Consider the following 72,089-nt stretch of genomic DNA (forward strand, 5'->3'; position numbering starts at 1 on the left):
GACCCTGAGCAAGTACCTGGGGCCGACGACGCGGCTCTGGGTGCCACCGCCTGCCTGCCGCCGCCCGCATCCCAGCGGCGCCCTCGGCGAGAGAGGCGTCGGCCGGGATGGTTAAGAGACTTTAGTGATGTCCCAGGGGACTGATTAGTTTGATTAATTTCATGTTTTGTTTGTTGAATGTTGGGGCAGCCGGGTCGACTGCCTTCTGAAGGGGGAGATAGTGTTACGAATGTGCTGTATGTGAATGATTGTATGTGTAATGTGATGAAATTGTAGCATGATGCAATGTTAGCTCAGCATGGTGCAACTCTACTTGTTGGGACAAGAGAGACAGAGGGGAGCCCGGGGCCTCCGGCCGCCGGGCAGGAAGTGCTGAGTCGGCAGAGTGGAGGGTGGCGAGCGAGAGGCGCTGAGGGGAGTGGAGAAGGCGCGTGTCTGGGCTTAGGGAGTGTTGAGCTGCTCCGCTCGCGAGCTGTGTGCATCCGGTGTGCGTGTCTGCCGTGCCCCTGTACTGTGCCTGATTAACTGTTCTGTGCCCTTGAAAGTTGCTGTACTGTGTGAGGAACCTGTCATTAAACTAGAACTTAGTGTTGAACGTGTATCCTTTGTGCCCTGCCCCGTTCCTGCTCCCCTCGGTGTTCTGTGTGGGCCGCTGTGAGTGACTGGTGCCTGTGTGGCTGTTCTGGTGGGGATCACGCCGCCTGCCTGCCCGTGGATGGTGTGTGGTAGGGGGTGGCGTAACAATACTGAAGGAAAATGCACATGTCTTCAACATATTATAATGACATTGGTACCCATGAAAATGAAGACTGTGCACCCCCAGCCTTATACATTAGGCTGTTAAATAAAGATGCAGTTATATATAACCCAACCAAGAGGAGTTTCTAGCTGAAGACCCTTCATGTACATGAGCAAATAGTAACCTAACCTACCATCGCTGAAATAGTAATATTTCCCCGCATTTTAAAATCTCATAAACGAGTAATGATAATGGAAACGGTTACCATGCGGAGTGATGATTAGCAAATACAATCTCAACAAATAATGTGTTAACTTTTAGAGTGAGTTGGGTGTGATTCTAGAGTTTTACCAAGACAGGTATGGGTCACCAAAAGCTAGCTTCTGTTCATTAAACTCTTGCAACACGTCCAGTCTATTAGACTGTGGCCTTGATGAGTGTGAAATATCCATTGGGAGTCTGTAATAACAGCTAGAGGCCTGTGGGAGAGATCACATCCAATAATTTTGGCCATAAGGGCCACAGCTTCCCTCATCAGCTTCGATGGCTGGATCTGATGTGAACGATTGTTTCAATCCTTGTAGCTGTGCCTCTCTCACAATGATTTCCAATTTTCCATAGACAGTACAAAGGGAGGGCGGTTATGACAGCAAGACACACGCAATGGCAGTGTGTGTTTTGCTGTCATGACCGATGGTTTCCTCCCAAGACGACTGACTGTTAGCACACCTCTGTCTTCTCAGCGGCCTTGCAGTTAAATTATACACTTTGTATCACCTCTGTGGCATGTTGCTACAGCCGAAGGCTAGGCAGCAAGGCATTGTTACATTAAAAGGCAGCCGAATCCGCTTCCAAAATAGGTAAAATTATGTTTTTATTACCTCAGTTCAAAGTTGGCGCGGCGCTCGAAGGGCCAAAAATGGCCCCCAGCAGCCTTATACACAGGGCCGCCTATGTCGGGACTCTATAAAGGGACTCTACTCACAGCATAGTCAAGGCAGGGGTTTTCTATCCTACTTCGTTTATTATAACATCATCACTGCCCACGACTGTGTAGTGTATGAGAGATGAATGCACGTTGTTCTCTATTCCACAATTAAGCGATCAATATATAGTTGATTTAATGAAATACCTACTGTTATATTAACTGTAGTGTTATATATCGTCCCGCATCAAGGGTTATAATGACCAGTCCTGTACAATATATAAACAGCCATAATGAGCATAACAATAGCTTAATTATGTTTCTTCATAAATTACTGATACCCTTCTGATAAAAAAAATCACACACACACACACACACACACACACACACACACACACACTTTTTACTTCAATCCTAATAGCCTATCTCTGTGTGTGCACTAATCCTTCAACTATATTAATTACTTTCTCTATATCAACGTGATACTTTTGTGTGTGTGTGTGTGTGAGAGAGAGAGAGAGAGAGAGAGAGAATTTTGAGGTGTTGTACCATATAAAACAATAAATGAGTATAATCATAGCTTATCCCGTTATATCTACAGAAGATATTGATGGGCTATTCATGAAAATAAAAACTCTCTCTCTCTCTCTCTCTCTCTCTCTCTCTCTCTCTCTCTCTCTCTCTCTCTCTCTCTCTCTCAATCACACACACACACACACACACACACACACACACGATTTCATTACTTCGATCCTATTGGGCTTTCCGTATTTTCCACACATCAACTTTTGGTAGGTGCTGAACACACACACACACACACACACACACACACACATCGTTTCCCACAATAGAATATTGTAGAGAAAGAATAATACAGAAGGGTTGCTGGCTGAGATAAAACATGGAAATCTAACCTATTAGGATTGAAGTTATAATATTAATGAGAGAGAGAGAGAGAGAGAGGTGCTGAGCCATATGAGAACTAAGGAGTATAATCTCGTTATATACAAAAGCTATTGATAGGCTACTCCTAACCTCTCTCTCTCTCTCTCTCTCTCTCTCATACACACACGCACACACACACACACCTACCGAACGGGCGTGAGCTATTCCCGGTGAGGATATAATATAGGAAGCGAGGAGGGTGCTGAAGCCCTTCAAAAACCCTTCCCAAGTCTTTACTAACCGTTTCCCTTTTGTCTCATAAACACCAGAGAGCAGTTCAGCATGCTCTCTAAAGACAGATCCTCTCTCTTTCTACACCACACTACATTCACACAACACACACACCTTTTCCCTAAATTGAAAATTCAAAATGGCACATAAACGAACTGTCTCGGAGTCTCCGCCTGGGGGGGGGACCATAAATTCCCCCAAGGAGGACTCCCCTTCTGGCTGCCGACTTGAGAGGTGTCCTGATAACTCCTCAAACCTCCTCCTTATCAGTTTATGCAACATTCGCGGTCCTAGTTCTAATTTCCATTCTGTGGAACACCATCACTCCTCCTCTAAACCTCACCCTCTCTTCCTCACCGAAACACAGATTTCTGAGGCTACTGACAGCAATCTCTATTATGTTCCCTCCTACTATCTCTATCCTAAATTCCAGTCCAAAGCTGGATGTTGCGCCTACGTGCGCAACGACATCACTTGCTCTCGTGCCAACAACCTTGACTCTTCAGAATTTTCCACCATCTGGCTAAGACTTTATTGTCATTCTATTACTAAATACATATGTGCTGTTTATCTCTCACCTAACTCTACTAACTCTGTAAAATTCTTTGACTACTTGAACTCTAAAGTGAAGCACATCTTGACCCACTCTCCCTTCGCTGAAATCTCCATCTTGGGAGATTTCAATGTTCACCACCAGCTTTGGCTTTCATCCTCTTTCACTGATCAGCCTGGTGAAGAAGCCTACAACTTTGCTCTCCTCAACGACCTAGAGCAGTTGGTTCAGCACCCTACACGTATTCCCGACCGTCTTGGAGACCGGCCCAACACACTAGACCTCTTCCTTACCTCTAACCCTTCTGTTTATTCTGTCAAACTGTTCTCTCCGTTGGGCTCCTCCGATCACAATCTTATTTCTGTATCCTGTCCTATTGCCCCTGCACATCCTCTGGACCCACCGAAGAGGCGATGTTTCTGGCATTTGGCTTCAGCTCGGTGGGACGACCTGAGGATGTACTTTTCCGATTTCCCGTGGAATGATTACTGCTTCCAGGAGAGAGACCCCTCTATGTGTGCCCAGCGCATCACAGAGGTGATTGTCTCTGGAATGGAGGAATACATTCCACGTTCTTTCTCTACTCCTCATGCTAAAAAGCCTTGGTTTAATCATGATTGTTCTCGTGCTATTAAAGATAGAGAGGCAGCTCTCAAAAGGTACCAGAGCCTTCGCACTCCTGCTAACCATGATCTTTATGTTTCTGCCCGGAACCGTGCCAAATCTATTCTTCAACCTACTAAAAGCTCTTTCATAAATAGAAAATGTCAAACCTTGCTTTTTCTAATTCTTCCCGTGACATCTGGCACCTAGCCAAAAATATCTCCTCCAATTTCACTTCTTCCTCTTTCCCTCCTCTCCTTAACACTGACGGTAGCACTGCCGTCTCATCTATCTCAAAGGCTGAACTCTTCGCTCAAACTTTCTGTAAGAACTCCACCCTGTACGATTCTGGGCATATTCCTCCTTCTCATTCCCCCTCTGACTCATACTACTGTTAAGCCGGACGTATTACTTGGGTTCAGTGTCGCCGTCAAGAGACTCCGTGGGAGGGAGATATGTAAAGACCTTGAACAGCTTCAGCAGTTTGATATTCTTCCTTAATAGTACAATTCACTCTTGACTCTTCACTGGCCACTAGCTTACTATGACTGGGACTGTCTCCTCTCGCCCTCTTCTCCTATATATATCCAGAACAGTACAGTCTAAAACGTTACAGTATATTTTAGATCATACAAGAACATGTAGCAAAAATATGTGCGAGTTGGCAACACTTCCCGCCTGGCGCCTGGCCGCTAGCCCCGCGGGGCGCGAACGGGGCCTTGCTCCCCGCCCCCCTGCTCGCTCCTCCCGGAGCCTTCTAGAGGCCCATAGACGCCGGGGGAAGCTTCCAGCACAACACTATCCCCCCCTCTTAATTGTGATCGTCCCGATCACACACTTAACTATATACAAACATAAGAGAATTAATCAAAAACATAATAATCGTCGTATCGCTGTGGACGCCTGCGTTGTCTCTGTCTTCCGTTCGGTGCCTCCTGCGCGTCTGTCTCCTGGTGCGCCTCGTCGTCGTCCGCTTCTTGGGGTGTCCCTGGAACATCTGCCGAAGCCGGGAGGTTATATCCCTCGGCTGAAAGGTCCAGAAGACCTATGTCGTCGTCGACCTCCTCTCGGTCCTGGACGTCCCATGCGTTTTCGTCGGCTGCTGGGTGTCTGTAGTTGTTCCAGGTGTAGTTTCCCGGACCGTGGTACCTCCATAGCCGGTTGACGTGGACAACTTTCGGCTTGGTTCTTTCCGTTCTCCGGATTCGGTAAGTCACGTCGGAGAGGCGTTCTAGCACAGTATAAAGGCCTTCCCAGGGGCTCTGTAACTTCGGAGACTGTCCTTTCTTCCTCTGAGGGTTGTAAAGCCAGACTTGGTCTCCTTCCTTGAAGTCAACGTGGCTTGCCCTCATATTGTAACCGCGCTTCATGGCCTCCCCGGAGAACTTCAAGGCACCACGGACTTGATGGTGCACCTCATCCAGCCGTTCCTCTAGCTGACGGGCAAAACTGGAGGCGTCCCTTGGAAGGCTTTCCCCAGGAGGCCTTCCTGTCAGTAGGTCCACCGGCAATCGCAGCTCACGTCCAAACATCAGCTTTGCTGGTGAATACCCCGTAGTCTCGTGAGCGGCAGACCTGTAGGCCATAAGGAGCGCAGGCAGCTTCTGATCTCATGAAGACTGGTCATTGTTGCACTGCTTGGCCAACTCCTGGCCCAACATCCAATTAAACCTCTCCACCATTCCATCTGACTGTGGGTGCAGAGGGGTGGTCCGGGTCTTCTTGATACCCAGAAGCTTGCAGCACTCCGCAAGGACTGTTGACTCAAAATTCCTTCCCTGGTCGGAATGGAGCTTGTTAGGCACACCGAAGCGACAGAAGAACTCCTCCACCAATACCTTAGCGATGGTAGTGGCTTCCTGGTCAGGGATGGCGTAGGCTTCCGGCCACTTGGTGAAGTAATCCATTGTGACGCAGATGTACCTATTTCCGTTCGTCGTCAGAGGCAAGTGTCCTGCTATATCCACTGCCACCCGTTCCATGGGGGCTCCAACCTGGTATAGTTGCAATGGGGCACGGTGACGCTTCTTGTGGCCCTTCTTTGCACAGCACACCTCACACGCGTGACACCATTCTTCCACATCCTTCCTCATGCCAACCCAGTAGAACCTTTGGCGCAGGCGACTCAGTGTCTTCTTTACCCCAAGGTGTCCGCTGGTGATGCTGTCGTGCATTTCTTTCAAGACGCCTTCCCGGGACTTCATACGTAGCACCGTGGACCAGTAGTGGTCAAGACCATCATGAGAGACCCAGCGTCGCTGCAACACCCCGTTGTCCATCCGAAGAGTGTCCCACTGAGTCCAGTAATTCTTGGTGGTAGGACTTTCTCTCGAGACTACTTCCCACCCAGGTCGCGTTGACGACTGACTCAGCCACTTCATGATTGGTCACAGATCTCGGCCCTCCCGCTGCAGTTTTCCCAAGTCTTCCTATGGCACCCCCGCTGTCTGTTCCACTGTAGTGCGGCGGCACATATTCTGGACGCTTTCCCTCTGGAGGCAATGTTGACACTCAGATAGGCAGGGGCGCCGGCTCAAGCTTTCCGCGTTACCGTGTGTTAACCCAGATCGGTGCACAATAGTGTAGTGATGCTGCTCTAGTTTACCTATCCAGCGAGCAAGCTGGCCCTCAGGGTTTTTCAGTGATTTCAGCCACCGCAATGCAGCGTGATCCGTACAGGTTGCACCGTACAGGTAAGCATGGAAAAAGTCAAGCCTCTTGACTACTGCCAGGAGTTCTTTCCGGGTCATGCAATAGTTTTTCTCGGCTGGGGTGAGCTTCTTGCTGAAGTAGGCCACAACCCGTTCCATGTCGGCACATGCCTGGGACAGCACTCCACCAATCCCCTCATCACTGGCATCACAATCCAGTATAAAAGGCTTAGAGGGGTCTGGGAAGGTGAGTACGGACGAGCTGATGAGGGCCTCCTTGAGCTTCTCAAAGGCAACCTGAGTTTCCGCTGTCCACTCAAACTTGCGCCCCTTCTTCGTCAGGAGGTGCAGTGGGGCAGCAATCGTAGTGAAGCCTTTCACAAACCTGCGGTAGTATGAGCACAACCCGAGGTAGCTCCGCAGCTCCTTCACGTTGGTGGGTGTCGGCCAGCCCCTTCCCGCAGCCACCTTCTCAGGATAAGTGCGTACTCCAGCCTCGCTCACGATGTGTCCCAAGTATTGGACTTCCCTTTGGAATAGGCAGCATTTCTTCGGGCTGAGCTTAAGGTGTGCAGCTCTAAACCGGGCGAAAACCTCTGATAGCCTTTCCCTCTCCTGCTCGAAGGTCTGGCCAAAGACAATCACGTCGTCGAGGTAGATGAGTGCCGTCTTCCAGTAAAGTCCCTCCAGCACCCTCTCCATCAGCCGCTCGAACGTGTCCGGCGCGTTGCACAGGCCAAAGGGCATGACCTTAAACTGCCACAGGCCTTGACCGTAGGAGAAGGCTGTTTTCTCTTTGTCCTGCTCCGACATTTTGACTTGGTGATATCCAGACTTCATATCTAGTGTTGAAAACCACTTGGAGCCCACCAAAGCGTCGAGCGTGTCATCGATCCGTGGGAGTGGGTATGAATCCTTGATGGTGAGATCGTTGAGGGCTCGGTAGTCCACGCAACACCTGAGGGAACCGTCCTTTTTCCTGACGAGCACTACAGCAGACGCCCACGGGCTGCTGGACCGCTCGATTAACCCCTGTTGCCGGAGATCATCCACCACCTCATCCATCTCCTTGCGACGGGCTGGTGCCATCCTTCGAGGAGCTTGCTTCACTGGGCGGTGGCTACCTGTGTCGATGTGGTGCTCTACCAGGTCCGTGGACCCCAAGTCCAGGTCTCCTGTGGAAAACACATCTGCATTCCTCACGAGAAGCTCCCTGAGCTGTTCCACTTGGGGCTCCTCTAGACACTTGGAGCTCCTGTCAAACAGGTCGCGCAGGTAGTCGGGTAGCTCCTCCTGGGGCTTCGTCAGGGTTCTCCTGCAGACACAGGATCTCGGTTTCTGGTCGATCTCTTGGCACAACCCCACCATGGTCCCTTGTTTTATTTTCTTTGGGCTGAAGGAGACATTGGCCACGACGACAGGCAATTCCGCTGCAGTAGGGTCTGCAAAAGTACTGCCTACAATCACCCCGTTTTCTACCGGGCATCAACTTCCACTCTCTACCACACACAGACTAGCCGGGGGGACACCCGTAATTTGACAGGGTAACAGCATCTCTGACCTCGGAGGAATAATGGTGGTGCGTTTGACCGTCACTGGCAGGCCCTCCTTGTGTATAGTCGTCAGTGGCACCCTCCTTCCTCCTACTGTCAGCTGATTAGCGCGAAAGTCCAGCTCGCACCTGCGGGAGACAAGATAATCCATACCTAGGATGCAGGGGTCGTCCATGTCAGCCACGTACACAGAGAGGGACTCTTCCTTTCCTCCGAGCTCAAACTTCACGTCCACTGGGCCTCTGAGCTCTGCGTAGTGTCCAGTGACTCCGCACAGTCGATGCGACGTCTTAGGAAGCCGACGATGACTCACCACGTCAGGCCGCACCAATGTGCGTTCCGAGCCTGTGTCGACGACCACAGGCCACAAGACTCCGTCAACCTTGCCCTCCACTTGGCAGCTCGTCAAAGTGGTTCTCCTGCACATTGATATCTTCAGGGCGGTGGCTGAGTCGTCAGAGTAACGGCCTCGTGTTCAGGAGGACGCGAGTTCAATCCCCGCCCGGTGCCACCAAGCTGGGATTTTTCAGCCCCCGCCGAGTGGCTTAAAACTACCCACATGCTGTCCAGAAGACCACCTATCAACCCAGACTCTAGATTCTAGGATCAAAGATGAGCTCTGGGAGGGCAGCATGAGCCAATGCAAGATGGCGCCACTATAAACACTCGCCTGCGCCAGAACGGGCTGGGCCGACCATCAGGACCCACCGGAAAGAAGCCTTGGACCGACCATCAGGATCCACCCGGAAGAAGCCTACCGGCGCAATAGGCCACAAAGTAAAAAAAAAAAAAAAAAAAAAAAGGACAGACTGGTCGTTCTTCAAGTGCCCCTTTTCTCCACAGGTCCAGCACATGGGTCCTTCTCTGGGCTTCTTCCTAGCGCCACCTTCATATTCCTTTTTTCTCTTATAGCATTCGTTCTCCTTATGCCCAACCTTCTCGAAGTACCAGCACGTTTCTTGAAACCTGTCTGTGTCGCTGACAGCGCCCTTTCGTGCCCTAAAGCCAGAAGTCGAGTCACCCCTGAAGCTTGACAAGCTAGACCTAACAAAGGACTCAAACTCCATGGCACGTGCCAGAGCTTCCTGCACTGATGTTGGCTTAGCTTGGTTCACTTGTATCTTCAGCTGAGGGCTGTCCAGGGCATCGATGAATTGATCACGCAGCAAAACCGTCAGCAGGTCAGGGGTGGCACCTGGGTATGCCTTGTGCGCCATGCTCTCAAGGTCCTGAGCGAGTTCCTGAAGAGACTCGCCGCGCCTCCTGTTGCGGGTTCTGAACCTAACCCTGAAGAGCTCGTTCTGGTGCTTGGTCCCATATCGTTGCTCCAGCGCCTGTGCCAGCCCGCTGTAGCTGCCCTTTGTCACATCGTCGAGCTGAGCAAGGATCTCCAGCGCCGCCCCTTTCAGGCTAGTGGCCAGCTGTACCGCGCACTCTTGGTCATCCCATCCGTTCCGAGCTGCCAACAGCTCAAACTGAGCGCGGTAAGCCTCCCAGGTGACCTTGCCATCAAACTCCTGAGGCTTCTTTCTAACAGGCGAACCCAGACTCATGGGGCTGGCGGAACTTCTTGCGGGGATAAACTCAGGCGAAACAGGGCTCAAACTACCCCGGACTTGCGTAGGAGAAGCATCTTGGGTACAACTAGCCCCTGCAGGCACTTGCTGTCCGTTTCCAGCCAAGCAGTCTTCAAGGGCCTTCACTCTGTCACTTACTTCTAATATTTCTTTGTGTGTCGTCTCCCGTACCACCTCCATCTCTTGTTGAAGATTTGTGTGTTCTTTCTCCATTTCTATCAGGCGTTGTCCCAAGTTCGTGGTTACATCAGTCATTTCTCTTCGCACTGACGCATTTCCATCTTGTACTGCTTTTAGCTGTAGCTGTAATCCTGTGAAGCGATATTCTAGCTGTTCTTTGAGTTCTTGGAGTGTTCCTTCTTGTTGTTGCTGTGCTCTTTCTTGTTGTTGCTGTGCTCTTTCTTGTTGTTCTTTGAGTTCTTGAAGTGTTCCTTCTTGTTGTTGCTGTGCTCTTTCTTGTTGTTCTTTGAGTTCTTGGTGTGCTCTTTCTTGTTGTTCTTTGAGTTCTTGGAGTGTTCTTTCTTGTTGTTGCTGTGCTCTTTCTTGTTTCTCCCCTTGTAGTCTCATGGCTTCCAAAAGTTCAGTCAACATGTCGTCCTTCTCGGCAGCTTGGAAAAAAACAAATGGCTACACTCCTGACACCAGTGTTAAGCCGGACGTATTACTTGGATTCAGTGTCGCCGTCAAGAGACTCCGTGGGAGGGAGATATCTAAAGACCTTGCACAGCTTCAGCTGTTTAATATTCTTCCTTAGTAGTACAATTCACTCTTGACTTTTCACTGGCCACTAGCTTACTATGACTGGGACTGTCTCCTCTCGCCCTCTTCTCCTATATATATCCAGAACAGTACAGTCTAGAACGTTACAGTATATTTTAGATCATACAAGAACATGTAACAAAAATATGTGCGAGTTGGCAACACTTCCCGCCTGGCGCCTGGCCGCTAGCCCCGCGGGGCGCGAACGGGGCCTTGCTCCCCGCCCCCCTGCTCGCTCCTCCCGGAGCATTCTAGAGGCCCATAGACGCCGAGGGAAGCTTCCAGCACAACACTATTTAAAAAAACAAAGACATAAATACTCTCGTCTCTCACAACCGTATTCAATATGTTTTTGCGACAAGACATCGTCCCTTCTGATTGCAAATAGGCTAACGTGGCACCGATTTTTAAGAAAGGAGACAAAAAAGTACCAGGTAATTACAGGCCCATTAGTCTAACTTCAGTTGTAGGTAAACTACTCGAGAGCATAATTAGAGACAAAATTGTGAGGTACCTTGAAAGGCACTCATTAATTGGGGATTCACAACATGGCTTCCGTAACAAAAGATCCTGCCGATCAAACCTGTTGACCTTTTATAACGACTTCTTCTCAGTTTATGACGTAACCAAATCATTGGACATAGTTTATCTTGATTTCCAGAAAACGTTTGATAAAGTCCCACATCACAAATTACTTAATAAATTAAAGCAAATAAGTATTGACGGTCGCGAATTGGTTGGGCAACACGCAACAAAGAGTGGTGATTGACGGATTTAACTCAGAGTGGGCGCCAGTCACTAGTGGCGTCCCTCAGGGCTCGGTTCTTGCTCCAGTGCTCTTCATTATTTATATCAACGATGTGGATGATGGACTCAATAATCGCATTAGTAAATTTGCAGACGACACAAAGACTGGTAACTCGGTTCACACTGACAAAGACAGGCAAAGTCTCCAAGAGGATTTGCACAAAATTTCAGCTTGGTCTGATAGATGGGAGATGTCCTTTAACGTAGACAAGTGCCAGGTCCTTCATGTTGGAACAAGAAATAAGAAGTTCGATTACGAAATGCCAGGCGTCAAACTCAAAAGCGTTTAATACGTCAAGCACCTGGGTGTCAAAATCGCGTCAAACCTAAAATTCTCACAGCAATGCATCGATGCAGCAAATAAAGTGAACAGAATGTTGGGCTTCATTAAAAGAAACTGTTTATTCATGAATAAAGTTGTAATATTTCCGCTCTACAATAGTTTAGTCAGACCCCACTTGGAATATGCGGTACAGTTTTGGTCTCCCCACCATGCAAAGGACATTGCTAAATTACAAGGTGTTCAACGTCGAGCAACAAAAATGATCCCTTCCTTGCGCAACAAATCCTACGAAGAGAGGCTTTCCACCCTTAACATGTTCTCTCTTGAGAAACATCGCCTCCGAGGAAAACTGATCGAATGTTTTTAAATACTTAATGGTTTTACGAATGTGGACAAATCAAAATTGTTTATGATCGATGACACTTTGCGAACGAGGAACAATGGCATAAAACTTAAATGCCTGCCTGCAAATTTTCTCGGTGCTGGACAGCTCCAAGGCTGTTCAATAAGTTTAATAGTTTGATAATCAGGGATTTCATGTAATCGCTGTGACTGTCAGGAAATACACAAAATCTCTATATTTCCTAGGGATTTCGTGAAATCACTGTTTTTTAACTCCAGTTTTTACGGGAAATCTCTAAAAAATGGTTTAATATAAAATAAAATACCCATAGAGCAGTTTGGATTGTATATCAATAATGCACTATCATCTAAATGGTAAAATATATCTGCCGGCAAACTATAAGATAATAAGAAACTAAGAAAAAAATGTAACATTCTTCATAAGGATTATTGCATGTTATGTCGATAATGCACTTGCATTTAAATGATAGAATATGTTGGAATATCATCATCTTGTTTGCGTCTCTTCTTAGTAAGCTTTTCAATACCACCACTTTGTAGAACCTCATATATGTTGAAGTAATAGTCACGCCGTTCAAATTTCCACTCGTATGCTGATGACTCTACTCCGCAATATTCAACTTCTTTCAACAGAAGACCCTTCCAACAGGAATTACAAGATTCCAGACTGGATGCTGCAGAACACTAAGTTTTAACCTCAGACCTTATTATCATATCTGATTGGGGTGGAAGGAGACTGGCGTCCTGGAACGCCTCAAAAACTCAAGTTATATATACACTATACACTCGACACAATCTTCTAAGCACCTTTCCCTTGTTCTTTGACAACACTCAGCTGTCACCTTATTTTAAACCAAACATCCTCGGTCTATCCTTAACTCAAAATCTTAATTGGAAACTTCGCATCCCCCTTACTAAATTAACTTCCTCGAGGTTGGACGTTCTGTATCGTCTCCGCCAGTTCTACTCATTTATATCAATGACTTAGATACAGGTATTAGTAGTTATATCAGTAAGTTTACTGATGATACCAAGATCGGTTGTGTAATTGAGTCGGATCAGGACGATAGTATTCTCCAGGATGAACTAAACAGATTGTATGAATGGGCTGAGAAATGGCAGATGGTGTTCAATGTAGGGAAGCGCAATATTCTGAGTGTAGGTAGGAACAACCCCTCACATAACTATTGCTTAAATGACACTCCCATAAGCAGATCTGAATGCAAGAGGGATTTAGGGGTGTTAGTGAGCTCTGATCTCCGTCCAAGGGCACAATGCATTCAAGCTAGAAATCGAGCAAACAGGGTACAGGGATTCATTTCAAGGAGCGTTAGCAACAGAAGCGCCGAAGTCTTCCTCAAACTATATTTAGCATTAGTTAGACCTCATCTTGATAATGCCGTTTATGCGGTTCAGTTCTGGTCACCTTACTATAGAATGGATATCAAATTGTCAGAATCGGTACAGAGAAGATTGACTAAGATGATTCACGAGTTCAAAAACTTGTCATACGAGGAAAGACTCAAACAATTAAACTTGCATTCTCTAGAAAGCCGAAGGGTGCGAGGTGACTTGATAGAGGTTTGTAAATGGATGAAGGGCTTTTATAAGGGAGATATTTATAAGGTTCTGATGGTAAGAGAACCGGGTAGGACACGCACGTAGTAATGGTTTTAACTGGATAAATTCAGATTCAACAGGGACGCAGGCAAAAATTGGTTTACTAATAGAATGGTAGGTGAACGGAACAGGCTGAGCAGTAATGTGGTAAGTGCCAATACAATTGTCACATTTAAAAATAGATTAGATAATTTCATGGACTGATATTAGATGGGGTTAGATTCACAGGAGCTTAGGTTCACAGGAGCTGCCTTGTACAGGCTTACCGGCCTCTTGCAGACTCCTACGTTCTTATGTTCTTATGTTCTCCCCCACACAGATGCTTTGCATATACAAGGCCTTGTCCGCCCTTGTATGAAGTATGCATCTCATGTGTGTGTGGGGCGTGGGTTCCACACGCACAGCTCACTTGGACAAGTGGAATCTGAAAGGCACTTTGTCTCATCAACTCTCCTACTCTTACTGACGGTCTCCTACCGCTTAAATTTCCCCGCAATGTTGCATGTCTTTCTATCTTCTACTGATATTTTCATGCTGACTCCTCTTCTGAACTTGCTAACTGCATGCCTCCCAGCTACAGCGCCGTGGCTGCACTCGACTTTCTACTCTTGCTCACCCCTACATTGTCCATATCCCTTATGCAAGAGTTAAGCAGCATCTTCATTATTTTTTTTTTTTATCCCTTCTTCTGATAAACTCTGGAACAGCCGTTATTCCTTTGTCTCTATTTCCTCCTGCCTACAACTTGATCTCTTTCAAGACAGAAGTGTCAAGACGCTTCTCTCCCGAAATTGACCTCTCTTTCGCCTCTTGTTTTGTTTTCTGTTGTTGGAGCAGCGCTTGGCGTGCTTTCTTTGTTGCTACTTTGTTTTAATACCCTTGAGCTGTTTCCCTAGCTGTAAAATAAAAAAAAAATAAAAAAAAACGGCAACTCTTAGATGTAATATTTTCAGCCGTTGTTTTAACTTCTAGAATAATTTTTCAAATACTGTTCTTTGGGTATCAACACACGATTTGCATTCTTCGTATTTTTTGTAAAGTTCGGTTGCAAAATTCTCGACGAGTTCAGTCGTAATTGTAACGACACAACTACAATGTTTTCATAGAAGTAGTGAGGTATCACACTGTAGAGAGGAGTGAGGTAGTCGGGGCCGTTGTCACTTGAACACTTTTGGCCGGGCAGGAGGGAGATTCCCACTTCCTCAGCCTTTCCCTTGAAGTTTGCTCTGAGCCTGTCACCGCGAGCCCCCACCCCCCCTTCCCCCCAAGGCCCTTTCTTTCTGTCTATGTATTTTCCTTCTTTCTCATTATTTATGTCTCTCTGTCTTTCTCTTTCTTTTTCTTCCTTTTTCTTTTTTCTTTCTCTTTTTCTCTTTCTAAATTTTTTTATCTTCCCCTCTCTTTCTTCCTCTTTTTCTTTTTCTCTTATTGTCTGTCTCTTTTTGTCACTAGATTTTTCATTAAAATTCTTTCTTTCTCATATTCTTTCTCCTTTCTGTTTTACGTTCTTTCTCTCATTACTTTCTTTCTCTTTCTTTCTATATTTTTTTTATTTTTCTTTCTTTCTTTGTCTCTATTTCTTTATAACCTTCTTTCTCTTTCTCATTCTTTGTTTCTCTACTTTCTTTTTTTCTTTTTCTTTCTTCTCTCTATCCTCTTTCTTTCTGTCTTTTTCTTTCTTTTTTCTTTCTTTGTCTCGTTATCTTTATTTCTTTATTTGTCTTTCTTTCATTCTTTCTCTTTCTTTTTTATCTTCTTTTTCTTTCTCTTCTTTTACTTTCTCCTGTTTTCTCTTTCTTTCTTTTCTCTTCCTGTCTCTGTCTCTTTCTTTGTCAATATTTTTCATTCTAATTCTTTCCTTCTCATTTTTTTCTTTCTTTTTTCTTCCTTTCCTCTCTTTCTCTTTTTCTCTATCTGTCTGTTTCTTTCTGTCTATATGTTTTTCATTCTAATTATTTCTTTCTTATTTTCTTTCTTTCTCTTTTTTTTCTTTCGTTCTTTCTCATTCTTTCTTTCTTTCAATATATCTTTCTTTATCTTTCTTTATTTATTTGTATTTCTCTTTACTTCTTTAATACTCTTTGTTTCTTTCTCTTTTTCTTTATTTGTTTTCTAACTTTCTCTTTCTCTCTCTGCCTTTTTCTTTCTTTCTTCTTTCTTTGTGTTATTATCTTTATTTATTTATTTGTCTCTCATTCTTTTCTTCCTTTTTTTCTCCTCTGTTTCCTATTTTTTTACTCTATCTCTCTTGTTTTCTGTTTCTTTTTTTCTTTCTTTCCTTTTCCTGTCTTTCTTTCTCTTTTTTTCTATTTTATTTTTATTTATTTATTTTGATGGTCGGCCCAAGGTTTTCCAGGTGGGGGTGAGTGTCGGCCCCCCCCCCTTCGTTCGCAGGCGTGTTTATGTTGGCGCCATCTTGCATTGGCTTGGGCCTCATGCTGCCCCTGTTTCTGATTCGCTTGACTTGGACGGCCTTCCTCTGTTTGGGTTGTGGTCTGGTCTTCAGGATGTGGGTGGGTAGTTTTCACTTGAGGCGGTGCTGAAAATCCGAGTGGTAGCGTTGTAGCAGTCACCGCTCAAATTCCGTGTTCCTTCCCTCAGTGACAAAAAAATGGGGTGCTGCAGAGAGAGACTAAGATTCTGTGTTTTCACTTTCCTTGTATTCGTTTACCTTTGACTGTCGTCCCGTTCTTCTTGTTTGTCCACCGTTACATTGTTCCACACATACACCACTTAAATGTTAACCTACACAAACACAACAACACAAACACATACACAACAACCGCACACATGTATTATGTGTTGTCTGTTGTTGTCGTTGTAGTGTAATAAGTTTGTCTAATAAAGTAACTTAATTTCTAATTATTTGACTTTCACTCTGTGAACACTTAGCACTAGGACACCACCAACCACCGTCTACCACCAACACGTGAGGATTCCGCGACCCGTCGTCCATCACGCGGCGAGTACCGCCTGCAAATTTGTTTCTGCAAGCGAGAATAGGTGTGACCATGCTCCTTGCCTCTCTCTCTCTCTCTCTCTCTCTCTCTCTCTCTCTCTCTCTCTCTACGGGATGGGATTATTTGGCCAAATTAAGACTCGGTAGATATTCACGTTGATATGCTAGTGATCGACATAAGGCCACCGGAATGCTTCAGATAGTGTAGGCGATTATGACAAACCTTTCCTCCTTCTCCTCCTCCTCTCTCTCTCTCTCTTTCCTATTCTTTTTGAGACTTTTTCTTTCTATTTCCCTTGCTTTTTCTAATTTCATTATTTACTTTCTCTCCTTATTTCTTTCTCTCTTTCTTTCTATCTCTTTCCCTCGCTTTCTTTTTTTTCTCTTCCTTTCAGTCTTTCTCTCTGTCTATATATTATTCATTCTCTTTCTTTCTTTCTCTTTCTTCCTCTCTTTCTCTTTTCCTCTTCCTATCTGTCTCTTTCTGTCTATATGTTTTTCATTCTAATTTTTTTAATTTTCTTTCTTTCATTGGACAATTATTAGGGAATTTTTTTAGTATTTTAGGGTAATACATCTTCCATTTCTAACTCTTTGAACTCGGGATTTAATAACAAGAATTCGATATTTTCTACCTGACAATAAATAAACTTAAAATAATAAAAACAAAAGTGCCAGTTATAGAAAAAAGTAAAACCTGCGTAAATCTGCGGGGAAACCTTGGGTAAAATATACGTATTTAGGATAAACTGGGGGCTTCTTTCTCTTCTCTTCTTGTTGTGGCTTGTTGGGCTCTTTGTCTTTGATCAGTTTAGCTGCGACGTTGTCACCGTGTAGTCGCGTTCATTATTGTCGCCTGAATTGTTTCTTGTGATCGACCGCATGGAAGGTGACCCGAGTGAGGAAGTTTTTCTTATTTAGTTTATTTATTTGTGATCACCTTTATCATCATCTGATTTTGGTATGCTATACCTTTCTGGAAAGCTCTATGTCTATATAAAGAAGTTAGTATTAATTTCCACTAATTTATTTGTCAGTTTAGCGGTTTAGCGTAAGCGAAGCTAACTTTGTAGTTAATGGATTACCACTTACCAGTTAGCGAAGCTAAGTTTTCGATTGGCGGTGCCCACCATGCACTGGCCTGACAACTGTCGACTTAAAACAGGAGATAATATATAGCTATCAGAGTGTAAGGCAGACGCTCTAGCTCACTAAGGAGATGCTAGTGCCGAGGAAATCCGTGTCACAAGAGGGGGGCACATCCTGCAGGGAGGGGTGAGAGGAAGGGGGGGGGGGGGGGAGAGCCAACACGTCTTCTCAGTGTTAAAATCTTAAGCTCACGTCACCGTGGTACGTGACGCACCATGACGCGTTTCCTGCCCGGAAAGGCTGGCCAGCGTTCGGAAGAAACACGTAGGTACAGCAGCCTCTTATTGTACTCAGAACATTACCATCATCATCGGTTTCTGTTAACAACTTAATAATTATTATTAATATATTTAAGTAGAGAAGTTAACGTTACTGAAGCTATTCGAATTGATATCCAAACCTTACAAGATAATTATACTACACAACTATCGAAGATTTGACTTGCAGCATATTCTTCAACTGTTCTTAACTATCTAGCTACACGTAGCCTACTGTTTTTGCAAGTCATGCACATTCATATGGATATTTTCGCATTGTTGCATTCATACCATTAGAAGTAATTAACGGACAGAGGACCAATGTATTACCTGCTGAAAGAGCAGGGAGAGATGGCTGGTGTGCTGCTGGGGCTGTGTGGAGAGAGAACTGAAACTGAAAGGCTTGCTTTGCTGTTAAAGGTTCAAACGCTTAATTTTGCCCCTCACATCAGCTATTTCCAAAGGCCGAAAAGGAGATCAGCCAGGTTTTCATTAGTGTTTACTTTAGGCTCACGGTATAGAGGAAGGTTCAAACTTCCACCAGGGTCATAAAATTGCTCCTGGAAATGACCCAAACTCCTGCGAAAGCCTTGTCAAATAGGTGGAATTGAGCGCCGAAATGTTTGAGAATATGGGTACGTCCTTCTGGTCTCTGTGGAAAGAGCTAGGGATAGACGTCTGCGATTTTTGAACGCTAATTTATACGTATTTACACATCTGCTTTCCAATCTTATTTGTTTGGTTTTTTTCCTTTATTTTTGCACACAATAGTTTGCTCCTGTGGGCCTTCAAACAGCCCGCCCGGCAGCCGTGGGACGAGTTTCTCGCGCATTGATTTAGTCCGCAAAGTGAAGTAGCAACGGGTGTCTTGTAAATAAGTTCTCATAATGGCATTACTTCATACATAAAATGATTTTTTTTCTAGTTAGTCAACATTTCCTTAGCTTCCATACCTACTTCGAAATCCAAATATCAATGTGGGTCCAAAGCGTATCATGTTTCATTAGCCCTTTTAAACGGCATATATAGAATATCGTTATAAATCATGATTACCCGAATGACTGATTGAGTAAAAAAACTTAGCCAACCTCATGAAAGACCCACAAATTGCATAGATTTTTGCTTCAGACCACTGGGAACTGACTATCACCTAACTGAGTATACTAACCCCATACCTGCTTACATAATCAATGCAGATGAACAGGAACACTATAAGGGTATTATCTCTTTGTTATTAGAACGTACATTAGGTGAGCTAGAGCCATATAAGCCCTGAATGGGAAATGTGGCACAGCTGCACACCAGGGAAGACGCGGCACCAGTGTAACAGTGGTCAGGGTGAGGGGAGGGCGCGAGACGTCCTCTGAACTTCTTATTTACCATCAAAAAACAACTCCACCCACGGCTCTGGTGCAGGGGAAGGAGACCGAGGCGCCGTGTTAGTGATAGTGAAGGCGAGTACTGCCGGCACGCCCCCCAGGCCCCGCGGAGGCACGCTGGGGGGCTCGTAATGCAGGGACAGATAAGGGTGGCAGTGGAGGCGCCCTTGTGTGGCTCTCTGGGGCTGTTTTGGGGGCGGTCCTGGGGCGGCGCGGGCGAGGGGCTGAAGCCTGTGCTGGGGCGTGGGCGTGGGTTTGTTTACTCCACACCCACTTCCCTGTCTCTGAGGGTGGGCGTGGGCGTGGGTGGGGTGGGTTTGTTTGGTATGGGTGGGTTTGTTTTTCCTCCACGCCCATGTCCGTGCCACCCTCTCTCTCACCCATGCCTCTGAGAGTGGGCGTGTGGGCGTGGGCGGGGTGGGTTTGCTTCTCACCCCATGCCACTTAAGCTTTGGGTGTGGGTGGGGTGGGTTTGTTTTATACCCACACCCACCCCATGCCACAGATGGTGGGCGGGGTGGGTTTGTTTGCTCCACACCCACCCCATGCTACAGAGGGTGGGCTGGGTGGGTCTGTTTGCTCCACACCCACCCCATGCCACAGGGTGGGCGGGGTGTATTTGTTTTAGTCACCCTGACCCTACTCCGCCCTGTTTAGGACTCTATGGCAGGCATGTAGGACGCTAGGGACTAATGAAGGAAGATTAATTAAGTGTACAGAGTGGTTGTGGTCTGAGAGCCACCATTTTAAGGGGATGAATGGGTAATTCTGGAGAGTCATCCGCACCTCCTAAATATGATATTATTACGCCTCCATATTGTAGTTAAGGGACGAAATACATGTCCCTCAACCATAATATGAAGGTGCAAGTACTTTAAAATAAGGGAAAAGGCCTAATCCCCTTCCCCTAATGATCTTGAGGGACCTGTGGGAAATTAGGGTGTTTGGGTGGGAGAGCGTATTTAAACTATCCCAACCGAATTTTACATAACCCAACCTCTAACGGCAGGGGCTTCACCCCTCTCGACCTCCCTCCTAACCAGGGGGGGGAGTGCACCACCATGGACGACCCTCCCATATAACGCCTTCCGCTTATGAACGTAAACAGATACAATCACTTATTGGCATCCATCAAAATGGTGCTGCCCCACAGCGCCGCCATCGGGGGATTTATTTAGAATATATATATATATATATATATATATATATATATATATATATATCTATATATATATATATATATATAGATTATCGCCGTAAGTAGAGCACAGAAACACTTCGTTTCAATTAGACATCATCATTGTAATACCTGCTTTTTCCCCACAATTTCCCTGGTCTTATAGCCCTCCCCACTACCAGGTGTGTTAAGTTTGTTGAAGTGGAGAGGAGTAATATCTGGTATTTCTTATCATCACTTGTAGATGCTGTATATATATATATATATATATATATATATATATATATATATATATATATATATATATATATATATATATATATATATAGAACAACTGTCATGAGACGACGTGTATGATGGCGCCTCATGGAGGAGAGCTGTCAAGAACCAACCACACATAAAAGTAGGAAAAAATGTACAGAGAAAGATCTGAAGAAATCTGACGATACATTCATCAGTATATATGGAGATTCACTACACCCCTCCAAATATTGTCCCCATGAGAGTAATAACCTTTCCAAGGTATCACATACTGTTGTACCTCCCTAGTTTTACCGGCGCATCAAACATATATATATATATATATATATATATATATATATATATATATATATATATATATATATATATATATATATATATATATATATATATATATATATATATATATATATATATATATATATATATATATATATATATATATATATATATATATATATATATATATATATATATATATATATATATATATATATATATATATATATATATATATATATATATATATATATATATATATATATATATATATATATATATATATATATTATATATATATATATATATATATATATATATATATATATATATCTATACATTTTTTTCCTACTTTTATGTGTGGTTGGTTCTTGACAGCTCTCCTCCATGAGGCGCCATCATACACGTCGTCTCATGACAGTTGTTCTTCTATCAAGTTCTCCCTTACTCTGTCCAACTATTTCCGCTTTGATCATCCGCTCCGTCTCCTGCCCTGCACCTCCATCACTATCACTCTTCTCCCCACGTGTCTCCTTCTCAACACATGGCTGAACCACTGCAGTCTTCTTTCCAGTGTCTTCTTCGATATCTCCACTACCTTTGTAGTTCCTCGTATTATTTCATCCCTGATCTTTTTCATTTTTGTTACACCATACATCCACCTAAGCATTTTCATTTCAGCTGCATCAACCTTTTTAAAAATCCTTCATTTTCATCACTGGTCATGTTTTTATTTGTTTTTATTTGTTTATTTAAGGGAGCGTCGCCTACTTTACTCTTGTTTGAAAACATCAAAATTCAATCCATTGCTTTGGCTCATTTATGCAACAATCTTTTTGTAATGAAGTATCATTCCTGTACTGCCTGTGTACTGCATTTTTTTTTTTTTTTTTTTTTTTTTTTTTTTTTTACGTTGTGGCCTATAGCGCTGGTAGGCTTCTTCCCGGTGGGGCCTGATGGTCGGCCCAAGGCTTCTTCCCGGTGGGGCCTGATGGTCGGCCCATCCCATTTTGGCGCAGGCGAGTGTTTATAGTGGCGCCATCTTGCATTGGCTCATGCTGCCCTCCCGGAGCTCATCTTTAATCCTAGAATCTAGAGTCCGGGTTGTTAGGTGGTCTTCTGGAGAGTATGTGGGTAGTTTTAAGCCACTCGGCGGCGGCTGAAAAATCCCAGCTTGGTGGCACCGGGCGGGGATTGAACTCGTGTCCTCCTGAACACGGTGCTGTTACTCTGTCGACTCAGCCACCGCCTCCCCATAAATACATATCACGACATATCACGACATTACGAGGCTACTTGACCAACGTGACATTAAACAAGTTGACACTATTGTTTTAGATTTTGCCAAAGCCTTCGACAAAGTCCCGCACAAAAGACTGACATTAAAATTGAAATACTACAGTATTTCAGGACCTATTCTTCACTGGATCACTGCATTTCTTACTAACAGGACTCAACGTGTTCTTCTTGACGGATCTTCATCTGACACTGTCCCTGTTTTTTTCAGGTGTCCCACAAGGCACCGTTCTAGGTCCCCTTCTTTTCCTCCTGCATATTAACGATCTTCCACTGTCAACGCCTAACTATTCCACTAGACTATTTGCCGACGATAGTTTACTGTTTAGAGCAGTAAAGACTAGTGACGACTGCAGACTACTACAAAACGACTTGGACGCCCTTGAGCGGTGGGAGCGCACCTGGCAGATACACTTCCGACCAGAGAAATGCAAACTATTAAGATTCACCAGAGCTCATAACCCCATCCATCACACTTACACCCTCCATAATTCAGATTTAGAATCAGTTCACACACACAAGTACCTTGGTATCCATCTCTCAACTAACTTGAAATTCAACACTTGCATAGACCATATCAGTGCCACAGACAACAGAACACTGGGGTTCCTGAGGAGGAATTTACATAACTGCACACCTGACATTAAACACATGGCTTATGACATACTTGTAAGACCAACACTGGATTACTGCTTCACAGTGTGGGATCCTTACACACAGAAACATTGATAGATTAGAACAAATCAACACCAAGGCGGCTAGGTTCATTATAAACAATTACACTCGAACGCCTGGAATCACAACACAGATCAAACAACAGATAAACATGAAACCTCTTCACATTCGAAGACAAGCACACAGACTTACACTTATGTACAAGATCACAAACACTCAAATTGACATTGACCCACAAACATACCTACACAACACAAACAGTCAACGTACTCGTAACACACACATCCATAAATACCAAACATATCACACTAACACTGACGCATACAAGCACTCACACTTTCCACACACCATACGTGACAGGAACAGCCTCCCTCAACAGATTTTAGACTGCGGTACAATAGACTCATTCAGAAAACAAATACACACTCACTCGTCACCACAACACACCAACACTAACAATTACACTTGATTCACTTCCCTCCCCTGCACACTCGGCTACCCTGTCCCCCCAACAGCCAACGCAAATATGCGTGTTATGCACCTGTACAGGTGCCCTGCGCATTAAGATCCAGATCCAGATTAAAACGCGTAAATCCCTTTGATAATATGCAAATGACGAAAAAATTAAAACATCATTTTACTTGAGGATACCAGTGAGCTGTTTTTTGAGAAGGGTTTGCTCTTTGTCTCTTTTGAAGGAGTAACTATTGTAGAACATTTATCATGGATTCCTTTTTAGTTACCGATCTGCATCTCCGTATAATATTTTATTTGAAAGTACTCTAAAAAAACTGAATTTAAGGGGAAAGGAACAATGAAAAATGTGTTAATCTAAATATATTTACTTCACTCCACATGAAAAATAGCAAAAGGTTTCCTCTGTTGCCAAAAAAAAAAAAAAAAAAAAATCACAAATCGGTTGAGGCATAACAGAGTTACCATATATATGTTCTAATTGGTAATATAAAAAAACAGTTTTGAGATATAGGGCATTTAAAGTTTGAGGCGTAGCTGAGCGTGCCATTTAAAGTTTAAAAGTTGCCAGACGCATACTGTTGGTCAGCGGCTTCCTTCTTCTTGTTCTTCATCTTCTTCCTGGCGATCTCGCGTTTCCTCTCACTCAGTTGGCTTCATACTTAGGTTTCCCAAGAACTTATGCAGGCCATTATACCCAATGCCACTTTGTAAAGCACTATACGCTACCATATTTGTCACAGGATTTTCAATTACTTCTGAAATTTCTCTATTCCTGCACTCTCCACACTCCACATCAACTTCACAGTCCAAATTCTTTTACACAAACGACACCTTGACACTCCCATAACACCGTCCACAAGTAAGCCTTGCCATCACTTGCTGTAGATAGTTCTTCTCAATTATCAAATACTCCTTGTCTGCTTCCTGCTCACTTGTGATGAGAAGTCTCCTCTTTTTGGCACTACTTGGCATGTGTTCTAGCTGGTCAGGGGCAGAAGATGTGGTGGCTACAGCTGAGGCTGACGTAGGGACGTGACCCACCGTGCTCTGTTCTCTTCTTCTCTCCTGTCTCTTCCTTCTGGCTTCCTCAGTTGCTTTTCTCACATTCTTTCTACTCTGAAGAACACGTTTCTTCACGCCTGCCACCGTGAGAAGTTGGTCTGCTAGGAAGTCAACAGGCCGTAAGAGGAGGAGAGGCCTTGTCAACGTAAATATGCAACTGCTTCTCAGTAAGGTCCGTAGACCACTGAAGCTATTTCAGAGTTTTTTCGGTCTCCAGGACAGGGAGAAACAGATAAGTGTCACCCTAGAGATGCCAAAAGCTTCCAGACAATAATGATTTCATTCCACTGCAGAAAAAAAAAAACATTGTTTCTCGTTGAGTGACCAATATAGAATTATTACCTGTGTATTTGGGGAGGCGGTGGCTGAGTGGTTAGCATGCCAGCGCCGCTTCCGGGAGATCCAGGAGGGACGTGGGTTAGAATCCTGGCTGCTACACAGCTGGGATTTTTCAGTCACTGCTGAGTGGCCTAAAACTACCCACATGCTGCCCTGAAGACCACCTATCAACCCAGACTCTAGATTACCTCTCCAGATAGAGGCTCAAAGATGAGCTCTGGGGGGCAGTATGAGCCAAAACAAGTTGGCGCCACTATAAAACACACGCCTGCGCCACAACGGGCTGGGCCGACCATCAGGCCCCACCAGTGAAAAAGCGTAACGGTTCAATGGGCTGCGGTGTAAAAAAAAAAAAAAAAATGGGGTTGCCTACGGTCGCAATATTTTTATCTATTTTGCTAATAAAAGCCACTTTAGAAACCAAGTTTTACCACAAAACTTTGAGAGACTGTTGCCATCATCACAATCATATTTTAGAAACACAACCAATTTTCGTCAAATCTCAGAAAGTATCGTACATTTCAGTACGACGCTTCCTTAAACAAGAAGACATAGGTCTAAAACCTATTAGTAGGGTGTGGTATTTCTCGAGCTAAAGGTGACCTCTTCCTTGAGGGCACCTATTTCAAAGCTTGCCCCCCCCCCCCCCCCCCTTTATATCCGTATTGCCCGTGGTCACTGATACTCAAGGGGGGCGCTCGCGGTACCACAGGTGGGCAGATGTCTTTCCACCCTGAGTGCTCAGGGCCGAGACGTCAACCTCAGTCGTGAAGGCATTCCATAGTGTTGATGTGACGTAGGTGAATTCCCACCGATACCTTTGCGTGCGGGTCCTTGGGACTTCGAGGAGGAGATCGTCAGACACTACCATTCTCGTAACACGCTCTGACCTCCTCCACAGGACTCTGAGGGCCACGAGGTGTGATGTGTGCTACACCAAATATACATCATTGCTGGGCTTACTACTGTCTTGTACACTTTTCAATTTTTATGTTGATTCTGTGGTCACATAACACCCTGGAGGGGGCTTCATGGTGCAGTGGTTAGCACACACTGCTTACAACCGAGAGAGCCCGGGTTTGATTCCCGGGCGGAGTGGAAAAATTTGGGTGGCTTTTCCGATACCTTACGCCCCTGCCCACCCAGCAGAGAATGGGTACCAGGTATTAATCGGGGGCTGTGTCCCGTCTCCTGGGATCTGTTCCCTTCTATAATTCCTTCCCCTTCTGTCTCTCTCCGGCATGACCACAGATGTGCCGACTAAACGAAACTTTCCAATTTACATAACACCCTGGACATCGTTCTCCAGTTTTACCACCCTGACTGCTCTCTTTGTGTTCTCTCTTCAGTCAGATCTCCATCCTCAGTCACTGTTGAACCTAGGTATTAAAACTTATCCACTCTCTTCAATCTTGTCCCTTGCATACGAATCTCGGAGTCATGATCTTCATTTCACCTCAATTACTTTGTTTTCTTCCTGCTGATCATAAGGCCTCTATCCTCCAAGGCTCTCCTCCATTGCTCTAATTTTAACACTACTGTATCACTGTTGCTACTGCATAGCACGGTATCATCAGCATAGGGCATGGCACCAGGGGGACTGGTCTAATTACCCAAGACTTCACATCCATTATCAGATTAAAAAGATAAGTGCTTAAGGCTGATCCTTGAGACAGGTATCCATTTTGTTAATCCAACACTACTAACCTGTGTTCTTGCACTTTCAAACATATCTTGGACCATTCTCATGTACTTTTCTGGTAGTCCGTTCTCTCTCATACACCTCCGATCTCTTGACATGACACTTGTATGCCTTCTCCAGGTCTATAAATACTATGTGCTGTCCCTTCTGCTTTTCTCTTGTGTTTTTCCATCCTCTGTCACTGCAAACAGTGTGTCTGTTGTTCCCCTTCCTGGCATAAATCCAGTTTGTTTATCTCCTCTAGATGTTTGTTCTCTGATCCTTCTATCCATCACCCTTTACCAGATCTTCATGGTTTGGGACATTAGTTTTATTCCTCTGTAGTTACCATAGTCCTGTACATCGCCCTTAACGCACTCCATTTCATAGGTAGTTTTTTGTGAATATAAATTTTCTGCATCAAATCCCAGAGCATGTCAATCCCATCTTCTAGGCTTCTCCACACCTCAAACTGGTTTTTTATCTGGCCCCGTTGCTTTACCATTCTTCATTTTCTTCAGTGATGACTTTTACCTCCTCTCTGGTAATACCTGATATTACACCCTGACTCTGGACTCCAGCCCCAAAGCTTTATTTTTTATTTTTATGGTACCAGTTGGCTTTCTTGGTGGGGCATGATGGTAAACATCAGCGCCCATTATGGCGCAGGAAAGTGTTTATAGAGGCACCATCTTGCTTTGGCTTGTGCTGTCCCCCGGAGCTCATCTTTGATTCTCTAGAGCAAGAATATAGAGTCCGGGTTGATAGGTGGTCGTTAGGACAGCATGTGGGTAGTTTATGGCCACTCGGCAGTGACTGAAAAATCCCAGCTAGTGGTGGTGGGCGGGACTCGAACCTGCATACTCCTGGATGCGGCGCCCGCACATTGGCCACTCATCCACCACCTACTGTTGGGTTTTCTTCTTTTAAGAGGTTTTCATAATAGGCTTTCCACCTTTTCTTGATCTCATCTTGGTCACTTAGGATAACTTCATTTTCATCCTTAATTTGTTTTATTTGAGTGTACTTCTTGGTTGCCTTATCCTGGGCCTTTGCTATTCTAAAGATCTTTCTTTCTTCTTCAGGTGTTTCCAACTCTTCATGCACTTCATTCTAAGCTTGTGCTCTTGCTACCACCTTTTTTGTTTTTTTGTTTTTACACAGCATGTAATGTTCCCTGTCCTCATGCCGTCTAGACTTTTCCCATTCTCCTTCGCATCCTTCTTGATTTTCACTGCCTGCACCTCGTTACTCCACCACCATGTCTCCTTATCTCAAGAACGTTTCTTTCTGGATGTTCTCCCAACACTTCCTCACCCACTTTCTTTATCACATTGCTGCTGTGCTCCCACCACTCATGCACTCCCTCAGGTAATCTTGCTTCCTTCAAGACACTCTTTAAACTCCTGCTTCACACTTTCCTCTTTCAATCTCCACCACTTGATTTTCCGTGAAACTTGTACATACCTACGGTTCTTTACATTCTTCATCTCCCAATGCAGTACTACCAGTCTGTGTTGTGCTGCCACACTTTCTCCATTTATGACTTTACAGTTCTTTATCTCTTTCAGCAGGGATTTTCTATTCATGAGGAAGTCAGACTGGCATTCACTTTCTCCACTCTTGTAGTTCATAAACTCATTTTATCTTCTCAAACCAGGTGTTTGCAATTACCAAATAAATGCCAAAGAACAGTCCACAACCTCTCCCCTTCCTCATTCATCTCTCCAACTCCCCAACCACCATGCACACTCCTGACCACCTCCCTGTACCTTCCTACATGCCCGTTCAAGCCCGCTCCTTTGATCAATCTCTCTTTTCCACTGGTATCTCTCTGAGTTTTTGGTCCATTGCCTCCCCAAAAGCCACTGTCTCTTCCTCAACGCAGTCTACTTGGGGGGGGGGGCTTAGACACTCACGATGTTCATTATTTTCTCCTCCAGCCACGGTTTCATGCTTGTCACTCTCCTTGTCCTCTTTACACTTACTACATTATCTTTTGTGTTTTCAGATGGTACTATTCCCACTCCATTTCTTCCATCCTCATTTTCTGAACTATAGAATGACTTGCAACCAACACCAAACTCTCTTGTTTGGTTTTCCTTCCATCTTGTCTCCTACAAGCATGGCACGCTCACCTTCCTTCTCTCCATTTAATCTGCCACTTCTCTTCCTTTTCCATTCATTGTCCCTGTGTTCAGTGTTCCAGATCTTCTTTGTTTGTTTTATTCAAATCTTTAGATTAACTTCTTTGGTCAGGGTCGTCCACAACCCTGTAGCCCTTGCTCATTTGTACATAGCTTCTGCTTCTGGGGGTACATGTTGATTTTGGGTAATTTTTATGTCATATTAGTATTTGTTGAATAACTGGTTAGTTTGGCTTTATTCTATTTGTGGGGCAGACTTGAAAGTGTTGGATTTTTCAGTTAAGGCGACGTATTATCAACTCAGTCATAGAAAGCGATACAAAAAATTGACATCAACTAACCATGTCTTGAAAAACAGCTCGAAAAGAGGGAAATCAGCCACATTATTGTTACTTAAGACTGAAAAGGGTTCAAAAATCAGTCAATACTCTTATCAGGTAGGTTTAGGTAAAGTAATGATGAGTTTACAAAGCGCTCTTTATTAACCTGGTAGCAGCAGGGATCATGTTTCTTAATGGTCCCTCCAAGCGAGAAAAATGAGAAAAAATCACCCCTCACACAAAACATTTCATAATATATATCAAAGCATTTGTGATCAGATTATGTATCATCTATTTTGGGGGGTTTATATCACGGTACAAAATTGGCCCGTTGCTGCTACACGGTAAAGCCACAAATTTGGCCCGTCGCTGCTACCGGGTTAAGAAAATGTTGACATGTTATTGTTTTTATTGATTTTGCTGAGTGGCTCATTAAATAACAACTACACAACATTGACAACATGCACGAAAAAGAATGTAAGTTTATGAAAGCACTAAGCAGTAAGGACATACCATTGGAAAGGGGAACCCCTCTGACAATCATGGAGTCAAGTTGAGACTGCTGGAGTTCCGCATTTTCATTCAATTTATTTGTTTTCACTTATTTGTAATAATTTCCAGAAATATCATTCTACTTTTTTAAATTCCTTAACCCCTCAGAGCCGCAAAAGTTTTTCTTGGGTGATCTCCCATGATGCAAAAGTCATCAAAAAATACACTTTGAAACTGAGAAAAAGTCATAAAAGATGTTTTATAGAAAAATTTCTGTCACCCTGCTGTGAAATCCGTTTCTTTCTAGGTTGTTGCATTTGGCTGGAATTCAATGATTTTCGAAAAAATTATAACTTCTTACTGGTGCGACGTACAGAAAAAAATATTGAAGAAAAGCTGCTCATTTTATCACAATGGAGTCTGATGAATATAGTTTATAATCTTTGACGTGGAAATTTACTGCCTACCGAGAGCCAAAGTTATGGTGAAACTCATTACATAATTTTGGTAATTTTTTGTATTTTTTTTTCTTTTTGGAATGAATCTTATTGAATAAAAGTTGTAGAAAATCATTCATATAGCTCAACCGTGAAATCAGATTGTGATTTGGACTGACCTTTTGGCTAGAATTCCATGATTCCTGAAAAAAATCATCTTTTTATTAGTGCTACATACAGGAATATTTACTGAAAAAAGTTGCTCATTTATAGCAATGGAGTCTGAAAAATATAGTTTATAATCTTTGACCCAGAAATTTACTGCCTACAGAGAGCCAAAGTTGCAGTCAAACTTGAAAAAAAAAAATTTGTTTTTTCATTCTGGAATGAATCTCACTGAATAAAAGTTGTAGAAAATCATCTGTATAATTCAACTGTGAAATCAGATTATGATTTGGACTGACCGTTTGGCTGGAATTCCATGATTCCCCAAAATTCAGAGTTTTTCCTGGTGCGACGTACACAAAAATTTATGGAAGAAAAGTTGCTTATTTTATCGCGATGGAGTCTGGAAAATATAGTTTATAATCTTTGACCTGGAAATTTACTGCCTACAGAGACCCAAAGTTGTAGTGAAACTTGAGAAAATTTTTGTTTTTGTTTTTCTTTCTGGAATCAATCTCATTGAATAAAAGTTGTAGAAAATCATCCGTATAACTCAACTGTGAAATCAGATTATGATTTGGACTGACCGTTTGACTGGAATTCCATGATTCCTCAAAAATTCCAACTTCCGCTTCCCACTCTTTTGAACACTCCTGTGAACAAGATATTGGTTCATCTAGAACATCAGGTAAATCAGTGGAAGTGTCAGGACTACCCTCAGCATGCACATGACGAGCAGAAACTAAAGGAACACCGCCAAAACAGATAGGCTGAGGGAATATAATTGCTCTGCAGATGCCATGATGCGTAGGTAGGAACTGTAGACTATTTTTAGCGCGGAGTCATCTAAGGAGCAATAGAGGTGCCAGTTAGTCACTTAGGATCAACATATACAGTACCCTCTCGAGTTTCGCAGTTTCGCGTTATCTGAGTTTCGCGATCCACGAGTTTTGCGGTTAGTCCTAAATTCTTACCATCCCGAGTTTCGCGCATTATCACCCCGAGTTTCGCGCTGCTTTGACATGTATGGGTCACGTCTACTTACCATCGGCATCACTTACACTACCTTTAAAGGTAGTATCACACTGGACGTTTTCCTCCAAACATTGTGGCTATGGCAAGAGAGAGAGAGAGAGAGAGAGAATGGGTTGTTTTGATGCTGCAGTTGAAGGCGGCTGCCTTACGATTGGCTGACAGTTCTGAAAACACGCTTATAATTCGCTGGGAGTCCGATGACGTCATCGCCGACGCTCACGCTATCAACGGCTTCACTGCCTTAGGCGGTATCACAATGGCCATTTTCGTCCAACCGTTGGGGCTACGGGCAACGCCCGTACGCCCAACCGGGAGCGAGTTCACAGTTATCTGTAAGCTGGTGTCACACAGGACTTTTTTCTTCCCACTGAGTTGGCGCCAGCTAGGGCAACCGGCAGCTCCAACTTTTCCGGGTGTGCATCACACACGGCCAAGGTTGGTTGCCCGTATCCACATCCACAACGTAAACAAAGCACTTGCCCTGTATCAACATGGTGGCGTCTGCTAAAGTAAGGACTGTCGCGGCTTGTGCTGCCATTCCCCAAGTTGTGGACTTGTTGCTGAAGTTAAATGGAAGGAAGAAACAGTTGTGGGTGTGGCATGCCTGTGGTTCCTCCATGCCAGTTCTCATTGTCACCACTGCATGTGCGCCGCCAACCCACCCATCTTGACTCAACCACATAAACACAAGGATCGAATAACAACACACACACACACACACACACACACACCAGACTCATTAGGAACCATTACAGATGTTTCTGACAAACAGAAACAACTTCACCACTTCTTGAGTGTGTTAGAATGTATTTGGTGAGTGGCTCACATTAACCAAACCTAGCTCTTGGCAAGAAGAGAGAAGTTATCTTTAACATTGCTCTCTTCTTGCCACTGGGTATTTTTGGTTTGTATGAACCACTCACCAAATAAGTTCTAACACACTCTAGGAAATGGCGAAGCCATTATTGTTTTTGAGAAACATCTGCCATGGTTCATGATGAGTCTGGTGTGTGCATGTGTGTGTGTGTGTGTGTGTTTCTTGTTCCTCGATCAGAGTCTAGATGGGTGGGTTGGCCGCTCACGCGCAGTGGTGACAATGAGAACTGGCATGGAGGAACCACAGGCATGCCACACCCGCAACAGCTTCTTCCTTCCATTTAACTGCAGCAACAAGTCCATAACTTGGGTAATGACAGCACAAGCCGCGAGAGCCCTTACTTTAGCAGACGACGCCATGTTGATACAGAGCAAGTGCTTTGTTTACGTTATGGATGTGGATACGGGCAACCGACCTTGGCTGTGTGTGATGCACACATGGAAAATTTGGATTTGCCGGTTGCCCAAGCTGCCGCCAATGCAGTGGGAAGAAAAGGGGTCAGTGCTACACCAAGTTACGGTCAACCAACAACTCACTCCCGGATGGGCGCACGATCATTGCCAGTAGCCACAATGGTTAGAAGAAAATGGCCAGTGTGACACCGCCTTAAGGCAGCAAGGCCGCTGACCAGATGAGTGCCGGCGATGACGTCATCTGACTCCCAGCGAATCACAAGCGTTTTCAGAGCTCAGCCAATTGTAAGGCTTCATCTGTGGCTTTAAAACAACCCGTTCTCTCTTCCTGTTTTTTTCCTTTTTCCATGGTACGTTTTTGAGATAACAAGGGAATAAAGGAGGAAAAAAATTAAGCTCCGGGGGGCAGCATGAGCCAATTAAAATGGCGCCACTATAAACAGTTGCCTGCGCCATAACGGGCTCGAGGCCGACCATCAGGCCCAGATGGATAGTCTAGCCCACATGTAAAAAAAAAAAAGAAAAAAAAACCCTCCACGGGTTGGAACAGATAAACGCTTTTTCAGTGTTTTCAATACCTCAAGTGTGTGATCCTCGAGTTTAGCGCTATACTTTAGGAACGAAGCGAGCGCGAAACTCAAGAAGGTACTGTACATAGTTACGCGCCCCGTTCAATTTCCAGAGAGCTCCTCGTTTTCCGGCACTGGCATCATGCTCGTCGGAAAGCGGCTCACCCAGACACACGAACATCAACTTAAGTATGATAGAAAAACAACAACACCATAAAAGAAAATAAAAGAAGAAAAACAACAGCAAGAAAAGAACTAAAAAGAAAAGAAAAAGAAAAGGATTTGAAAAACGCCAATAGAAAATAAAAGAAAGAGAGTAAAAGACCAATGGAAAACAAAATACATAAGATAAATTAATAAAACAAAACAAAAAACGAAAACATGCATCCATTCTCCATGAAGTCAAATGGGTGACTGAGTACTGACTTGACTCAGGTTGACGCAGTCGGTGTAAACGGAGATGAGTCAAAATGAATCGCATCAAATAACTTGACGTGACGCGACGCGACGCGACTCGCTTGGTGTAAACGCAGCCTTACATCATGATTGACTTTTCAATGCCTACGTATTGAACGTAAACTGCCGCCACAATCGCAAAATAGCTCGCAAAGAGGTTCAATTTGCTTACTGTTTTCATATTTCCCTCACCGCTCACAAAGACCACAAACGGACAAAAAAGAACAAATCCAGGCAAATTAACACTTTTAATGCTATGTATTCCCACAGCGCACATGCGTGGTGGACAGCAGAATGACTAATTTCAGCGGGAAGATATTTCTTACAACACCGGCCAGTGTATAATGGACCTTCTTCTTCTTCTTTTGACCTGTAATGCTTTGTATCGCTTCTTAGGTCCTCCTTCTCCACACTTTTATACTTCACAACATGCACTTAGGGCTGCCTTCACAGTCATTTTGTTTGTATTGATCGTTAACAATGGCGGCGATCGCCGCTCTAGTATTTCCACATGAAACTGACCGATGGGTAGTGATGTGATGTGATGGTTTCGGAGGTATTGTCTTTACAACGGCACCTTGTGGCGGCTGCAGGGTTAGCCTCGCCCCGCACCTTGACACACACACTCAACACCTGTCGCTTTCTCTGCAGCCACCCCTACCCCCATAGGCTAATTTCACGTGGAAAACTATAGCATCGATCGCCGCCATTGGTAACGATCAAAACAAACAAAACAACTGTGAAAGCGGCCCTTATTTACTTCACAGTGCGCACTTATACACTTCACCCTGAACTTTGGTGTTTTTCTGTTCTTTTCTTTCCCTGATTTTGTTTTTTTATGCCCTTTTGCTATTTTTCACGGTTATTTTTCACCGTCGCTGCCATGCATTACAGGTCAAAAGAAGAAGAGGAAAACATCATTGGGAGATCTACAATTTTCATAGACTCGAGAAAAAAGTTTTTTGGACTGTGGTTCCCCAGCACGAGGTGTTCTCTTATCTTGTTAATCAAGTAGTAAGCTAAGCAGCTCTGCCAGTCCATTTTACGAGTCTCTTGGTGGTTCATCTTCCACTGCTCCTCACTCCTCAGGCACTGCCGTCGTCTGTTTGTTTACATACAGCCGTGAGGTACCCACGTACCCACGCTCATACTCACAACCGTTTTCCAATCATACTGACAACCAACAACTCGCTTCCGGTTGGGCATACGGGCATCCGCGGTTGCCCATAGCCCCAATGGTTGGACACCACACTTTAAGGCAGCACGCATATACGCGGCGGTAATGAAAGTCGTGATGGTAAGAATTTAGGACTAAGCGCTAACTTCGAGGATCATGAAACTCGGATAGCCTTGAAACTAGGGTACTGTATATATATATATATATATATATATATATATATATATATATATATATATATATATATATATATATATATATATATATATATATATATATATATATATATATATATATATATATATATATATATATATATATATATGTGGGGAGGCGGTGGCTGAACGGATAGCGAGACGGCCCCGCGTTCAGGAGGATGTGAGTTCAATCCCCGACCGGTGCCACCAAGCTGGGATTTTTCAGCCGCCGCTGAGTGGCTTAAAACTACCCACATGCTGTCCAGAAGACCACCTATCAACCTGGACTCTAGATTCTAGGATTAAAGATGAACTCCGGGAGGGCAGCATGAGCCAATGCAAGATGGCGCCACTATAAACCCTTGCCTGCGCCAGAACAGGCTGGGCCGACCATCAGGCCCCACCGGGAAGAAGCCTTGGACCGACCATCAGGATTCAGGATCCACGGAAGAAGCCTACCGCCAATAGACAAAGATTTAAAAAATATAAATATATATATATATATATATATATATATATATATATATATATATATATATATATATATTTGGTAGAAAACAAATTAAATGTATTATTCATAAATGAGAAGAAATAGGGTTGAATACTAAATAAAATAAAAAATAACATAATAAGGCGCTTTCTGTAGCCCCAGAAATAAGGGAGTTATGGCGATTCGCACCAAAGTGGTTCATTTTCCAAAATTCACGGCTTAATGACAAGGGTGCCGCAAAATCAAAAGTGTCCGCCGTCCATTACTTGAGTTGTCACTGGCTCATTGAGTAACCCAATGAAACTTGATGCGAAATGTTCAGTACATCCCCCTGTATAAGAAACAACCAATGCCAGAAATTTTCGTTGGTTGGTTACCCCCGCCAGAAGCCCCCAAAGGGGTGACCCCCCCCAAATTGAGCTAGATCAGCTCATTGAGTAACCCAGTGAAACTTGTAAAATGTTCAGCACATCCCCCTTTATGAAAAACAGCCAATGCCAGAAACTTTCATTTTCAATTTCAGTTTCATCATTGAACAGATAACATACAAGGACATGAATACACAAAGCATGATTAGTCATCTCTACAGTCCAATTCATCTGAGTCCTCACTCCATGGTTCATCATCTGAGGACTCTGTATCTGAATCAGACTCGTCATCATTGACGACATTTTCCTCACTTACGTGGTATGTTTTCAGTTTCATCATTGAACAGCAGGGTTGGTTTGATTTAAATCAAATGATTTAAATCAAGTGATTTAAATCAGAGGAAACAAAATCATGATATAGATCAAAATTAAATGTACTGTATTTAAAATGATTAAGTGTTATATCAAGAGTAAAATATATATATATATATATATATATATATATATATATATATATATATATATATATATATATATATATATATATATATATATATATATATATATATATATAAGGAAGAAGAAAGAACATGTGAACAGGAAAAGTATCAAGTCTACTTGTTATGTAGTGATCCTGTAGTGGTTCTGTAGCAAGTCAGGCACCAGTGAATCATTGCCATCTCTTTCAAGAAAAATATTTAAAAGCATGAAAAAGAAAGTAAGGTCTTTTTGTTGATAATAACAATAAATGTAATTATGAAGTTCAATGAGCTTAATTCTTTTTTAATGCAAATTAACATGATTAAGTCCGATTTCTTTTTAATATGATCCAAATTTGACAACATATAAATAGACAAGTTGGGAACTTATGATTTTTATGGCTACTTATGATTTTTATGTGAAAAACTCATCTTGGGTGATGTATATTAAACTATGGTTTCATTTAACATGGCCAAGTTGAATACAAGAAAATGGCCTCATAATACTGAAACACATAATCAGTGGAAACAAACAAGGAGTAATGCAAAAAAAAATATTTGCACAAAAAAATCAATTTAAATAAAAAAAAAAGATGTAAATCAAATATTTTATTTTATTTTAATCTTGATTTTTTATTTATTTATTTATTTATTTATTTTTTTTGAAAAAAATCTTGATTTTTTCCAACCCTGTTGAACAGAGTATACACAAAGCATGATTAGTCAGCTCCACAGTCCAAATCATCTGAGTCCTCACTCCATGGTTCATCATCTGGGGACTGCATCTGAATCAGACTCGTCACCTTTGGCCACATTTTCCTCACTGACATTTTCAGTTTCATCACTGAACAGACTGTCTGGTATCGCTGGTCCATCGAACCAGTTTGGTTGCAATAGTTTATCTTTCACAATCCATCCATAATCAGTTGGGGACAAACCTTCTGCAGGACATGCCGAATTTGCATGCAACCATATTATGGTGACATAATGGGCTCGAAGAAGGTGCATTTCAAGGCTTCTGCATGATGGTGGCAACAAGGAACAATCTATCTTCACATTTGCCAGAGGGTTTGTCTGCACAGGATATAAGGGCATTACAATTAGCAGAAGTATCTTTTGTATTGTATCATTACAAGTAACCCTGTAATGTGCATGTATTGTAAGTAGACCTACATATGTAGATATGATTATGAATGTTCATTACTTTTCATAGGACTGAAATATTTATTACCTTATTGATATTGCCGCTCATTTGCATAAGCTTTTTGTATCTTGCTTCATTGATATCACCAGTCTTGCTCAGAGTGTACATACGACATACGAACTCTGATGTGACGTCAACATCAATACTTGGTTGTCTATCACCCATGCTGGTGAACAGCTTTAGAAAGGAGTCAGTCTCATCTTTTTCCATGATGCCAAATGGTTTGACTTTCCCTTTTCTGAAAAATATAATAACGGAAAAGAGCAATATATCTTGTCAATTGGTACGTATTTTATTGCACGCATTTTATATTTAAGTCAATTCACATAAAATTGTGTTCACATCAATACTTAAACTACACAGTTTAATCCACATAATAATGATACGTATTTTTACTTGTAAAAGACTGACGTGAAATTGCACCCTGTGAGGGCATGGTACCCTGGCAGTGCTGCTGGTAGTCGTGGTTTGATATCCTCCAGAGTGCTGATGATATTGGTCACATTGAAGAACCTCCTATTATTTTCCATTCTGCAGTCCATCAGGATCATGGTGGTGGAGTGTTCCTCTGGACATTGGCGTCCTAGTGCTGCTATCAGTATAACAAGAATATCAGTGTCTGATGCACTAACTACTATGTCCCCAATGACATTTGCAGCATGGAATGTGACAAGTGTATCCACCTCTTCATGGTCACCTTAGAGATAATGTGGCTTTGTCACACTGATGTGCTCATTCTCATCTTAGAAGAACTGGTAGCATTCATCACCATAGGAGACAAACAGGATCTTCCCTCCAATAATGTTGCTGTAGTGGTCTTTTTTCCACTCCTAGAGTAGAAATTTGGACAGCTCAGTTTTTAAGATTCCATTAACAAAAAGCTTCTGTCCACTTTGTCGGATTTTTGATCAGGCCCTGTGATTGTGTATGGAGTATCTGTGGCACCATGTAGTTCCCTCTCGTTTACTTTTACTGAATGTTGAAACACTGACCGTGCAACTGATGCATAAGATTCTCCTGCCTTGGTCTGTGAGAGGATGGAATGCAGGACAAGGCCACCATTGTAAATGCGAATGTAGGTGCTTGGCAGCTCTGACTCAGTGACTGTCTCATTCTGAAGTGACTCCAACTTCTTTAGCGATGAGGATTTGTCAGACTTCACGCTTGTACCATCACAGTGTACAAGTGACTGTGGGTATTTTGTGATGGGGTAGGACAGGATATTTCTGAGGTCAAATGATGTGTTTTGGGAGGCGATAATGATCATTTGAATAAACATATCCTGCAGACTCAGCAGTCTTCTTTGCCAACTCTGGAGCTGGTGTCTTATGTCTTTTCTTGCCATTTTTAGCAGCAAAGTTCTGGACGCAAATGTGTCTGACCGTCTTTTGTCCAGGAACATCAAACAAACTGTGAGAAATTAAACGAATGATCAGAACTGTTGTAGTGGGGTAATATATTGCGCGGCAGCGGCAATTCAGGACCTTTTTTTTTGGTTGATAAATAGTGTATTTCTGGTATTTGCTTTGTATTATCTTAAGCCTTATTTTAACTTGAAATCTCGTTTGACTTCCACTTTCTTCCTTTATTTTCGGAAGAGGTGAAGACCTAGGGATGATGTCGTAACAAGAGTAAAGTATTCCTTGACATTAATTGTATTCTAACATTACAATTATTCACGATTACATATAACTCACCTCACTGGTACGTTATCAATTATAACCTCTAAAGCTAACAACTGCTCCTCAGGTGTGTCACTTACTTATGTGGCCTCAAGGTTACCACTGCAATGCTGAGTGTGTTGTCGTTATTTCCATCTTTGCACTATTTCCCCTTCTCCGTCAATATCATTAACACTCCCTTTGCCTGGGGCGGTTGTAGCTACACTGAAGCATCTTCCCCTACACAAGGTCTCACAGGGAGACCTGGTGCCATAGCCCTGCTGACACTAGTGAAGGATGTTTGCATCTCATCCGTCCCATGTGACCCTAACTGACCCCGGTCGGTCGCGTTATCATCCTGGCTAATGGGTGCTATAACTAACTCGTGCTGGCATGGGTACAGAGCTAATCTAGCCCAACTGGGGGCTTCTGGCGGGGGTAACCCATCAACAAAAATTTCTAGCATTGGTTGTTTCTTATACAGGGGGATGTACTGAACATTTTGCATCAAGTTTCATTGGGTTACTCAATGAGCTGATCTAGCTCAATTTCTGACCTCGATATTTTGTGTCTGGCGGACCCCACCCACCAGTGAAAGTTTCTGGCGCCCATACTCCAAAGATGTGGAGATGGTGCCAATTAAACAGTGGGTGGTTTAGAGTGGTTATCCTTTGGGTTGATCTAGCTGATATTTTGGATTCCATTTCAGCCCTTTAGTAACCACACCCACCATGGAGCACCCATCAGACGTCCAAATCCTTTGATTTGGACCCATGCCCAATGTGATGGTACACGCAACAATTGGTTACCTCGGGCTCTTGCTCTAATTGTCACCAACGTAGATTTTTTTGGTACAATTCTACTTAAAGTTATTCATGAAAAACCTTTAAAAACGTCTGAAGTTAGCCTGTTTTACGGTACATTTTCCAATACGTATTTCAGTTTTCCTTCATTTTCTTAAAACTATTAGTCATATAAAAAAATTGATGGTAGCATTGGAAGGCTCATAAACATCTGTTAGTGGAATATGCAACATAAAAAGTTGACTCAAACTTTCGAGCTAAAAGGCGGTGAAAGTAAGTCTTTATTTTTCTTAACACTGTTTACTTGGAGTCAGCAAAGCTCACTGTATATAACCATTTCTTGGTTCTTTTTCTTTTTTATTGCAGAACAGTATATCACAAAGCCAGTGATGTATAAAATGGCAAGGAAAAGAAAATTTGTGAGTGAAATGATATTAGAAAAAAAAGTTTTGCTGCGTGCTGTCAGGCCATCCCACTACACACCCTCGGCAGCCCAAGATGTGCCACAGTGGAAACTGAAATGTATCAAACTCTTGGTGCATGAGAGGGTTAATTATTTATATTATTATAATTATCATCACATTATTGTTACAAATATTAATATTATTCTCTCTCTCTCTCTCTCTCTCTCTCTCTCTCTCTCTCTCTCTCTCTCTCTCTCTCTCTCTCACACACACACACACACACACACACACACACACACACACACACACATACACACGGCCCGGTAGCTCAGTGGACAGAGCGCCTACCTCACAATCAGAAGGACCGGGGTTCAATTCCCCGGCCGGGTGAAGATAAGTTGGGTTTATCTTCTTACACGTGTTGCCCCTGTTCACCTAGCAATGAGTAGGTACGCGACGTAAGGCAAGGAGTTGTGACCTCGTTGTCGCGGTGTGTTGTGTGTGAGTGGTCTCAGACCTACCCAAAGATCGGTACTATGAGCTCTGTGCTCTTCTGTAGGGGAACGGCTGGCTGTCTCGAAAGAGACACGCAGCAGACCAAGAGGTGAATTACACACACACACACACACACACACACACACACACACCATAGCCTGAGAATGTGGTTTTGACTGAGAGATGCCCAGATGTGGTTTATGTATCTTGTGATATGTTGGTGGCAGACTGTTAACAAACACAACCCTGACTGATTTTTCATGGCAGGTTTTGTCACACTGAGTAAATCACACTATTCTTTAATGATACAAATGCTAAACTAAGTGCTCTCTCTTCTCGTTAATACAAATTGTATGAAATTTCTGCCTAGGAAAACTATAAAAATATATAGGAAAATATATAGTTGCCTAAGGAAAAGGATTACAGCTTTGTAAGCTTCATGAGCAGCATTTCCTTTGAACCTTTATACAAAAAGCTCATGAATGTTAACTCATTTCCATTTGACACTTGTTTCCTTTCCCTCTTGACTGTAAATGTGACCTCACATTCCCAACATCATCACAGAAACTAATGCTCAGGCTGCATATAGTTTGTTGTTGTTTTATTATGCTGGTATTGTTTTTATTATTTCAAAATGTTAATTATGTAATAAGGCTCATACACAAAGATAAACATCTTGTGACAGTGACAAATTTTATGTATAAATTATAGATTTATCCATATATGGTTTGGAGAAGTTTGGTTCAGGTTGGTGCGGTTAGGTTGACACAGAAGGGAAGGTGAAAGGAAGGATTGAAAGGAAAAGGGGAAAAAAGGAATGAGAAGAGGAAAAGAAGATGAGTAAAAAGTGTTAAGAGCTGTGTGCCTCTCACTGTCTGACATTAAGTTATCATGTAAGGAAGTAACAACCTAAATAACACTGAATTTGTTAAGTTCAACTGAGAGACGTTTATTTATGGATTGATAAGAGATTTTCTTATTTGGCTTGTTCGCAGCCAGGCGTTTTAATTGATGCCTATGACCACCAGTGTTTTGATTTTCTCCTAACTTCCTTGGGCAGAGGGATGACAGCTATTTTTCATCGCCAATTTGCAGAGAGAATTAGACATTGATTGCCAAAGCAATGTAAGTTAATATTACAGACATATCCATATGACATGATTTATATCTATATCTATCTATCTATCTATATATCTATATCTATATCTATCTATCTATCTATCTATCTATCTATCTATATATATAATATATATATATAATATATATATATATATATATTATATATATATATATATATATTATATATATATATATATATATATATATATATATATATATATATATATATATATATATATTTGGGCATCTTAAGACTACCCACATACTGTCCTGAAGACTACCTATCAACCCAGACAGTAGATTCTCTCTTTAAAAAGAGGATCACATATGAGTTCCAGGGGACAGCATGAGCCAAGCAAGATGGCATCACTATAAACACTTGCCTGTGCCATTACAAGCTGGGGCCAACCATCAGGCCCCACCAAGAAAAGACTACCATTGCCTCAGGCAGAACATAAAAAAAGATAATAATAATAATGAAGCTATTTTTATCTTGTTTAAAGATAAAAACCCTCATTACATAACAATTTTTCAGCAAGTAAGTGTGTGCAGGAAGCAATAGACCTGTGATATTATTGTCTTTCAAGTCTGAGTTGACAATAACATTGCAGAACCTTTGCTATGTAGTTTATACTTACTTGCAGAATAATCATTTACGTAATGAGGGATTTCACCTTACATGATAATGCAATAATAGCTTCATTATGCCCAAATATATACATACATTATATGAACATGTCTAATATTATCTTACATTGCTATGGCAATCAATGTCAAATTCTCTCTGCATATTGACATTCAAAACTAGCTAAGTCACCTCTCTGCCCAAGGAAGTTGATAAAAGATGGACATATGCACTATAGCTGCTCATGGCTGGGGTGTTCATCCCTAAACCATTGCTCTTTGACCCTGTGATAGATAACAACCACTTACCCTGTGACACGGACCAATGTGAAATCCGGGATTACCACAGTTTACCTTCTCTGGGTTTCCCCAGGAACCCATTTATCGACCACCCCGAAAGGGAGGATGAACAGCTGGGTCAGCTGCACACCGACCTCCTGGGCCGGAATTCGAACCCGGGCCCGCATAGTGGTAGCCAGGCAAGCTGGCCACTAGACCACGGAGGTGCTGGTTGGGAGAAAATGAAAATTCTGGTGGTAATAGGCATCAAAATGCCTGGCTGTGAACAGGCCATTTCATTGTGTGAGAATCTGAGCTATTTCATTTTTGCTTTCGGTCAGAAGATGTCACTAATTTTTGTTACCAACAGAAAACAAACTTTAACATCTAGACTGTTTTTCATTTTCTCTAAAATTCCATGTTGCAACTTCACTTCCAGTCACTATTTTTTTTGTTCTGCTTGTACCATACCTACTATTACTAACACTGAAAGTCAATATGTTAAGTGTAAACATTAACCCTTAAAAGGGGGTTCATAGAGAGTTAATAGGAACAGTTTGGTGCTCTGATATTGTGGGATCTGATCTCGTTGCAATGGCCTAGGAAAGGACAGCTCATAATATGAGCATAAGTATGTGGTCTGATAAGTCCATTGTTCACTTGAGTTTACTGTATGGTGACTCTGTATTGGGTGTAAGAAAGTTATACATTTATGATGGGTCGGTAAGGAATTTTTTTTTGTTTCAGTGTGTCTGTGAGAATGAGAGTCCTTCCTAACCTGCACTGACTTGTTGAGACAAACTATTACTACTCTGCAGGTTGTGTCAGGTAGTGTGGATCCAAGTCCTCTTAATGATTATTATTATTATTATTATTATTATTATTATTATTATTATTATTATTATTATTATTCCTATTATTATCATTATTATTATTATTATTATTATTATTATTATTATTATTATTGTTATTATTGTCATTATAATTGTCATTATTATTATGATTATTATTATTATTATTATTATTATTATTATAGTTTTTAATATTATTATTATTATTATTATTATTATTATTATTATTATTATTATTATTATTATTATTATTATTATTATTATTATTATTATTATTATTACTGTTCCTTACTTGTTACTATTGCTGTTAGTGTGGTTTTTTTCTTCATTTCTTTTACTTCTTTTCCTCCTCCTCCTCCTCACAATTTTTTCTTTCCCTCTTTTTTCTCTCTTTTTATCCTCCTCTCTTTTATCATGTTATTATTTTTCTTCGCCATTTTTACTCTCTTCTGTCATGTATCATGTGCCATGACACTTCCTTTTTATTAATGAACAAACATCTACTACCACTACTACTATTACTACTACTACTACTACTACTACTACTTCTGCAGCATTGATAGGGAGGATAGGTGGTGACAGGCTTACTGGACTTGGCTGGACTAGGCTGGCTGGCTGTCCTCTTGCAGACTCCCTGTGTTATTGATCTTATGCTGCTCCTAAAATGTTAAGTAATGCTTATATTATATGCTGCATGTGTGTGGGTTGTAAGGCAGCTGTGACACTAGATCTTATTAATGTTAGGTTGTGGCTCCAAGAACGGAACTCCCCCAATCAATCAATCATTAATGTGAGATAATTAATTTCAGGCCCATCATCATGGAGGCAGGAGCAAAGCATGACTTCAATGCCACTGCCGAGGATGAACTCAGTTTTAGAAAAGGACAAATTTTAAAGGTACGTTAACAAAGTACTCATACTGAAAATACTGTACTCAATTATTTTGCTTTTATTACAGGTAACTCTCGATTTACGTGAGTTTGGTTTATGCGTTTTTGAAATAACGCGGGGTCCAAAATCCAAATAAATGTTTAATTTACACGATTTTTCCACTTATATGCGATATTATATGGAGTGGCCACCAGATGTCTCACGCAACTGGACTCACACGGCGCCGCGGCCACACAGCTGAGCTCAGTTCTTCCCACGCGCCATTTGAACAACAATACAGTACCCATGCTGCCATGCTACTCAACAGTAGGGGTGGGCAGGTACCGGTACCAGCTATACGGTATGTTACCGGTAACAGACTGCTCGGTACCGGTACCAATACTAGCCAGTTGCTCACGGTGTCCCTCATTTCTTCCTCACACGAGTGAGTGCCTGAGTGGATATCTCAGTGATATGGATATTTATCTCTCTCTCTCTCTCTCTCTCTCTCTCTCTCTCTCTCTCTCTCTCTCTCTCTCTCTCTCTCTCTCTCTCTCTCTCTCTCTCTCTCTCTCTCTCTCTCTCTCTCTCTCTCTCTCTCTCTCTCTCTCTCTCTCTCTCTCTCTCTCTCTCTCTCTCTCTCTCTCTCTCTCTCTCTCTCTCTCTCTCTCTCTCTCTCTCTCTCTCTCTCTCTCTCTCTCTCTCTCTCTCTCTCTCTCTCTCTCTCTCCTGAATGAAGTGAATATTTATTTTTCGATAGAAACCTACCTCTTGTTTGATTTACATTGTTTTTGATTTACGCGACCTCTTCAAGGACACAATACTTGCGTAAATCGAGAGTTACCTGTACCATACATACTCTTGTAACAGTGATTTTTTCTTACTCTATCTCATGGGCATCTTATATATGGAATCCACTTTTCTGGAGGGTTGCTACTACCACCACCATTACTGCTACAATAGGGTTTCCATCTATTAAAGTTGTGTTGTGTGATGCATATTTCTCATTGCACAATTCATTGGTACCAGCCCTGCCAATTAGTGGACATCAGTCAGCTTGTTTTGTAAGTCTTACAGTACTTTAGACTTCAGACTAAAGGTAGTAAAGCCTGTTTTTGGTACTGCTGTCATCTCAAAGTCCAGGTCAGCAGTGGGGGTTGTTTTGAGTGCATGTGTCCTGGTTCCTCATAGGCAAACCAGTGTTGACATCAGGAGGAAAGACAGTGTGCACCTTCTCCAGGTGACCACACAGCTTCCTTCTTCGCTGCTAATATTTCAATGAGTCTTGTGCAAAGCCCTCTGCTTGTAGTCCCATTGTAATGCCCTGAATTTTCTTTTTACTATATTTCAACACGACCTCTGTGTGTAACGAAACACATGAAAAATTAAACCAGACAAGGAAAGATTTTGCCGGCGTCAGGGATCAAACCTGTGACCAGTGAGATGGGAAAGTCACTCCTTAACCCCTTCAACACGAGGACGCGTATACTGTGTCCTTGCGTGCCCCGTACCATATCCGAGGACACGCATACTGTGTCCTGGCTTGCTTTGGCCAATATACAAGTTATTTTATCTCTATATTTATTATCAAATAATTTATGTTTCTTTATGTTCACCATTTAATTCTGCATGTTTTCATATATAATACATGATGATTATGTTGAGTTTATGGTTGAAAACTTGTTATATTCAATAGTGACATTTGAAATTTGGCGCACGCGGCGATCCCGGATATGGTGCGGGTCGTTGTTTTGGCCTGGCCATAGTGAAGGGGTTAACTAAGTCAGCCAAAGAGGTACACCCCACTCACAGAGTGAGTTAGGGGAGGCTCACCCATCAGGCAAGTCAGCTGCACTATGCCATCCCTCTCAATGATATGAAGACTAGAGAAGTGAAGAAATCCTGGTTATCACTCTGTAACCTTTCTTTGTCTGCCATGCTTTTCTCTTGTTCACTTCTATGGGCTGTGATGAGGGGCAGACCTATATGAGAACAGACCGTGGGATCAAAGATTTTATGTCACAGTAATCCATTTGTCCTGGAGTCTAAAACCCTGTGCTGCTAATGTCTAAACGGGTGTCGTTCAATGAGTTTGCAATGTCAGGTGACTAGTGCTTCCTGTTAGACATGAACACTGAATGGTGACTTCAAGATGTGAATTGATGCCTTTGGTTGATAAAATTGAACAATACAGAGAGATAAACGAAGGAGAGAATGAGCAAAATGGGAGTGTATGAACAGAGGTAACTGGAGAGACTTCTTCCCTGGGCACCTTCTCAAGGGGAGTACCTGGAGAGGACAGGGCATCAGAGCTTTTGACAAACAGACCCTCAAATTAAGCAGGAATGACATCAAGATTTTTTTTCCCAGGTGCTGAACATGGAAGATGACATGAACTGGTTCAGAGCAGAACTAGACGGCAAGGATGGGCTCATCCCCAGCAACTACATTGAAATGAAGAGTCATGAGTATGTACATGTTCATTCAACTGCCACTGGCTGTATACTTATTTATAATTCATCTTCATTATCAGTCACTTTTTTTGTCTACTGTTGTACAATGGTCTTACTCAACATTGTTCATTTATATTTGTCTGATGAAACTGTACTCCATCCTGCTCCAGTAATGGTTCTGAATTTGTCTCTTACATCTGCACTGGTCTGCCTTCTGTCATCAGCTCTTCAAACATCTGCCCTGTTACTAAAACTGGCTGGGAGCTGCTATTCATTATTTCAAACATATTCTTCACAATTTTCCTCCCACCTTTAGTTTTAGCATGTGATCCTTTATTCTTATTTTACAATATTCTTTTCAAAATCTACATATTATAATATACTTTTCTCATAATCTTTATTCTTCCCTTGCCTGTGTACTGTATTGTTATCTAACTTTATTCCAGGCATTATTCCTTCGTAATTGTCCCCATTCATACCTAGCATCAAACTCCTTTCTTTTCCTTTACTAGGCCCTCTGAAAATTTAGGTATATTCCAATTTATAGTTGTCTCATAATATTGTCTTAAAATGTATAATTTATCATGTCACTGTCCAAAGTAATTCCTTCATACATTAAAGTAAGCTTTTCAATGTGCCTGTCTCTTTTTCCATGCCCTCACTGCAGTCTTTTTCAATCATTATATGGTCATTTTCTTAGGGGACAAAGGTATCTCATGTCATCATTCTAACCTTGATGGTTCATCTTCCCCTTTAATTCATGTGGTGCATTTACTCCTCTGTACAAAGATGTTTTCTGTTACAAGTTTGATCAACCTATAACCCCAGGATTCTTTATTTGCTTCTGTTTTCAAATTTCCACAGTTAACTCATCTGAAAGTCAAATTTCATATTATCAGCAAATTTTCCTTCTGTACTATTTTCTCAAGCACTAAATCACATCTCTTGAAAGTACTTTACTCTTATCTTGTCCATGTTTGTGTGTGTGCGTGAGAGTGTGTATGTGTGTATTTACCCATTTGTATTCTACCCAGTTGTTGTCTACCGGGCCCGAGCTAAGCTCTAATAGTTCCATCTCCATATCTACATTCATCCTGCCTTTCCTTCATTTGTTGGACACTGCTTGCCTCCACCACCTCTTCCCGCAAGCTGTTCCATGTGTTAATACTTCTATGTGGAAAACTATACTTTTTCAAGTCACTCAAACAGGTTCCTTTATTAATCCTTTCATTGCTAATCGCTCGTAGCGAGACTATCCCCCCAGCTGCACTCGGGCAGCCCAGCGCAGGGAGGGGGGTCTATTTTAACTACTGTATCTCAAAAACTTTTCATCACAGCTATAAAACAAAATCACCATTGGAAAGAATAGGCCAAGATCTATAAGATTCGGTTATGTAAGCTTCTCCTGCGAATGTACAGGCACATTCAGCAAGTGACGCTTGTGCTTGCTTTTTTAACCTCTGTATCTCAAAAACTATTCATCACAGCTAAAACAAAACCACCATTGGAAAGAGGAGGCCAAGATCTATAAGATTCTGTTAAGTGAGCCTCTCCTGCGAACGTACAGGCATGTTCAGGGGGTGTTGCCTGTGATGACATACATTTGTGTGTACGTGACGGTCAGCCATATTGAGGCAACTACTGAGTAGATCTCTTGATGGGGTGCTGGCGGGGTAGTATTGCCAACTGCAAAATTTACAACTATTTGGTAAAAAAATCAGTCAGGTGATAGGTGAAGCTATGCAAAAATGCCACTATACTGCACAATAACATCCACCAGTTACTCGTCCGTAGATTTTCCGCGGTAGGCTGATATGATTTTCCACCAAATTTATCGGAAAACCCACTGAATTGGCAATGCTGTGGGGTGAGAAATAGTGTTGAAACACTCGTACGCAGGAAATTTGAGTGCGACTGGTGCTCACAGTGAGCATTTAGCACTAAGAGCAAGTTACGCTAGTTTTCGCTGCGAGTATTTAGCAACGCAAGGGTTAAGTTTCTTCCCATGTCCTCAGCCCCTGCATTCTCACAGTTGAGAAGAGATTATCTCTATCCACCTCATCAAACTTATTTACCAACTTATACAGCGTGATCAGATCTCCTCTCTCCCTTCTTTGTTCCAGTGTTGTCAAGTCCATCTCCTTTGATCTGTTTTCATAATTCATATTCTAGAGTTCTGGGACCATTTTAGTTGCAATTCTCTGTATCCTTTCCAACTTTCTGATATCCTTCTTTTTGTGGGGTGACCACACAACTACAGCATATTCAAGTTTTGGTCTTATCAGTGTTGTTAATATTTTATTCATCATTTCTGTCCATAAAATGAAATGATACCCTTATATTTTGCATCACCCTGTAGGTTTTTCCAAATAGCTTGTTTATGTGCTTTTCAGGGGATAGTGTGTCTTGCATCATTACTCCCTAATCTTTTTCTTCATGTACCACCTTTAAGTTTTCTTCTCCCATCCTGTGTGTTTTCCTCGGTCTTTTTTTTACTTTTCCCCATTTCCATAACATGGCATTTGTTTGTATTAAATTCCATCTCCTATAACGTGTGTGCATGTGTACACGTATATGAATGAGAGAGAGAGAGAGAGAGAGAGAGAGAGAGAGATTGATGTTTTTATGGTAATGAGTTTCTGAATCTTGTAAGTGAGATTGTTTCCACCTTTCCTTCTTTATCTTTATCTTTTTCTTATTTCTTTATAATCTTTCTTGCTTCCTTTGTCTTTTTTTTGGTGGCCTATTTTTCTTGATCTGACCACACGGTATTCCCCAGCCAGGGCACCATACAAACTAGTGACAACGATACTGAACACCTTATCCTCACTTGTCAATTCTCGTCCACAGGTGGTATTATGGTAGGATAACACGGGCCGACGCAGAGAAGCTCCTGCACAATAAGCACGAAGGAGCTTTTCTTATAAGGGTCAGCGAAAGTTCTCCAGGAGACTTCTCCCTCTCAGTCAAGTATGTTTGGTTTGAATATCATCACTAGCATGTATCATCCCACTGCAGGACAAAGGCAGTTCCTAAACGCTTCCATTAGTTTCCATCTCTCTCTTGCTTCCAGCTTTGATGTAGGTGTTCCATGGACGTCTTACCTTCATAACACCCTTGTATAGCAGTTATTTCCCAGTTTGTCACTCTTTTGTCCATCAGTTGTCCTGCATTTGTATCCAGACCATTGGTATTGCTTGATCATAATTGATGTAAAAAAGTTCTCTATTTTTATTTGTTCTCTTAAGACTCTTATACATTTGCAGTTTTTCTTATCCAGATTTGTTGAATGTAAAACTTGATATTACTTAATTTTTCATATAGATTCATTATGTTAGCAGACACTATATTCAGTTTTGGTGTGTCTAAAACAGTGCCTCAGTGCCTACAGCAGCCTCATTCCTTAACCCCTATACTGTGGCTGTGAGTGTCACATGTATATGTTCCTGGGAAGGCATAGTTTTAATTGGAGACGTGGAATTCTGGGACACATTATCTTCCCCGAGTCACACACAGTTTATCACCAAAGTCTGTGTCCTAGCCCCCATAGTGATGGCTGCACATGGGGTTTTAGTTTCCTTATAAGAGTGCTTTGCAACAAATATGGTGAAAAAAAAAATGATAGTTAAGTGAACAGAGGGAGGGAGAGAAGAGAGAGGATGAAGGCACGGAGGGAAGATTCAAAGGCGCAGGAGCGTGGGAGGGAAGAGACAAAGGTGCAGGAGCGTGGGAGGGAAGAGACAAAGGTACAGGAGCGTGGGAGGGAAGAGACAAAGGTACAGGAGTGTGGGAGGGAAGAGACAAAGGTACAGGAGCATGGGAGGGAAGAGACAAAGGTGCAGGAGCGTGGGAGGGAAGAGACAAAGGTACAGGAGTGTGGGAGGGAAGAGACAAAGGTACAGGAGTGTGGGAGGGAAGAGACAAAGGTACAGGAGTGTGGGAGGGAAGAGACAAAGGTGCAGGAGCATGGGAGGGAAGAGACAAAGGTACAGGAGCATGGGAGGGAAGAGACAAAGGTGCAGGAGCGTGGGAGGGAAGAGACAAAGGTGCAGGAGCGTGGGAGGGAAGAGACAAAGGTGCAGGAGCATGGGAGGGAAGAGACAAAGGTGCAGGAGCGTGGGAGGGAAGAGACAAAGGTGCAGGAGCGTGGGAGGGAAGAGACAAAGGTGCAGGAGCGTGGGAGGGAAGAGACAAAGGTGCAGGAGCGTGGGAGGGAAGAGACAAAGGTGCAGGAGCATGGGAGGGAAGAGACAAAGGTACAGGAGTGTGGGAGGGAAGAGAGGGAGGGTAACAAGGAGGGAGAGAAGGAATAGATGGAGGGAGGAAAGAAGGTGGGGAGGAGGAGAAGAATGGAAGGGAGACAAGGAATTTAAGATAAACAAGTGCAGATAGATTGAGAGTGGCTAGGAAGCTACCCCCACCCCCCGAACACTGAACACAGCACACTCTCATGCTGAAAGTTACACCTCTCCTTCACCTTGCCACAGATACATCTCTCAACCTCAAGAGTTCAGGTTTTTTGCATTTTAAAGACAAAGGAATAATGAGTATTGCTGCTTAGTTTAACACAATAAAGGCATGGAGAGCTGCACAATTGAAGGTTGAAAACAATCTATTAAAACTCCTCCGTGTGTGGAGAGAGACATTTGCTGAACGACCCTGCAGCTTAGGGGTTAACCTCTAACCGATCTATCGTGACAGCTTGAAGTGGTCTGCTGCTTCACTAGTTTTTCAGTAATTATCAGTCATTTAAAACATGCTTGACATGTCCATGACAAATTGTTTTGGTATTTGAAAATTTAATTTAGGGTGATAAGCAACTGGTTTAGTGGTGATAGGTTGTTATTTGAGTGGCGTGAGGTTACTATCCTTCCTGGCAATAGGTTACTATTTTGGTGGCATTAAATAACTACAATAATAGTCTGTTTCCCTTTTTGTGTCCTTTCCCAACAGATATGTGACTGTGGCCCATACACACAAACACTGCTTGCTTGTTGTTAGTGAGCCTTTCTGCTTAGTAACAGTTAGCTAAAATGTCTACACAGACTGGGTGCAATTGCAGTTAACTTCCCACTACTTTGTCATTGCTATCTTCTTCTGCAGCCTAATTCCTGCTACCTTAAGAGTACTCTTATCTGATGAAGTGCACTATTTTACAAGCAATACTTATAACAGCTTGGAGACCTTTCTCATAGTGGTCCAAAAATATTGATTATTGTAAAAATAATTTATTGTTATATTTGCTCTTTTGATAACCTATTTACCCACTTACAGGATGATTTGCATTATGAGGCCCCAAAGCATGATTCCCCATTGGGCCCATTCAAGACTAGAACCAGCACTGGATATGAAGTGTTAACTTGTTTTCTGTCTTTCTCCCTCAAGGTGTGGTGATGGTGTTCAACATTTTAAGGTTCTAAGAGATGCACAAGGCAAATTTTTCCTGTGGGTTGTCAAATTCAACTCCTTAAACGAACTGGTCGAGTATCACCGATCAGCTTCAGTCTCCCGCTCACATGACATCAAGCTCAAAGACATGACGCCAGAAGAGGTCAGTGAATCTTGATCTTATGTGCCGTCTTACCAGAGTTTACCAGTAAAAGAGATGAGAGTGAAGATCTGGATTAACTCTTGCATTATAAAATTGGATGGATAACATAAGGATAAACTTTTGTAGATGGTCAGGTTAATCTGTTGTGGCATTTTTTTCTTAGAATGAGGACAGATTCAGTTTTACACATCATCATTGACTACATTGATAATACCACCACTAGACAAAGGCCTTTCCCAACTCCATCCTGCTTCAGCTAAGGTTCTAATTTCACTTTTCCACCTCTTCTGTCTGATGTAAGTGTACTCATTCTGTTCCAGCAAAGGTTCTAATTTCACTATTGCTCCTGCTTAAAACTTGTCAAAATGTTGAGAAGTGCTTTCCAAACAGTGAAAAAGAGTAGGTACAGTAAACCTTCGATATAATGGACCCGCTTATAACAGATTTCAGATATAACGGACAAGGTCAGAGTCAGAAATCCACGGGGACCTACCGAGAATAGTTTTTGAACCACCCTCTTCCGGTAACTACAACAGCGTCTGCTAGCCACCTGGAGCTCCTCCCTTTTTCTGCTGCCCATCCTTGGGTTATCATATTCTTTTTCCAGCCCACCTGATGAAACGTTTTCCGCCTTGTGGTTCACTTTCAAATGAAGAACGTATTTGTACCACAAGAAAGTCTTATTCATCAATCCAGGTCGTAAATGTAATGGAAAATAGCTAAGTGTTTGTGAATGTTGGTACTGACACAGCTTAAGGGGGTCAAGGGGTGCAAAGCCCCCCCCCGTTAGGTAGGTTAGGTTATGTTATGTTGGGTTAGTAAATTTATTCGGCACACGGTGTGGGGGATGGAAATACACAGCGCGGGACAGGACATGGCAGCGGCTTGCGTGGTCCAATTCGCAGGCCAGTGTTGTGAGAAATACCTCCTCTCAGAAATAAGTGTCTGCTGTCCACCACGCATGTGCACTGAGGGAATACACAGGAGGAAAAACATTGATTTGCCTGGTATTGTTCTAGTTTGTCTGCTTGTGATCTTTGTGGGCAGTGAGTGAAATGCAGAAACAGTAAGCAAATTGAACATTTCTCTCTGCGAGTTATTTTGCGACTGCAGCTGCGGGATGTAGCGGAGCTGCCTTGTATAGGCCAACCGGCGGCTTGCAGACTCCTTACGTTCTTATGTTCTTATGTACAACAGGAATTGAAAAGTCAATCATTTAATGATTTGTGACAAACAGTTATCAGATTATTTCATAACACCCCAAAAACTACCCACCCAAAAAGTTTTTTCTGCCAGTGCGAGATTGGTGCACTTGTAAAATTTTACCCATTCCTGTAACAATACGCCCCCCCACGCAGGGCCCCACTGCCAACCTGCTGGCAGCCTCAGTGCATCACAGTCCATCGCCAAGACAACATACACAATAAAAAAATATATATATATACCTACGTTTATTACGTTTGTCAGTATTTTTTTTATTTTTTTTATTTTTTATTTTTTTTTTACGACGGTTTTAACGGACTTTCAGCATTAACAGAATAAGGTCCCCCCACAATAAGACTGTTATATCGAGGGTTTACTGTATTTAGAAATGCCAAAAGGGAAAGATGTCATATAATGGTCAAATAACAGGTTGCCTGTATACTAACTGAATTGTCATTCCAATAGTGCAATTGGCATAAGTGTCCTTAATATTAAGAAGAGGAGCAGAATAAATCATTAGACATCTCCAATTACTTCTATGGTGATGTGGCAGATATCCTTGATAGCAGACTATAGTGTGTGGTGAGCAACCTAAGCTTGATTCAAGAGGTGCTGAACTGCCTATACCCAACCAAAGGGAGGTGGAGCTAGAATAGGTTAACCTGTGCTGTAACAAATCATTTTCAGCCCACCAAGTTAAGAAGCACTATCTTAACCAGTGATGATTCTCCCTTGCAGTTCTTAGTGCAAGCGCTATACGACTTCACACCGCAGGAACACGGAGAGTTGGAGTTCAAGCGAGGGGACGTCATCACCGTAACAGACCGAGCCGACCAACACTGGTGGACCGGCGAGATGGGGAACCGCAGGGGTCTCTTTCCAGCTACTTACGTCGCACCTTACCATACATAGGCCTGTGCCCCTTCCTCTTAACTATTCTTAAATCCTTGTCTTTAACATTGTCAAGAGAGGTACTACTCAATCTTGTTTGTCCCTTGTTCATTAAGGGTGTTCTTCTACCAAGTTTGGTCAAGTTATTCTAGGCTTATCTAGAGAGACTGAATGGGGATTTTAAAAAGAACAAGCTCTCATATGGCTAGGGAACCCACTCACTGTCATAAGCAAGAGAATGAGTAAGGATGGCAAAGGAAGGAAGGATGGCAGGCTACCACAAGTACAGTCAGTCAGGGTAAGCACTTATTTTTTATTCTTTTTTTATGGTAAAGAAGGCAGGCAAAGGGCAGGGCAAAACAAAACACTAGAAGAAAAAGCCCATATGCAACACTCCTCGTACAGAGAGAACACAGAGGAAGACGCAACGCCTAAACAGTGTGATCACTTTTGGTTAGAGGCATCTTAATACTCCCTTCTTGAAAGAGTTTACATTATGGGAAGGGGAAATACAGACAGTGGCATTCATTTATCACCAGTATGTGCGTTTGGAGATCTTTGGAAGTGTTTCTCACACTGTAAGATAAGCCAGCCATAGGTATGTTTTGTTACACTATTGGTGCCATTTCATACTACTTTCATTCATTGCATTTTTGTACCGAGAGATATTCCCTTGAAAACTGTGTCTTATTCTTGCCACCGACTCTTATATTTCACTGCAGGAGCATTGTAAGTGTCTGTAGGTTGGTGTAGATGAATAGGCAGGCATTGCAGTCAGTTTGCCAGTGAAGCCCCAAACGATTTTTGGAAATTCATGCTCTTCACTTTTTCTTTCACTTAACAATTGGACATCATTAAATGTTACAAGAAATGCATGTATGTTTGTTAGCCTGTTTAGCCCAAGTTATGGCTCACCAATAGAGGCTATCCAGTCCTGAATAAAAGATGACAACTAGTTAGTGATGAGGATGTGAGAAACATTGTCGGTCAAGTGCCATTCCAGCCAAAAACGTGTTCACCTTACCATTGCATTCCCTCAAGATGCTCTTGTCTGGAAACAAGCTCAAGAAACTGACAAACAACATATTTTTTTTGGCAAAGAAGGCAAGGCAACGACACAAAAATGATTAAGCCTGCAACATACTTCTCCCACAGATAAAAGATTATAAGGAGAGATCAGTTTGGGATAGTTTTCTTGATGCTCTCCTCTAGGAAGAGTTTAAGAATCACAGGAAAAAGTAAATAGTGACTAAGGAAGGCTTTTCCATGAATTTACCAGTGAAAGGGATGAAAGATGCCAGTCGACTCTTAAATTAGTGCAGTAGAAGGAATTAGGGCAGTGCCAGAGTTTACCAATGAAAGGGATGAAAGAGTTAAGATGGCAGTGTAAACTCTTGCATTAGGAAGTTGAACAGCATAGGGATGAGCCTAATTAGAAGAGGGTTAAGAGGAAATTTGCATGAACAATGAAGTTATGTCATTTTGGAAGTTCCAGATCTTGAAGCCCATTACGTACTTCTCCATTTTTTATATTTTTGGCTCTTATCCGACGATGTTACTGATAGCCACATGTGGTGTTATAAAATTGTATTCAATTCTCAAAGAGTCTTGTTTGTCAGCTTTTGGATTCAGGCAAAGTTGGTCCTGAAAGACTCAAGAATCAATATGGAATTCTCTCCCAAACTGGCAATCACAATTTTTATACAGGTGAATAATTCTGCTGATGACGATGACGATGAGTACAGTATAATTATAAAACATGTGAATATGTGTGTATATGTACAGACGAAGCCACCAGATGTGTTACTGGTTAATGGTGTGCGTTGAAATGGTGGAACGCAAGAAGTAACCATCTCTACTCGTGTAAAAGTCGACCTTGTGTAAAGGTTGACCGTCCTTGTGTAACCCTCCCGAAGGTTATAATGTGTTCAACTGAGGAATAATTTTACCCCTGGAAAAGTAGTATTAGTAGTAGCGGCAGTGGTTGTAAACCCATAACTAAGTATTATCCGTGTAAAAGTTGATACCCCATGATGGAAAAGTAATGATAGTCCTAGTAGTAATAGTAGTAGTAGTAGTAGTAGTAGTAGTTGTTGTGATAGTGGTATTATTAACCCCTTAGAGCAGCAGCATCCATGTAACAGTCAACCTCCTAAATATGGTTCCAAAGCTTCGACTTTTGCACGAGTCTGTACAGTGACCGAGAGTCTGGTGGAGCGGAGGAGTTAGCCAAGGAAGGGGAGGTAGAGGTTGTGAGGCTTATAATTACTACTTTCCTCTATTTTTAATACTAAGCTAAATAAATTTACTTTAAACCAAATGCTTATTGTTGATAACACAATATAATAATTCATGTTCATAAAGTGCCACAGATACTCATGTAAAAGTCGCCCCCCGAGGCTTTGATGTGTTCCGTTCAGGGATGAAGTCAAGGCCCCAAAAGTAGTGGTAGTAATAGTAGTAGTGACCCCCTAGAAATATAGTGTTCATGTCAAAGTTGACTCCTTAAAGTTGGCCTTAAAAGAAAAAAAAGAAAACATTGAAAATACTTCGGCTTTTCCACGAGTATGTTCGGTGGTCATAAATGAAGTATAAGAACTTGTATTATTACTTAATATTTCGTAGAGTTCTGCTGAAGCCATTCTTCCACATTAAGTAAACGACACGAGGCTATTTGCTTAGAGGTCCTGGGGGCAAGGTTTATAACTATGCTCAGTAGTGAGTTAGGTCGAGCATCCATTTGTTTGAGATCCGTGACTGCATCCATGTCTTTATCGGGAAAAATCTCAACCTTCAGGAAAAGGCAGAGATGCCTCCATTGATCCCTCCACAGCCATGACTGTGGCAGTGATTGCAACACTTCTCTTTCCTTAATATCACTCTGCCCAGAAAGTCCAGTGAGTTGAGCTTAAAAACATATTTGATGCACACTGAAGACTTTGCCTCAGACATGGACATGGATACAGACACAGACACAAGTGGTAGGTAAAGGTCGGGCATCTATCTGTTCCTGATTCATCATTCATGTCTGTCTGCATCCATATTGATGTCAGTGAGAAATTCAATATACAAGAGAAAAGCTGAGAAACATCCCATGATCCTGCCATGGCCATCGCCACTGCAGTAAATGCAACAACTCTTTCCCTTTCATATTGCCCTGCCTAAAAAGTTCAGTATTATCATCAGCCTTTGCCAGTCCACTGCAGGGCAAAGGCATTTTCCAACATTCTCCCTTTATCAATGATGTTAATGTTTTTCATGCTGCTCTGGCAGAAACTAACACCTCTCTTGGTTCTCTTATGCCCTGGTTACAACAATTTATGAGTTGTCACAGTTACTGTGGCTGTCCATTTGTTGATTAATATTCTTGATGTGACCTGCCCAAGTCAACTGCATTAGAATATGTTCAACCTTTATATGCTCCTTAATGCAGGATGTTTTCTTTCTGTCTGTAATACCAAACATATTTTTCTTACTTTCTGTGAAATTCTTAGCTTTTTTCTTTGGATCTTTTATTTGTCCAGTAGGTTGAGCTTAGAAACATGTATAGTACACCCTTCAGACTTTGCCACAGATGATGTCATGGATCATGGATAAATGGTTGCTCGGCCTTTATCAGGGGAGGAAGTACAGAGCAACTTTTTGTATGGAGAACCTTAAGAAATGTTTAACTGAGAAAGCCTAACAACATGCACTGTACATGGTTAAGACTCACCCCATAGCTCAAAGCACAACTTGAATAGTGTTTGTTCCTAGTATATTCTTTTAGTGTGAGGATTGTTTAGCCTATGTTTAGCTTTACTGAATACTGTACACCATGTTTTTGTTGCATTCAAACAATATTTAAAAAAAAACGTTTGATACACATACAATCATTTGTCTTGGGGCATTGCATAAATTTATACAAACCCATGTAAGTGGTCAAATATTTTTGTGACATTGAAAATTACATAACCCTATACATTTCTCATGATACCTATCCATGAAACACTTTTGAGGAATAAGAAAGTAAATTTTAATGTGAGCGAAAACCTTTTAAGTATCCTAGTATACCCCGCAGCAGCAAGTCTGTCCCAACAATGCTCAGCCGGCCACAGTGTCCTCCCCTCGGCTGCCTTGGCCAGCACCGAGACAAGGCTCCTCAAGGCCATGTTGTGACACTCCATCTCGGCATCTTCCTGCCTACAGGGTTAAAGAAAGCAATCATAAAAATGCTTGTGTCATCAATATATTTTAATAGATTAATGATTACTGAAGAAAACTAGTGAGAGAGCTGCCCCCTTCATGCTGGTCCAAGGGACAGGTTGGAGGTGAAGGAAGCAAGCTACTGGCAGAGGCCAAGCAGTGTCTTGACAGAGTGTTTGCAGCAGCGGGGTATAATAACTATGATGAATGTGATATGTTCACGAACATTAGGACTTAAAAAATGTTCAAGAAATTATCAGTTTGCAAGCCATGTGAAGAAGCAGTTAACAGTGACACTGGAAAGATAAATTTGTCCTTACTAAAATTTTGACTTTTTGTTTCTTTGAGATTTTTTTTCATGCATTATACAAAGAAGTATACAAGAGTTAAGGAACTAACCCTGAACTGTTATTCCCCTCAACATGCACTAAAGTGTTTGATGATCCAAAACATACTTAAAAAAAAAAATAAATAAATAAATGCATACACAAAAAAACTTAATATCAAGGGTGGATTAACCACTAGGGTGACTAGGCACATGAGGCATTGGCCTAGGGACCCTATATATATATATATATATATATATATATATATATATATATATATATATATATATATATATATATATATATATATATATATATATATATATATATATATAATTTTGTGTAACATCCATTTTCACTCTTCCTGAGCGGTTGGACGCTTTATGGCTGTCCTCCATTCTACTCTGTCTTCTGCCCAATGCTCATCCAATCCCATCAATGCCAAGTCTTCCTGTATACACATCAACATTTTCCTAGGTCTACCAACTTGTCTTCCTTCCACCTCCAATCTCTCCAAAACTCCCAGCACTGTATCCTCCCCTGCTCTCTTCACATGTCCAAACCATCGGAGTCTTTTCCTTCTGAGCACTGTTTCCAGGTCCTCTACTCCACATCTGTTAGCTACATCTGCACTGGATACCCTGTCTTGCCACCTGATCCCCGCCATATACCTCAGCATTCTGCAATCACTTGCTCTCAATACCTCCATCAATTTTCTAGTTAGAGCCCATGTTTCTGCTCCATACAACATCACTGATCTAATACACGCTTGGTACACCCCTGCTCTGCTCTTTAGACGGATGCTACGATTCACAAGTAGACTAGCCACCTCCCTCCACTTTGACCACGCTGCTGCCACTCTCACTCTCACTGTCCTTTCCACTCCCACCTCACAGTCAGAACATCTCCCAAATAACAGAAATGTTCTACATCCAGCTTTCCTTCATTCACCTCTAGTTCATCCCTCTCAGTTTCTTGTCCTTGCTGTCTCCTTACACATGCTGGGCATGTAAAATTCTGCACTACTCCTACATTTTTGTGGCCTGAGCATCTAAGGTGGCACCACTACCTGCAACATGTGCACAAGATTGAATTTACACCTACTCCCTTCCCACAGCATCCACATAGATATTTTCCTAATTTAATCTTTTTTCTTGCTTCTTTTCTAGTCACCATGTACTTTGTTTTTTCCATATAAATTTTCAAACCTCTCTCCTCCATTCCTTCCTTCCATTTCTTAAACTTTTCTTTCACTTCTTCTGCTGTCTCTGCATTTACTACCAAGTCATCTGCATACAGCAGCTCCCATGGTGCCTCTCCTCGTGCTTCCTTTGTTCATTCATTCATTCATCTTTGACACCTGCTCCTAGGAGCTCCCACCAGGGGATGACCACAGCAGAAGAGTTTCCATCTCTCTCTATCCAGACACTCCCTCCTTGCCTGCTCAGAGTTTCTCAAGGATCTTTCACCCCTCTTCCTGACATACTCCTGCACCCTATCTCTCCATTTCACTGGAGGTCGTCCTTTAACATTCCCTCCCTCTATCTCATTCACATACACCCTCCTGGTCATCTTATTCTCCTCCATTCGCTCCATGTGGCTAAACCACTTTAAAGTCTGTCGTTTCACTTCTTCCATCACTCCACACTTCTTCCCTCCACCCACGTGACACATTCCAAAATGCTCATACACACTCATGATTTTAATGTTATGGAGGTTAAATGTAGATTGAGGCAGCAGTGGACCAACCACTCTTGAGTGAAGCCCTGGTGTGTGAGTGGTCGCCATCATATGTTTGGGGTTAGCCCAGTAGTCTGGTTATCTAGGGGCAGTGGCGGATCCAGCTCCAGGTGAAGGGGGGGGGTTGATATACAAGATGGGAGCCATACCATACCACATTATATATATATATATATATATATGCCTATTTGTGAAATGTATTGACTTCAGTGACCTTCCCAGGCTGCCGAGTGCCCACAACGGCCACGAGGCGACAACTGACTGGCTGCGTGGCTGGGGCCTGGGAGTACAGTACAGTAGGGGTGGGCAGGATCCGTTACTGGATTTGAATCCACCAAATCCTTCTGGCGCCACATGGCGTTTGTTTGTATGTTTTGTATTTCTTTTATTATTATCATTATTATCATTATTATTATTATTATTATTATTAGTAGTAGTAGTAGTAGTAGTAGTAGTAGTAGTAGTAGTAGTATAATTTTTTTTACATCAAAGGATGCGGCTCAAGGGTAACAAAAAGAGTACAAAAAAAAGCCCGCTACTCGCCGCTCCCACAAAAGTAAAAAGTAAAAAGCAGCCAAAAGAGAGGACAATTTCTGGTGGAGAGGTGTCTTGATACACTCATCTTGAAAGAGGTCAAGTCATAGCCAGGAGGAAATACAGACGAAGGAAGACTGTTCCAGAGTTTACCAGTGAAGGGGATGAAAGAATGGAGATGCTGGTTAACTCTTGCATATGGGGTTTGGACAGTACAGGGATGAGCATGGGTAAAATCGTGTGCAGCGTGGCCGCGGGAGGGGGGGAGACATGCAGTTAGTAAGTTAAGAAGAGCAGTCATTATGAAAATATCGATAGAAGATAGAGAGAGAAGCAACATGGCGGCGGAATTTAAGAGGTAGAAGGCTGTCAGTAAGAGGAGAAGAGCTGATGAGACGAAGAGCCTTAAACTCCACTCTGTCCAGAAGAGCTGTGTGAGTGGAGCCCCCCACACGTGAGATGCATACTCCATACGAGGGCGGACAAGGCCCCTATAAAAAAGGAAAGCATCTCTGTGGGGAAGAAGAACTGGCGGAGACGATACAGAACGCCCAACCTCGAGGAAGCTGATTTAGTAAGATATGAGATGTGAAGTTGCCACTTGAGATTTTGAGCTAAGGATGGACCGAGGATATTTAGTGTTGAAGAAGGTGACAGCTGGGTGTTGTCAAAGAATAGGGGATATGCGTTTGGAAGATTGTGTCGAGTTGATAGGTGGAGAAACTGGGTTTTTTAGGCATTGGGGGACGCAAGGTTCCTTTTACCCCAATCGGAAATGATAACAAGGTCTGAGGTTAAGCGTTCTGCAGCCTCCAGTCTGGACTCTTGTAATTCCTTTGGAGAGGGTCTTCTGTTGAAAGAATTTGAATAATGCAGAGTGGAGTCATCTTTGTATGAGTGGATAGGACAGTTTGTTATGGAAAGAAGATCATTGATGAATAACAGGAAGAGAGTGGGTGATAGGACAGAGCCCTGTGGAACACCACTGTTGATAGGTTTAGGGGAAGAACAGTGACCGTCTACCACAGCTGAGATAGAACGGCCGGAAAGGAAACTGGAGATAAAGGAACAGAGAGAGGGATAGAATCCGAAAGAGGGCAGTATAGAAAGCAAAGACTTGTGCCAGACTCTATCAAAAGCTATCAATATGTCTAGCGCAACTGAGAAAGTTTCACCGAAACGGCTAAGAGAGGATGACCAGGAGTCAGTTAAGAGAGCAAGAAGATCGCCAGTAGAACGCCCCTTGCGGAACCCATACAGGCGATCAGATAGAAGGTTATTATCATTATTATTATTATTTTTATTATTATTATTATTAGTAGTAGTAGTAGTAGTAATAGTAATAGTAGTAGTAGTAGTAGTATTGTTATTATTATTATCATTATAATTAGTAGGCTAGTAGTAGTGTTCACAGGAATGATACTCTCCCAGATTTCAGGGGGGCGGCCGTCCACCCCCCCCTGTTCCTTTTTTTTTTCGACACCCCCACGGGCTATATTGAGGCCGTCAGGGTCAACCGCGTACGTCCTCGAAGTGACGCCTCATGAAAGGGAGGGTTGATTGCCGATAGACCGACTCTATCCGCTTAGGTCAGCCTTGCCGACTAAATTGGTCTTTCGACGAGATCTGGCGTGTCACTTTGTAACAAGTGGAAGACGTGAGCGCGGGTTCCCTTTTGTCGCTGCAATACGAAAGCGCTCAGAGCAGAAAACAATGGAAAGAAAGCCTCAGCTGCCACCTTTATCTAAAACAAATAAGGAACGCAACATCCCATCCTCCAATACAGAATGAATCCATATTTTAAGGAACGGATGGCAACCTAAAATTTCTCTGGCCTGCCATGATTGTTAGCGGCTGCCCGCTGCTGGTGAAGGCAAAAGGAAGGGGGGAGACTGGGAGAGATGTTACGACGCGTATTTTACACGTATTTCTGGACGATCCTTGACAAATATAATTGTATAGACTGGTTTTGTGGTTCACCGAAAAATGCGCTCAATACATTTAAAAAAAAACACTGAAGTTTATCTACTCAACCATTCAGACAGGCAATATGGAGCAAAAAGTTATTCCGTTTCGTATTTGAAGAAAAATAAAAACCCACAAAAGCCAAAACTGGTGATATGATATATGGACTTTTTGAACGACCCCCCATTCTTGAGACTGGTTTTCACCTCCCTCCCGTAATCCGCCAGAGCGCTCTATCTTGTCCATATGATTGGATGAACCAACACTATTTCTCACTTTGTCACTCAACAAGGACAACACGCGTTAATTTAGTCACAGTAATGGGATCTACAGTTCATTAGGAGTATTTCAGTACTAGCTACTTATATAGCGTCATTGCATGCGACTGAGTTTCTTAAAACGTCCTTTTTCTCTACAAAATATTGACAAATGGCATCGTTTCAATTTCTTGTTTCTAACGATGACGATGATGTTTCCATACCGGGAAGTTCTTACTTATCATACAGTGATGCTTTAAAATGGTCTGTGGTGCAACAGTAACACATGAATCCCCACCTAATTTACAATTAATCTTAATCTTTAACTTAAAAGTTCCACTGAATCTCAAGTTTAACTTATAGCTGAGCTTAAATGAAAAAATAAGTTCAACTTCACTCAGCAGCTGATCCAGTATGAAAATTTGTCCTGGCAAAAGATGTATTTTTTAAATTGCAGAATTGCGACACTTCAGTGATTGAATATGTAGTAATACTACTTTATCAATGTTATATGATGATATACTTCAGAAATATGGGCATAATAAGGTAGTATTTATAAAATAAAGGTTACGTTTGCGCAAGATGATATTCTTTTTTCTCTTGAATGTAAACACGGACACGCGTTCTGTTTCTCTCTCTCTCATTCTTGCCCCCCACCCTCTGACAGTAGTAATCATGGAAAATATATTGCTTTCTCCCAAGAAGGGGAAAAGAAGGTGGAGAGAGACACACAGACACACACAGAGGGAGAGAGAATAGATACCGTCTGCAAGGGTAGCCACTGTCCCTCATAGATGACATGAATCCGGTGGTACGATGATCCTCAAACATGCGTTAGAGGCCACTCTCACCAAATATACGCATCATGAGACCAGGCCAGGCCCTTCCTTGGCAATTAAATACTTCCTGTTGACATAGTCTGCTTCATATTCCTGGGCCAGTATCCTGACGTGCGTGCAATCTATTGCACCAACAATGCCAGGAAGTTACTTGCACAAATTCTTGTTGTTTCTCTCGGTTTTCAGGGACGGTGCGAGGAAAATCGAATGAATTGGACAGTAATGGCTGGTTGTGTAAGTGAGGTTGTGGTCGGTGATCGCTTTTTTTTTACTGACGACTGTGATGGACAGATCATCACTGTTACATCTGCATTTTCCCCGTGCTAAAGTAACTAAGTAACGCAGTTCATTTTTTGTGTCAATGCAAAAAAAAGGAAACTAGGGCTTTGGGGCCCCGGGCCAAATCCGTTATCCGTTACGAACAGTATCCTGCGATCAGTCTGTTAGCGTTTCAAGTTCTCTGTATCCTCAAAGTATCGTCTCTCTCTTCTTTCTTGAAAAGCTCTCTAGGGCTTGTTGGCTGCGGGCTTGTTTCGCCATCTTGGCGCTCAGGAAATGGTCATAGGCCTATGGAGGTGCGGCCAGCAAAACAGTGGCCGTACCCAGCCCCGCCGCGGCTTCCGCAGCCAGGACCCCCGATTCTTGTCAAGAATTGTGGTAAGCTCCTTAAAATCTGACACACTAGAACAAGAAACAAAAATTTCGCAAGATTTGGGGTTAATTCTTGCTCGGTCTAGGGTAATCCTTGACCGCCAGATGACGGCTTTAGTCTCAGTCCGCGTTGTAAACTCGTAGAAATAGCATCCGTGCGCTCGTGTCATGTTTTCAGCACTACAGCCAGTGTGAGTTCCTTATGCTTTAACAATGTCCCCCAGAAAGATGGTTAAAAAGGATGGTGCCAGGGTTAGAGTAATTGTAATTATAATTTAATTACATACAATTAATTACATATACATTTAATTAATACTATTATTGTAAGTGTAATTATAATTTTAATTGAAAATGCAATCATAGTAAGTAATTGTAATTTGTAATTTAATTGTAATTATAAAATGGAAGTGGTACTGGTCGAGCTCCATTAGGAGTGATGGGTTGCTTATATAAGACTTAATTTGCTGGTGAGAGTCAGGAAGTCCGAGGCGAGCGCTCCGCCACTAGGAGCAGTAGCGGGCGTGATGGGCACATCCAGTTCCAGACCGCGTCCTGTAGCTAACGTGTATTAAACGAGAAACAGACGGTCTTTTGCTGCTACTGCCCCCTGCGACGTAATTCAGTTCACTTCCTCCAAAACCTTCCTACAGTGAAATTCAGTGACTTCAATCACTCCTACAATTACGCTGGATCCTTACACACTACGCTTCTTCTTAAAGTAAGACGTGTAACTGTGAAGTGATATGTAGCATACGGGTGATGTTCATTATGTAATTGTAATTGAATTTGTTTTGAAGTAATTGTAATGTAATTGTTATTTCCAAATGTAGTTATAATTGTAATTCAAAGTTTCTGAAAGTAATTGTTATGGTAATTGTGGTTATTTTTTTGTGTGCAATTACTCCAACCCTGGATGGTGCTGCAAAGAAGAAAACCGGAACGGTGGATACTATGCTCAGAACAAGAACGGCATCTTGCATGCCCTCCTCGATGTGACTGACTCTATCACCTTCCATCTCGAGCGATTCGTTGGGTTAGCTTCACGTTGGTGGTCAAACGTAGTTCCGCTGCCTCGAGAATAGGGAAACTGCGGCTGCTAAACACAAGTGCGAAGCCTACCCCTCGAGAGTAGCTAGCGGTTGCGGGAGTCTCCGTAACAACCGTAACACATTGATTTGTGTTTTATATTATTTATTACTGGTATTTGTCAGTAAAATAACTTTAATTCTGTAAAAAATAACATGTTAAATGATTTTTATATATATATATATATATATATATATATATATATATATATATATATATATATATATATATATATATATATATATATATATATATATATATATATATATATATATATATATATATTTTTTTAGAAGTGAGACGAAATAATAAGATTTACGTTAATTTCAATGGGGCGATTCATTTTGGTTTACGAGTGTTTTCATGTGCGAGCAATATTCCGGAACGAATTAATCTCGTAAACCGAGGTTTTAATATATATATATATATATATATATATATATATATATATATATATATATATATATATATATATATATATATATATATATATAGGCTATATATTGCGCACTCACCATTTGCGCCCTCGCCAATTGCGCGGCCTTAATTTGCGGCCATCACCCCACCATTTGCGCAAGTGGTCTTGCCATTTGCGCACCTCGCCGCTATGGTAACGGCGTCTCACTGGCAGCAAAATGGCGTCCGCTGATTTCTGAGGACGTTTACGAGCTATTTTGGCAGCAAAATGGCGTCCGTTGATTTTCTGACGATGTTTACTAGCTGTTCTGGCAGCAAAATGGCGTCAGCTGATTTTCTTAGGACGTTTACTAGCTGTTCTGGCAGCAAAATGGCGTCCGCTGATCTTCTGAGGACGATTACTAGCTTTTCTGGTTGCAAAATGGCGTCCGTTGATCTTCTGAGGATGTTTACTAGCTGTTCTGGCAGCAAAATGACGTCTGCTGATCTTGAGCACGTTTACTAGCTGTTCTGGCAGCAAAATGACGTCCGTTGATCTTCTGAGGACGTTTACTAGCTGTTCTGGCAGCAAAATGACGTCCGCTGATCCGAGGACGTTTACTAGCTGTTCTGGCAGCAAAATGGCGTCCGTTGATCTTCTGAGGACGTTTACTAGCTGTTCTGGCAGCAAAATGGCGTCCGTTGATCTTCTGAGGACGTTTACTAGCTGTTCTGGCAGCAAAATGGCGTCCGTTGATCTTCTGAGGACGTTTACTAGCTGTTCTGGCAGCAAAATGACGTCCGTTGATCTTCTGAGGACGTTTACTAGCTGTTCTGGCAGCAAAGTGGTGTCTGCTGATCTTCTGAGGACGTTTACTAGCTGTTCTGGCAGCAAAATGACGTCTGCTGATCTTCTGAGGACGTTTACTAGCTGTTCTGGCAGCAAAATGGCGTCCGTTGATCTTCTGAGGACGTTTACTAGCTGTTCTGGCAGCAAAATGGCGTCCGTTGATCTTCTGAGGACGTTTACTAGCTGTTCTGGCAGCAAAATGACGTCCGCTGATCTTCTGAGGACGTTTACTAGCTGTTCTGGCAGCAAAATGACGTCCGCTGATCTTCTGAGGACGTTTACTAGCTGTTCTGGCAGCAAAATGACGTCCGCTGGACCGCTGATCTTCTGAGGACGTTTACTAGCTGTTCTGGCAGCAAAATGGCGTCCGCTGATCTTCTGAGGACGTTTACTAGCTTTTCTGGCAGCAAAATGGCGTCCGCTGATCTTCTGAGGACGTTTACTAGCTGTTCTGGCAGCAAAATGGCGTCCGCTGATCTTCTGAGGACGTTTACTAGCTGTTCTGGCAGCAAAATGACGTCCGCTGATCTTCTGCGGACGTTTACTAGCTCTTCTGGCAGCAAAATGGCGTCCGCTGATCTTCTGCGGACGTTTACTAGCTGTTCTAGCAGCAAAATGGCGTCCGCTGCCGAGCTACAGCTGTCTAACACCCGCGCGCCATCTGCCGCCAGTGAAGAAGACTACCAACGTACACATGTCGTTTCCCGCCATTGCCCGATCACCTTTCCTGGTCTCGTGGTGAGTGGGATTATCCGATGTTTTCTGCCTCACCTTTGCACCACCATCATGAACCCAGCGTCATCGAAGCCTAAACCCCGAAAGAACTCGATGATGACCATCGCACAGGTGGAAGGGATTAAGAAGGTGAACAGTGGAAGAAAAAAGCGAGAGATTGGCCGTGAGTATGACGTGTATCCTGCCAGCAGACTTTTTTTTTTTTTTCCGGTCCATATGTATTTTTCGCCATAGGTTGTTAAATTCGCCATTTGCGCACCTTCAGACCGCCCATATGTGCGCAAATGGTGAGGTTTGACTGTATATATATATATATATATATATATATATATATATATATATATATATATATATATATATATATATATATATATATATATATATATATATACAACATTCTAGACCTCTTCCTTACCTCTAATCCTTTTGCTTACTCTGTCAAACTGTTCTGTCCGTTGGGCTCCTCCGATCATAACCTTATTTCTGTTTACTGTCCTATCGCTCCTGTACATCCTCTGGACCCACCGAAGAGGCGATGCTTCTGGCATTTTGCTTCAGCTCGGTGGGACGACTTGAGGATGAACTTTTCTGATTTCCCGTGGAATGATTACTGCTTCCAGGAGAAAAACCCCTCTGTGTGTACCCAGTGCATCTCAGAGGTGATTGTCTCTGGAATGGAGGCATACATTCCACGTTCTTTCTCTACTCCTCATGCTAAATAGCCTTCGTTTAAGCATGCTTGTTCTCGTGCTATTAAAGATAGAGAGGCAGCTCACAAAAGGTTCCAGAGCCTTCGAACTTCCGCTAACTATGACCTTTACTTTTCAGCCCAGAATCGTGCCAAATCTATTCTCCGACTTACCAAAACTTCTTTTATCAATAGAAAATGTCAACATTTTGCTTCTTCTAATTCTTCCCGTGACTTCTGGCATCTAGCCAAAAATATCTCCTCCAGTTTCACTTCTTCCTCTTTCCCTCCTCTCCTTAATCTTGACGGCAGCACTGCAGTCTCATCTGTCTCTAAGGCTGAACTCTTCGCTCAAACTTTCTGTAAGAACTCCACCGTGGACGATTCTGGGCTCATCCCCCCTCTGACTCCTTTATGCCTGTTATTAAGATTCTTCCAAATGATGTTTTCGATACCCTCTCTGGCCTCAACTCTCAGAAGGCTTATGGACCTGATGGAGTGCCTCCTATTGTCAAAAACTGTGCTTCCGTGCTGACACCCTGCCTGGTCAAACTCTTTCGTCTCTACCTATCAACATCTACCTTTCCTTCCTGCTGGAAGTATGCCTTTGTACAGCCTGTGCCTAAGAAGGGTGACCGTCCCAATCCCTCAAACTACCGCCCTATAGCTTTACTTTCCTGTCTATCTAAAGCTTTTGAATCGATCCTTAACCGGAAGATTCAAAAGCACCTTTCCACTTCTAACCTTCCATCTGATCGCCAGTATGGGTTCCGCAAGGGGCGTTCTACTGGCGATCTTTTTGCTCTCGTAACTGACTCCTGGTCATCCTCTCTTGGCCGTTTCGGTGAAACTTTCTCTGTTGCGCTAGACATATCGAAAGCCTTCGATAGAGTATGGCACAAGTCTTTGCTTTCTAAACTGCCCTCTTTCGGATTCTATCCCTCTCTCTGGTCCTTTTCGGACCTTTCTATCTCTGCAGTGGTAGACGGTCACTGTTCTTCCCCTAAACCTATCAACAGTGGTGTTCCACAGGACTCTTTCCTATCACCCACTCTCTTCCTGTTATTCATCAATCATCTTCTTTCCATAACAAACTGTCCTGTCCACTCATACGCCGACGACTCCACTCGGCATTATTCAACTTCTTTCAATAGAAGACCCTCTCAACAGGAAGTACACGACTCCAGACTTGAGGCTGCAGAACGCTTAACCTCAGACTTTGCTATCATTTCCGATTGGGGCAGAAGGAACCTTGTGTCCTTCAATGCCTCAAAAACTCAATTTCTCCACCTATCAACTCGACACAATCTTCCAAACACCTATCCCCTATTCTTCGACAACACTCAGCTATCACCATCTTCAACACTAAACATCCTCGGTCTATTCTTTACTCAAAATCTCAATTGGAAACTTCACATCTCCTCTCTCGCTAAATCAGTTTCCTCGAGGTTGGGCGTTCTATATCGTCTCCGCCAGCTCTTCTCCCCTGCACAGTTGCTATCCATATACAGGGCCTTGTCCGCCCTCGTATGGAGTATGCATCTCACGTGTGGGGAGGGTCCATTCACACAGCTCTTCTGGACAGAGTGGAGTCTTAGGCTCTTCGTCTCATCTGCTCTCCTCCTCCTACTGATAGTCTTCTTCCTCTTAAATTCCGTCGCGATGTTGCCTCTCTTTCTATCTTCTATCGATATTTCCACGCTGACTGCTCCTCTCAACTTGGTAACTGCATGCCTCCCCCCCCTCCCGCGGCCCCGCTGCACACGACTTTCTACTCATGCTCATTCCTATACTGTCCAAACCCCTTATGCAAGAGTTAACCTGCATCTTCACTCTTTCATCCCTCACGCTGGTAAACTCTGGAACAATCTTCCTTCATATGTATTTCCTCCTGCCTACGACTTGAACTCTTTCAAGAGAAGGGTATCAGGACACCTCTCCTCCCGAAATTGACCTCTCTTTCGGCCACCTCTTTTGATTCTTTTTTAGGAGCAGCGAGTAGCGGGCTTTTTTATTATTGTTTCCTTTTTTTGTGCCCTTGAGCTGCCTCCTTTATTGTAGAAAAAAAAAAAAAAAAATATATATATATATATATATATATATATATATATATATATATATATATATATATATTCTTGAATGTCATTCTTGGATGACTTGGAAGGTTCTTCTAGAAAACGGGTCTATAGGTGGTCTTCAGGGCAGCATGTGGGTAGTCTTAGGCCACTCGGCGGGAATTGAAAAATCCGAGGTGGTAGCTGCGGACTAACCCGCGTCGTCCAGAACCCGGTGAATATATATATATATATATATATATATATATATAGATATAGAGAGAGATAGAGAGAGAGAGAGAGAGAGAGAGAGAGAGAGAGAGAGAGAGAGAGAGAGAGAGAGAGAGAGAGAGAGATTTCGTTTTACAGTAGAGGAAACAGTTCAAGGGCAAAAAAAAAGGAAACAATTATGAAAAAAAAGCCCGCTACTCACTGCTCCTACAAAAGAGTTAAGAAGAGTGGCCGAAAGATAGGTCAATTTCGGGAGGAGAGATGTCCTGATACCTTCCTCTTGAAAGAGTTCAAATCATAGGCAGGAGGAAATACAGATGATGGAAGATTGTTCCAGATTTTACCAGCGTGAGGGATGAAAGAGTGAAAATGCTGGTTACCTCGTGCGTAAGGGATGTGGACAGTAAAGGGATGAATTTGAGTAGAAAGTCGTGTGCGGCGAGGCCGCGGGACGGGTAGGAGGCATGTAGTTAGCAAGTTCAGAAGAGCAGTCAGCGTGAAAATATCGATTGAAGATAGAGAGGCAACATGGCGGCGGATGTTAAGAGGTAGGAAACTATCAGTAAGAGGAGGAGAGCTGATGATACGAAGAGCCTTAGACTCCACTTTGTCCAAGAGAGCAATGTGAGTGGAGCACCCCCACACACATGCGATGCATACTCCATACGAGGGCGGACAAGGCCCCCGTAGAGTATTGGAGGGTCTGTGCGCCAGTCGGGTCTGTGCGCTAAGCCCCGCGTTAAAGGCGGGCCGGTTCAAATTTTTTTTCCAGTACCGTTCAGTGTTGTTGTTTGTTGCTAGAGAGAGGCAGTGCGTCTTCCGGCTATACTGAGTTAAGTTGTTTCCTGCTCTGTTTCGTTAACACACATATTAGTGTTAGTCATCACTACTATTTTGATGTCAGCAATATAGGAGAGGCGTG

The 72,089-nt window shown here is 42.5% G+C and overlaps 2 protein-coding genes across 5 annotated transcripts; both read left to right on the forward strand.

Annotated features, from left to right (window-relative positions):
* Positions 1 to 19,261: 19,261 nt before the first annotated feature.
* LOC127002820 (growth factor receptor-bound protein 2) lies at positions 19,262 to 59,213 on the forward strand. Of its 3 annotated transcripts, none has more exons than XM_050869041.1 (7): positions 19,302 to 19,428; positions 43,559 to 43,639; positions 44,472 to 44,559; positions 46,903 to 47,000; positions 49,836 to 49,955; positions 52,371 to 52,536; positions 54,478 to 59,213. In XM_050869041.1, exons 3-7 carry the CDS (start codon positions 44,482 to 44,484, stop codon positions 54,649 to 54,651), a joined length of 636 nt encoding a protein of 211 aa, XP_050724998.1. In that variant the 5' UTR covers positions 19,302 to 19,428; positions 43,559 to 43,639; positions 44,472 to 44,481; the 3' UTR covers positions 54,652 to 59,213. The 3 variants fall into 3 exon arrangements, with proteins under 3 accessions (XP_050724997.1, XP_050724998.1, XP_050724999.1); XM_050869042.1 differs by lacking the exon at positions 19,302 to 19,428 and adding an exon at positions 40,394 to 40,412; XM_050869040.1 differs by lacking the exon at positions 43,559 to 43,639 and having other exon boundaries at positions 19,262 to 19,428.
* LOC127002821 (uncharacterized abhydrolase domain-containing protein DDB_G0269086-like) lies at positions 50,578 to 52,364 on the forward strand. Of its 2 annotated transcripts, none has more exons than XM_050869043.1 (2): positions 50,578 to 50,731; positions 50,942 to 52,364. In XM_050869043.1, the coding sequence occupies exons 1-2, from the start codon at positions 50,645 to 50,647 to the stop codon at positions 51,296 to 51,298; spliced, it is 444 nt and encodes a 147-aa protein (XP_050725000.1). In that variant the 5' UTR covers positions 50,578 to 50,644; the 3' UTR covers positions 51,299 to 52,364. The 2 variants fall into 2 exon arrangements, 1 of the variants encoding a protein (XP_050725000.1); XR_007756558.1 differs by lacking the exon at positions 50,578 to 50,731 and adding an exon at positions 50,798 to 50,851.
* Positions 59,214 to 72,089: the final 12,876 nt, after the last annotated feature.

This window comes from Eriocheir sinensis, chromosome 24 (genome assembly GCF_024679095.1).
Source record: "Eriocheir sinensis breed Jianghai 21 chromosome 24, ASM2467909v1, whole genome shotgun sequence".
NCBI classification, from domain to species: Eukaryota; Metazoa; Arthropoda; class Malacostraca; order Decapoda; family Varunidae; genus Eriocheir; species Eriocheir sinensis.

Coding starts and splice junctions, on each gene's coding strand:
- LOC127002820 (XM_050869040.1), top strand. CDS start 44,482: ATGGAGGCAGGAGCAAAGCATGACTTCAATGCCACTGCCGAGGATGAA. Junction 44,560..46,902: donor GAAAAGGACAAATTTTAAAG/GTACGTTAACAA, acceptor TTTTTTTCCCAG/GTGCTGAACATGGAAGATGA. Junction 47,001..49,835: donor ATTGAAATGAAGAGTCATGA/GTATGTACATGT, acceptor TCTCGTCCACAG/GTGGTATTATGGTAGGATAA.
- LOC127002821 (XM_050869043.1), top strand. CDS start 50,645: ATGAAGGCACGGAGGGAAGATTCAAAGGCGCAGGAGCGTGGGAGGGAA. Junction 50,732..50,941: donor GTGGGAGGGAAGAGACAAAG/GTACAGGAGCGT, acceptor GAAGAGACAAAG/GTGCAGGAGCATGGGAGGGA.